Source organism: Homalodisca vitripennis, unplaced genomic scaffold, assembly GCF_021130785.1.
Source record: "Homalodisca vitripennis isolate AUS2020 unplaced genomic scaffold, UT_GWSS_2.1 ScUCBcl_2739;HRSCAF=7798, whole genome shotgun sequence".
Lineage (NCBI taxonomy): Eukaryota > Metazoa > Arthropoda > Insecta > Hemiptera > Cicadellidae > Homalodisca > Homalodisca vitripennis.
The window spans coordinates 1-67,003 of NW_025778858.1; the positions used below are offsets into that span (position 1 = coordinate 1).

Below are 67,003 nucleotides of genomic sequence, written 5' to 3' on the forward strand. Positions count from 1 at the left end.
CCGTGGCCTGAAATTCGGGGTTACCTCGAATCCGGGCGTCGCGCGAGCGCGGCCAATCGCGTTCGAGCTGCCACCCTATTGGTCGCGCTCGCGCGACGCCAGATATCCAGCTTAGAGCCTTTTTTAGAATTTCGGCCTATGAAGTCCGGTATTTACCGGAGTCCTGTCTTGCGATGTGCCAGGTGAGCCCGCCCCGGTCAGCCGACCGGGCCGCGGGATCCCAGCACCGCACTGCTGCTCAGGCCAGCACACATATTCCACCCGGGACTTGTCAGGGCCCGGGTGAAGTCCGGACTACCCCGGAAAGCTGCCAGGGTGCAGCGACTAAGTGCCAGGGGAACCTGCGCCGGTCTGAGGCCCAAAAAGGCCTTTCTAAAGGCCACTCTACAACACCGGGGATCTCAACCCCAGTGGCCCAGACCATGATGCCAGCTACCCCTGGGGCCAATTCCGGCTCATCAGGCCGTCCTGCCGCGGGTCTGCGGAAGCGGCAAGCGGCCCCAGCTCCGTCTCTTCCGCCGAAGAATCGACGGACGGACACCGCTGCCGGAGAAGACATGGAGGTTGAGCGGGGCCCCCGCATTCCTCCCATCATCATGGACGTCCCCAAAGGATGGGGCAGCCACGCAGTGACTTTGAAACAGCTGGTTGGGGGCGACTTGGAGGCAGTCTGCACCGCACGGACCCTGCGGCTGAAGACTAACACCGTGGCCCACTTCCGACAACTCCAGAGGTATCTGCAAGAACAAAACCTCAAATTTCACACTTTCGCTATGACCACCGAGCGACTCCTCAAGGTGGTCATAAAGGGGCTACCAGCCACCCTGTCGCCTGAGGAAATAACGGAGGCTTTACATGGAGAAAACCTCGGAATCGTGGAGGCCAAACTCCTGAAAACAAGCCGAGGAAAACCGACCAGCCTGTGGCTCATTACACTCCGCGGAGGAGACGGACTCCGGCCTCCAACTGACGTCTACAGTGTCAGATCACTCTTTTACTGTAGACTGGAGGTCCGGAAATATACCAGGCCTAGTGGACCCGTCCAATGCCACCGCTGCCAAGGATTTGGACACGGCTCGAGTCACTGCCATCGGGAACTTCGGTGTGTCCGCTGTGGTGATGGCCACCCTTCAAGCCTCTGCCTGAAAGAATCCACGACCCCGGCGAGATGCTGCAACTGTGGAGAGGCTCATGCGGCAAACTACAGGGGTTGCTCAAGCTTTAAGAGTGAGAGACAGCTCTCCTATGCTGCCGCTGCAAAGAGGACTCGGAGGCCTGAACCTTCCAGGGCCGAGCCTCCAAAGCCCCGGGAAGCTCCTGACACTGCCCCTGCTGCCCCTGCTGACGACATCGCAGAGCCCTCCACTGACAGCCGAGAAGACGAGGACTTCGAGGTGGTTCGACGTCGCCGACACCGACCTGCTCGGAAGCCGGAAAATCGGAGAGCTCGTCCTGCCGCGAAAACCCCCATCTCCGAGCCGCGAGACCTTACACGATCAGAGAGCCCGAGGAAAGAAGCCGTACCAGCCCCTGTGAGACCTGAGAGGAGACCAGCCCTACCCAGGCCCACTCCGAAACCTCGCTTGGAACTGCCAAAGATGGCTGCTAGCGCAGAACCTCAGGCCCAGCCGCCCACACAAAAACAACATGCCGACCTCTCAGCCTGCTGCCCGTATTCCCGAGGAACTCAAGGCAGGGATATCACAGTTTCTCTCCCAGCTGACCAGCATGGTGGCGATGATGTCACGCCTCATGGACATGTTGTCCGCCACCATGCATGGGTAAGCTGAGAGTTGTCAGCTGGAACGCCGACGGGCTGGCAGATAAGCGGCTGGAACTCAGCCAACTACTGACGGAAATGGATGTGGGACGTCGCTCTTCTCCAGGAGACCCACTTCAGGACGACAGACCGCTTCAGCATCCCCAACTACCAGGTGTACCGCACCGACAGGCAGCTCCAGAACATCCGACCCAGCGGAGGCTCGGCGATCCTAGTACATCGACGAGTGACTCACCGACTCCTGGCAGCAGTCCCTGCCCCAGGAATCGAGATCACTCGGGTTGCCGTCCAGTACAGTGGAAACTGAACTGGAGATCGCCTCCGTGTATAATCCGCCTCAGCGGATCATCCAGCCACGCTGCCTCGATGCCCTGCTGCGACCTGGCTCCCCTGCACTTGTTGCCGGGGACCTGAACGCCAAACACCTGGACTGGGGATGCCGGAACACCAATTCCACCGGCAGAGACCTCCACCGTCTCCTGGAAAACCGACTCCACATCCGACTACTGACACCCGAGGAGCCCACCCACTACAACTACAATGGGCGACACCTCCCGGACATACTGGATATCGGTCTAGCTGGCTCGCTGGACGGACACATCGAGGTGTTTGCAGTGTCTGATCTCTCATCAGACCACGTGCCAGTTGTTTTTGACTTCCCGGACGACGGAGCTCCATCCTATCCTCCTACTCGTCCCAACAAGATCAACTGGCACCACTATGCAAACCACCTCGCTGACCGACATCGGCCACCACCAACTCCTGCCGAGTCACCGGACCAGCTAGACCGACAGGTACTCGACTTGACCACCACCCTCCAGGAGGCTATGACGGCCTCGTCATCCCCTCTCTCCCGGACCGACTTCACTCCACCTCTGCCCGAGGAGCTGAGAGAGGAGATACGTCTTCGACGCAGACTGCGAAGGGAGTATCAGCAGTCCCGTTGTCCCCACGCCAAGCAGACCTTCAACCGCCAGGCCAGGAAGTGCTCTCGTCTCCTGGCGGAACACAGAGCGGCTGCGTGGGATGACTTCGTGGAACATCAAGCTGACGGTGGTGTCGGCGGCATCTGGAAAATCTCCAGGGCCCTCCGAGGGGAGAAGAAGACCAACCGGCCACTCCATGGCCAGCGTGGCATTGTCTACTCCCCTGAAGATCGAGCGGAGGCCTTCGCCGACACCATGGAAGACCAATTCTCCCCACACGCGGATGTCTACGACGAGGACACCTGTGAGACCATCGAAGACTTCCTGGAGGGATACCAACCCGACGAAGACGACCCACTGCCCACTGTGACTACACTTGAAGTGCAAGACCACATTCGCCGCCTTCGCCCGAAGAAGGCCCCTGGCCCGGACTCCTTGGGAACTCCAGCGTTGAAGAACCTGCCGGCTTGGGTGATCGTCACGATCACCTGCATCTTCAACTCATGCCTTCGCCTGGCCCACTTCCCGACCACCTGGAAGGATGCCAAGGTGATCGTGATACCCAAGCCCGGCAAGGACCCTCTCTTCCCGGAGAACCACAGGCCGATCTCCCTCCTGCCTGTGCTCTCCAAAATCCTGGAGAAGATCGTCCTAGCGAGATTTCCCGAGGAGTTCTTCGCGTCTATCAGGACAGAACAATTCGGCTTCCGCACCGGCCACTCCACCACCCTTCAGCTCCGCAGAGTCCTGAACAACATCACCGGAGCTGTAGGGAGGAAGCACCACTCCACTTCGGTCCTGATAGACGTGAGCAAAGCCTTCGACAAGGTGTGGCACGAGGGACTGCTCTTCAAGTTGACATCGTCACCGTTGCCTGGCAGGATCTTCAGGCTGCTCCGCAGCTATCTCCACCTCCGGACCTTCTCCGTCAGCGTTGCCCGATCCACCTCCACGACCCGCCCAGTGACATCTGGTGTGCCACAAGGATCGGTCCTCGGCCCGATCCTGTACCTGTGGTACACTAACGACTTTCCGGTCGCTCCGAGAGTGCAGCTGTCCCTGTACGCGGACGATGCGCTCCTCACGGCCACGTCTGCCAACCTGAGGATGGCTGGATTCTACATCCAGCGGCAGCTGCACCTACTGGAGCCCTGGTTGACCAAGTGGAGGATTAAGGTCAACGTTGACAAATGTGAAGCCATAAACTTCACGAGGACAAGGAGACAAGCGGACGGCCGTCACCTGACACTCAACGGTGGCGACATACCATGGAAGACGTCAGTCAAGTACCTGGGGGTACTTCTGGACTCCAAGCTGACCTTCACTCCCCACGTCAAGAGGATCTGCGGTCAAGCAAGGAAGGGCATCGGCAGCATCGGCCCCCTGCTCAACTCCACGAAGCTACCGACCAGGACGAAAGCTTTTTTTTTTTTTTTTTTTTTTTTTTTTTTTTATTGTAAACTCAGTGTTTGTTTGAAAATAAATAAATAAACAGAAAATTATACAATTTTACAGTGAAATCGGGGCTACGTTTAAAAAGAAAAAAGGAATTGAAAAGAAAATAAAAAAAAATTCCTGGAATAAAATATTTATGACGAGCACAAAGTCATATAAATTTGGTATTTTCGATAGAAAAATATAGTCGAGAGCGACTTGAAACAACCAGGTTTACATCGGTTTTACAAACAATAAGCGGTAAAATAAGCGAAAACGAAAGAGTTATTGGTGGCCTTTAGAAAGGCCGTTTGTGCGGAGCGGGCTCGCTCGTTGCGGGGCGCTGGCCTGCCGGCCGGCTTACTTGGAGCTGGTGTACTTGGTCACGGCCTTGGTACCCTCGCTCACGGCGTGCTTGGCCAACTCGCCGGGCAACAGGAGCCTGACGGCGGTCTGGATCTCCCGCGACGTGATGGTCGACCGCTTGTTGTAGTGGGCCAGGGCGGGAAGCTTCGGCGGCTATGCGCTCGAATATGTCGTTCACGAAGCTGTTCATGATGGACATGGCCTTGCTGGAGACGCGGGTGTCGGGGATGGACCTGTTTCAGTACCTTGTAGATGTAGATGGCATAAAACTCTCCTTCCTCCTGCGCTTCTTCTTCTTGTCGCCCTTGGTGATGTTTCTTCTGGGCCTTGCCGGCCTTCTTGACGGCTTTTCCGCTCGCTTTCGGTGGCATCCTGAGTCGCTGGTGTACGCCGGGAGTATAGGCCGAAATCAGGTCAGGTCAGGTCGCTGTGACTGTGGGGGGGTGGATCCCCCACTTCTCTCAAGGCCTCTGCCGGTTAGGCTTTTTACCTTGTGTCGCAAGGGTCGAAGCCCTAGTAGCTTTCGCTACCTGTCAGTGGGGTGAATGTCGTGTTGTAGTCGTAGTCGTTCTATGTCGTCAGTCGTCCATTGGAAGACGCAGTTGGGGGACCTCCTGGGCTCGAAGCTCACGGATGTGATCCCACGGAGAGGAATCTGCTGCTTCTTCGAGGCTCGATGTCAGGCCTTCCACGAAGCTCCTGATGGTAGGAACGTTGGACGAAGCCCTGACCACGGTGTTCCTCACGAACCAGGGCGACCCAGTGGCCCGCCGGAGACAAACGCTCTGGACAGCGAGCAGCTGCCTCCGAGCGGTCTTGCAGGTGAGGTTGTACCATGCTGGGGCCGCATAAGTGAGCACTGGTCGTATCAGAGCCGTGTAGAGCAGGACTTTCGTCCTGGTCGGTAGCTTCGTGGAGTTGAGCAGGGGGCCGATGCTGCCGATGCCCTTCCTTGCTTGACCGCAGATCCTCTTGACGTGGGGAGTGAAGGTCAGCTTGGAGTCCAGAAGTACCCCCAGGTACTTGACTGACGTCTTCCATGGTATGTCGCCACCGTTGAGTGTCAGGTGACGGCCGTCCGCTTGTCTCCTTGTCCTCGTGAAGTTTATGGCTTCACATTTGTCAACGTTGACCTTAATCCTCCACTTGGTCAACCAGGGCTCCAGTAGGTGCAGCTGCCGCTGGATGTAGAATCCAGCCATCCTCAGGTTGGCAGACGTGGCCGTGAGGAGCGCATCGTCCGCGTACAGGGACAGCTGCACTCTCGGAGCGACCGGAAAGTCGTTAGTGTACCACAGGTACAGGATCGGGCCGAGGACCGATCCTTGTGGCACACCAGATGTCACTGGGCGGGTCGTGGAGGTGGATCGGGCAACGCTGACGGAGAAGGTCCGGAGGTGGAGATAGCTGCGGAGCAGCCTGAAGATCCTGCCAGGCAACGGTGACGATGTCAACTTGAAGAGCAGTCCCTCGTGCCACACCTTGTCGAAGGCTTTGCTCACGTCTATCAGGACCGAAGTGGAGTGGTGCTTCCTCCCTACAGCTCCGGTGATGTTGTTCAGGACTCTGCGGAGCTGAAGGGTGGTGGAGTGGCCGGTGCGGAAGCCGAATTGTTCTGTCCTGATAGACGCGAAGAACTCCTCGGGAAATCTCGCTAGGACGATCTTCTCCAGGATTTTGGAGAGCACAGGCAGGAGGGAGATCGGCCTGTGGTTCTCCGGGAAGAGAGGGTCCTTGCCGGGCTTGGGTATCACGATCACCTTGGCATCCTTCCAGGTGGTCGGGAAGTGGGCCAGGCGAAGGCATGAGTTGAAGATGCAGGTGATCGTGACGATCACCCAAGCCGGCAGGTTCTTCAACGCTGGAGTTCCCAAGGAGTCCGGGCCAGGGGCCTTCTTCGGGCGAAGGCGGCGAATGTGGTCTTGCACTTCAAGTGTAGTCACAGTGGGCAGTGGGTCGTCTTCGTCGGGTTGGTATCCCTCCAGGAAGTCTTCGATGGTCTCACAGGTGTCCTCGTCGTAGACATCCGCGTGTGGGGAGAATTGGTCTTCCATGGTGTCGGCGAAGGCCTCCGCTCGATCTTCAGGGGAGTAGACAATGCCACGCTGGCCATGGAGTGGCCGGTTGGTCTTCTTCTCCCCTCGGAGGGCCCTGGAGATTTTCCAGATGCCGCCGACACCACCGTCAGCTTGATGTTCCACGAAGTCATCCCACGCAGCCGCTCTGTGTTCCGCCAGGAGACGAGAGCACTTCCTGGCCTGGCGGTTGAAGGTCTGCTTGGCGTGGGGACAACGGGACTGCTGATACTCCCTTCGCAGTCTGCGTCGAAGACGTATCTCCTCTCTCAGCTCCTCGGGCAGAGGTGGAGTGAAGTCGGTCCGGGAGAGAGGGGATGACGAGGCCGTCATAGCCTCCTGGAGGGTGGTGGTCAAGTCGAGTACCTGTCGGTCTAGCTGGTCCGGTGACTCGGCAGGAGTTGGTGGTGGCCGATGTCGGTCAGCGAGGTGGTTTGCATAGTGGTGCCAGTTGATCTTGTTGGGACGAGTAGGAGGATAGGATGGAGCTCCGTCGTCCGGGAAGTCAAAAACAACTGGCACGTGGTCTGATGAGAGATCAGACACTGCAAACACCTCGATGTGTCCGTCCAGCGAGCCAGCTAGACCGATATCCAGTATGTCCGGGAGGTGTCGCCCATTGTAGTTGTAGTGGGTGGGCTCCTCGGGTGTCAGTAGTCGGATGTGGAGTCGGTTTTCCAGGAGACGGTGGAGGTCTCTGCCGGTGGAATTGGTGTTCCGGCATCCCCAGTCCAGGTGTTTGGCGTTCAGGTCCCCGGCAACAAGTGCAGGGGAGCCAGGTCGCAGCAGGGCATCGAGGCAGCGTGGCTGGATGATCCGCTGAGGCGGATTATACACGGAGGCGATCTCCAGTTCAGTTCCACTGTACTGGACGGCAACCCGAGTGATCTCGATTCCTGGGGCAGGGACTGCTGCCAGGAGTCGGTGAGTCACTCGTCGATGTACTAGGATCGCCGAGCCTCCGCTGGGTCGGATGTTCTGGAGCTGCCTGTCGGTGCGGTACACCTGGTAGTTGGGGATGCTGAAGCGGTCTGTCGTCCTGAAGTGGGTCTCCTGGAGAAGAGCGACGTCCACATCCATTTCCGTCAGTAGTTGGCTGAGTTCCAGCCGCTTATCTGCCAGCCCGTCGGCGTTCCAGCTGACAACTCTCAGCTTACCCATGCATGGTGGCGGACAACATGTCCATGAGGCGTGACATCATCGCCACCATGCTGGTCAGCTGGGAGAGAAACTGTGATATCCCTGCCTTGAGTTCCTCGGGAATACGGGCAGCAGGCTGAGAGGTCGGCATGTTGTTTTGTGTGGGCGGCTGGGCCTGAGGTTCTGCGCTAGCAGCCATCTTTGGCAGTTCCAAGCGAGGTTTCGGAGTGGGCCTGGGTAGGGCTGGTCTCCTCTCAGGTCTCACAGGGGCTGGTACGGCTTCTTTCCTCGGGCTCTCTGATCGTGTAAGGTCTCGCGGCTCGGAGATGGGGGTTTTCGCGGCAGGACGAGCTCTCCGATTTTCCGGCTTCCGAGCAGGTCGGTGTCGGCGACGTCGAACCACCTCGAAGTCCTCGTCTTCTCGGCTGTCAGTGGAGGGCTCTGCGATGTCGTCAGCAGGGGCAGCAGGGGCAGTGTCAGGAGCTTCCCGGGGCTTTGGAGGCTCGGCCCTGGAAGGTTCAGGCCTCCGAGTCCTCTTTGCAGCGGCAGCATAGGAGAGCTGTCTCTCACTCTTAAAGCTTGAGCAACCCCTGTAGTTTGCCGCATGAGCCTCTCCACAGTTGCAGCATCTCGCCGGGGTCGTGGATTCTTTCAGGCAGAGGCTTGAAGGGTGGCCATCACCACAGCGGACACACCGAAGTTCCCGATGGCAGTGACTCGAGCCGTGTCCAAATCCTTGGCAGCGGTGGCATTGGACGGGTCCACTAGGCCTGGTATATTTCCGGACCTCCAGTCTACAGTAAAAGAGTGATCTGACACTGTAGACGTCAGTTGGAGGCCGGAGTCCGTCTCCTCCGCGGAGTGTAATGAGCCACAGGCTGGTCGGTTTTCCTCGGCTTGTTTTCAGGAGTTTGGCCTCCACGATTCCGAGGTTTTCTCCATGTAAAGCCTCCGTTATTTCCTCAGGCGACAGGGTGGCTGGTAGCCCCTTTATGACCACCTTGAGGAGTCGCTCGGTGGTCATAGCGAAAGTGTGAAATTTGAGGTTTTGTTCTTGCAGATACCTCTGGAGTTGTCGGAAGTGGGCCACGGTGTTAGTCTTCAGCCGCAGGGTCCGTGCGGTGCAGACTGCCTCCAAGTCGCCCCCAACCAGCTGTTTCAAAGTCACTGCGTGGCTGCCCCATCCTTTGGGGACGTCCATGATGATGGGAGGAATGCGGGGGCCCCGCTCAACCTCCATGTCTTCTCCGGCAGCGGTGTCCGTCCGTCGATTCTTCGGCGGAAGAGACGGAGCTGGGGCCGCTTGCCGCTTCCGCAGACCCGCGGCAGGACGGCCTGATGAGCCGGAATTGGCCCCAGGGGTAGCTGGCATCATGGTCTGGGCCACTGGGGTTGAGATCCCCGGTGTTGTAGAGTGGCCTTTAGAAAGGCCTTTTTGGGCCTCAGACCGGCGCAGGTTCCCCTGGCACTTAGTCGCTGCACCCTGGCAGCTTTCCGGGGTAGTCCGGACTTCACCCGGGCCCTGACAAGTCCCGGGTGGAATATGTGTGCTGGCCTGAGCAGCAGTGCGGTGCTGGGATCCCGCGGCCCGGTCGGCTGACCGGGGCGGGCTCACCTGGCACATCGCAAGACAGGACTCCGGTAAAAACCGGACTTCACCCGGGCCCTGATCTCCCGTCCCGGGTGGAATGGTGTTGCTGGGACGTCCAGCGGTTGGTTGGCCTTGTAAAAGGCCATTTGGGCAGACAGCGCTGGGGCCCGCTTGGCAAGCCGCGCGGGACCCCAGTAGTGTCGCCAGCGGCTCCGGTAAACCGGCTCCGCCAACTGGGACCGCCGAGGCAGATCCCTCTTCATCCATCTTCATCGTGGTTGGTGTCGCTCTAGTAGAGTTGTTGACTCGTCCACGTCTCGGAGCAGAATGATAGGCCAAAATTCTAAAAAAGGCTCTAAGCTGGATATCTGGCGTCGCGCGAGCGCGACCAATAGGGTGGCAGCTCGAACGCGATTGGCCGCGCTCGCGCGACGCCCGGATTCGAGGTAACCCCGAATTTCAGGCCACGGCTTCTATCTGTATCCCCGCAACCGAGTACAGCGCAACATGTCAGGACGAGGCAAAGGCGGTAAAGTGAAGGGAAAGGCAAAGTCCCGCTCGTCCAGGGCCGGTCTTCAGTTCCCGGTCGGCAGGATCCACCGTCTGCTCCGCAAGGGCAACTACGCCGAGCGAGTGGGTGCCGGAGCTCCGGTCTACCTGGCCGCCGTCATGGAGTATCTCGCCGCCGAGGTTCTCGAGTTGGCCGGTAACGCGGCCCGTGACAACAAGAAGACCAGGATCATTCCCCGTCACCTTCAGCTGGCCATCAGGAATGACGAGGAGCTGAACAAGCTCCTGTCCGGTGTCACCATCGCCCAGGGAGGTGTACTGCCAAACATCCAGGCCGTGCTCCTGCCCAAGAAGACCGAGAAGAAGGCCTAAGTCGCCCGCCAACGCGCGACACAAAGCCGCCCGCCCGGCTCCCACAAACGGCCTTTTTAAAGGCCACCACAATATCACTCGTTTTCACAGTTTACGACTTTAATAATCCTATTTCTCACTCTTGTCGTATATTTCCGACATGTATCTAGTAATTACTATGCTAATTATTAGTAAAACTGTCATTATTACCATCACAAATTACATAAAAATTTAATAATGTACACGAATATATAACACTTTTTTGCCAATTGATGTTATCGAATAATAACAGTTTATTCAAATACTAAACAGTGTGCGTCAATTTATATCTATTTATAACTAATTACTGGTCTTCAAAATATATATATATATATATATATATATATATATTTATTTATATTAATAATTAACACATTTTACTGTACACTTTAGTTAGTTGTTTTCACTCTAATTAACTGTATAAAATAAAATATCACTTCTCTTTATTGTCTATTATACAATCTTAACTTAAATTCACCGTCTTTGTCATTTTAAAATTAGTTTTAAACACGAAATCTAAACCTTTTCTCTCTAATTTAGTCGTTTTACAGCATATTTCTGTGGCTAGAAAACCAATCACTTGTACATTGATTTATTACAAACTTTTTCTTTTATTTTGTTACAGTAATCGTTTACATTATCATCAATTTTATTTGCAAATATCATTTATATTTATATATTAATCCTACTTACTACAGCGAATTCACTGTGTTTACAAATTACAACTGTTTGCTATTGTTCTTTCGGTATTATTATAAAGAGCAGATTGATTTTCTATTCTTTTCCTGTATTACGAACTTCTGTCAAACCTCCGACCGCTCGCGATTTTCACTGGAACTATGTTAACAGTTCATTTAACAGTGTAGTATTGTTTATATATTATAGCAAAACACAACAATGATTCAGTTTACAATAATTATTATTTTATATTCAAAGTGTGATATAAATTCCAAATGTCGCATAGAATAGTAAGTTGATAGATAAATTTTGTTAATTACAAGCACTGTCAACCCCACATATTGCGATATTCACTGGAATATGTTAACAGTTTACATTTAGTTTGTAGTCATAGTGATTTGCAATTGCAACAAATAAAAATCACTTATTCAGTTATAAATATACTTTATACGTGTATAGTTCAATAATTTTAAAGGTCGTTTAGTAAATTTGAAAAATAGAAGAATCAGCGAATATTCGGTGATTGTAACGAAGTAAATATGTAAATTTGCTGTTATCCACGCTAATTAAATTTAACGTAATTAGTTGTAAACGGATAAAAACGTGGATTAAATATCAGTGATAAACGCGCGCCGCTTGATCTGGGCTTGGAGTTTGCAAGCTCGAGTAAATTTTTTTTCTAAAAGAGCAAGCAGCGCGAAGCGCTGCGCAGCGGGCAAGCATCGCGTGATCTGACCCATTCTGAAAATTTTGTTAAATTCAGAATAGTAGGCTATATTGTTTTAAACATGTTTCATTACTAATGTTGTGTGTTTTTTTTTTTTTTTTTTCGTACGGAAATTAATAAACTCGTAAACTTAATCTAATAAACGTAATCTAACTTATATAAATTAAAATAGAGAATGCGGGGACATACTGGAAAATACCCATTTTAAACTTAAAATACACTGACTTGGATCACATTACAGTGGTATGAATCAAGCAATCGCAATCAGGTTCGCTAGACCGAGCAGATTTACACTTGTTAACAGACAACTCTCTGGCGCTACAGCTACAGGACTCGGATCTGCAGTATATCCACTCACCTGTCTGTTTTATATGTATTTTCTACGTTATTCCTTATTATTTTCAAATTTACAACCTGTCCAGGTATCGACAATTGTAAGTAAACCGTCGGTGACAACTCTATTTCACCGTAGTAACTAGAAACCGGGAGAATTATCAATGTTAACGGATACGTACACTCTGATTGGTCGAATAGTGACCGACCAATCAAGTCAAGCCACCTCCTACCTATATAAGCGTGTTAACAGTTCACTCTATATATTCTATCTCCACGCACATGCGCACTGTACACTAGATGACTTTATCACACGATTTCACCTGTTTAAATACCGTTTTAAAACTAAAAAACGGTATTTAACGTGTATCTTGTTGTAATCTAAATCGACCTGTACTTAAAACTAGTGGTATTTCGATAAAATATAAATTTTCAAGTGTAACTTTCGGCTCTTATATTGAATTGTATAAAACATTACGAATACTATGAATAACGAACGATCAGATCAATTGGGCGATTACCGTATTTGTAAATTTAATGTTTAAAGTTTAAAGATTGTATTTAAAAATAACTTAAATAGGTAATTTCAATATAAAACAAGTCGAGAGTTGCTTGTTTTAGCCAACATAATAACAGAATTCCAATGTTTACACAACTAAAAGCGGTAAAATAAGCGAAAATTACAAGTTATGTTTAATCAGAGTTCAACGGTTCTTGGTTAATATTAGAAGTCATGTGTATAAAACATGACAGAAACTATGGTTTTCGATCGAATTGCAATTGACGTATTTTTTTTTTTTTTTTTTTTTTTTTTTTTTTTTTTTTTTTTTTATTGTAAACTCAGTGTTTGTTTGAGAAAAAAAATAAATAAATAAACAGAAAAATTATACAATTTTACAGTGAAATCGGACTATGTTTAAAAAGAAAAAAAGGAATTGAAAAAAAAAAAAAAAAAAAAAAATTCCTGGAATAAAATATTTATGACGAGCACAAAGTCATAAATTTGGTATTTTCGATAGAAAATATAGTCGAGAGCGACTTGAAACAACCAGGTTTACATCGGTTTTACAACAATAAGCGGTAAAATAAGCGAAAACGAAAGAGTTATTGGTGGCCTTTAGAAAGGCCGTTTGTGCGGAGCGGGCTCGCTCGTTGCGGGGCGCTGGCCTGCCGGCCGGCTTACTTGGAGCTGGTGTACTTGGTCACGGCCTTGGTACCCTCGCTCACGGCGTGCTTGGCCAACTCGCCGGGCAACAGGAGCCTGACGGCGGTCTGGATCTCCCGCGACGTGATGGTCGACCGCTTGTTGTAGTGGGCCAGGCGGGAAGCTTCGGCGGCTATGCGCTCGAATATGTCGTTCACGAAGCTGTTCATGATGGACATGGCCTTGCTGGAGACGCCGGTGTCGGGGTGGACCTGTTTCAGCACCTTGTAGATGTAGATGGCATAACTCTCCTTCCTCCTGCGCTTCTTCTTCTTGTCGCCCTTGGTGATGTTCTTCTGGGCCTTGCCGGCCTTCTTGACGGCTTTTCCGCTCGCTTTCGGTGGCATCCTGAGTCGCTGGTTTGTACCGGGAGTATAGGCCAAAATTCTAAAAAAGGCTCTAAGCTGGATATCTGGCGTCGCGCGAGCGCGACCAATAGGGTGGCAGCTCGAACGCGATTGGCCGCGCTCGCGCGACGCCCGGATTCGAGGTAACCCCGAATTTCAGGCCACGGCTTCTATCACTCTCGTCTCACCCGCCGTACTGCTCGGACGTGCCGCGCTTTCGCTCCGCTCAGTTTGTGCCTTGTTTGTGGTTTACTCACAGTGTTGTTTAAAATTGTGCCTATTTCCTAGTGACACCATGTGTTAGTGTGGCGCTGTGCTGTTTTTGGATTAACCATTCATCGCTGCCCTGCTATTTGTGAGTTCTAACATTAGTACTTTACAAACTAACAATTTTTCCCAACTATTATATTTATTTTAGACTTTTGTTCTGCCCTTAACTATTCCCTTTTATAAGGAGAAGTTTAGTGTTTGTCCCACATGGAACTCTGTCGGAACTAAATCCTATTTGCACACTATAAACAATTATCAAATAGTGTTACTAAACTTGTTATTTACGTAGTGTAATAACACCAGACTTGCCTTTTGGCGGAACGCAACGTGTTTATTTATCATTCTCATTAATTAACATATTTATTATTGTAGTCTTGTTATTAATACACATATGAATTGTTAACAATGTTAGCTAAGTTTTTTGTACAGTGTAGTAGTTTGTAAGATAACCAATACACCAACTGTAAGTGTGCAAAACATTCTTGGTCGCCACGTGGTCCGGAGCCAGCGGAAGCTAACGGTACTTGTAACGGTACTCCCGCCCGCCCGCCCAACAACCGATCAATACTCGGCGCCTACACGCGCCGCTGCCCTGCCTGTGTGTTAGTTTAGTAAACTTGTTTTACAAATATCTCAACACAGTGAAACAGTTTGCCTGCATCCGAGACATTAGCCGAAATTAATCATGGACTAAATAATTTCCTAAATGCAGCAAGAAACTCTATTATCATAACATAATTGTTAATATAGAATTGTAATTATTATTAATATTATATTATTATAGTGTAATAGCATAGGACTTGTCCTTTGGCGAAGCGCCTCGTGTTTACTTATTGATATTCTTTATTTATTTATTACTCTTAATACTCAACATATTATATTATAGTATTCTAGTAATTTTATTCCGCTTAAGAATTGTTAACAGTGATGTTAAGTTTTGTGTATATACAATAGTTTGTAAGATCAACCATTATAACTGTTAGGTATTATATCAATTGTTAGTGTGTAAGCATTCTTGGTCGCCACGTGGTCCGTAGCTAGCGGAAGCTAACGGTACCTGTGGCGGGGCTCCCGCCCGCCCACCCACCCACCGATCAATAATCAGCGCCTACCAACACCGCTGCCCTGCCTGGCGGGACTAACTACACTACTCCGAGATGGAAGTAGAACCCCACCCCAGTGAAGACGCGCCGGCCACCTCCGATCCGCACAACGGTGAAGACGAACAATGGCAGGCCGTGCACACCAGGAAGAGAGGGAGACGCGCCTCAAACGCCTCCAGCTCATCAAACGCCTGCACAATTCCACAGGCACGAGAACCTGCTGTCGGCGAGCGCCGCAAACAAAGGATCCCTCCTTTAGTTGTCCAAGGCGTAACCGCGTGGACGCCGCTATTTCGCCGGCTAAGGGACGCTGGCTGCCAATTTGAAGCTAAATATGTAGGCACCCGCCTACATATCCTGTGCTCCAGCGAGCTATGCTTCAGGACCGCGCAGAGGGAACTGCTGGACTCCAAGCTGTCCTTCCACACCTTCAGTCTACGAGAGGAGCAGGAACTGAAGACAGTTGTCAGGGGGCTGCCTGCCTGGACCGCCACTGAGGACATTGCAGATGAGCTCCGCGACCTAGGTTTCACTCCAACCCACGTCGCTCCACTCCAGCGCCGTGACCAGGCTGGTCGCCACCAAACGAATAGTTTCTACATTCGTTTCAAGAAGACTGGCAGCTGGACTCAGATCTGGCAGCTGACTCAACTGTTGGGCGTCAGAATCACTGTGAGCCAATTCGCGCCAAGGCAAGGACTGCCGCAGTGTTTCAACTGCCAACAATTTAACCACAGTTCCAGGAACTGTCACCTACCAGCACGCTGCGTCAGGTGTGGAGGAGGCCATGAGGTCAAGTCCTGCACGCTGCCTAAGGAGAACCGGTGCAAATGTGCCAACTGTGGAGGCGACCACCCTGCGAGCTACAGGGGCTGCGCGGCGCACAAACGCGCCCTGGGCGCGCTACACCGCCGAGAGGCACCACAACGCCAACAGAGAGGTCCAGCTCCACGCCCGACCGCAGGAAAACCGCAGATCCGCCCTACAAACCACATCGCAGGCCGTAGGTACGCGGATGTGCTAGCCAGCCCGCGGCTCCGCCCTGACACGCCGGCACCTCAAAACCGAGGCAATGCAGCACCCGAATCTCGGGCAGAGCCATCAATCCCCGCCGCACAGAGCTCAACTGCCGCCAATCCCCCCCAAGCTACTGCAGCTCCTGAAGCCCCAGCTGCACCTGCAGCCCCAGCTGCACCTACAGCACCCCTGGATATGGCCATCCCCCAAGCTCCCAAACCGCAGAGGAGGAGAAATAGAGGTCGTTCCGGCCGCCGTAAGCCATCAAGCAGCCGTGTAAACCGCGATGAAGAGGAGAAGGCCGAAGAGGCAGAAGAGCGGACAAGGGAAACCCAGCCTGCACCTGCAGATAGACACCACACTGCATACCAACCTACTCAACGGAGCAGCACTGCTGATGAGACACCTAATCAGCCGGGATACTTGTCCCACGCGGCAGTGTTCAAGTGGATATCGACATTAGTCACAATCGTGACCGACACCAGCAAAACACCCAATGAGCTGCTTGCAGCCATTCTTGTCTCATTCCAGGAACTCCTGGTCCATGGATAGACACTTAAGACTGGTTGTCTGGAATGCGAATGGAGTGATGTCCCGAAAAAATGAACTCCACTTGTTTGCCACCGACCACGACGTGGATGTGCTGCTCCTAACGGAAACACACCTTCAGCCCGGCTCTGTGTTCAACGTTCCAGGCTACCAAACATACCGGACGGACAGGCCACCGCGTGGAAGAAGAAACCCTGGCGGAGGCACTGCCATCCTGGTCCACCGGAGAGTTGTGCACAGACCCATCACCGTCGCCACTACTGACCTCGAGTCCACAGGAATAGCGGTGAATGCAAGTGGAGCCGAGATACACATCTTCTCTGCTTACTGCGCTCCGAACGCAGTGCTTCGCCCGGCTGAGCTAGACGCCCTGTTTGGCTATGGAGACTCTGTCATCATTGGCGGGGACTTAAATGCCAAGCACGCGTCGTGGCACAGCAGAAGGCCAAACACCAAGGGACGACGCCTTCGAGACTACGTGGATCAGCGGGAGGATACGCAGGTGGTAGCACCTGTAGACCCCACGTATTACCCACCGCGACTCAACGCCCTCCCTGACGTGCTGGACCTCTTCCTGTTCAAGGAACTCCAACATCAGGTGGACTTAAGCGTAGCCAACGACCTGTCATCTGACCACCTACCCGTACTGGCGACAATAGCCACATCCCCAGTCTCAAAAACTCCACCCACTGGCTTGTCAGTTAGGACGGACTGGGAACGCTACAGTGGCCTCCTGAGCGAACGACTCCAGCCCCCACCCCCAGCAGCGACGCCCAACGAGCTTGACGTCTATGTTTCAGAATTGCACACCGCAATCTCGGACAGCTTGGTGGAAGCGTCTCGACCTGGTCGCCCCCCGCACACCAGATCAGCACTGCCTGCCATCATCCGAGCCGCGGTGGACAAACGAAGACGCCTGCGACGCATCTGGCAACTAACCCGGCAGCCAGTTGCTAAACGAGCCTTCAACGCCCAGTGTAACATCGTCAAGCGGATGCTGTTCGACTACAGGACCGAGACGTGGAACTCCTATCTCTCTGGCCTGGAGTTGGAGGACGGCAGCGCTTGGAAAACGGCGAAGATCTTGCGCAGCGAGAAACCGACCAACCAGCCCCTCCACGGACAGCGAGGCCTGGCCTATTCCGCCATGGACAAAGCAGAGGCCTTTGCTGACACCATGGAGGAACAGTTCAGGCCAAACGCAGACATCTACAATGAGGACCACTGCGAGCACGTGGAGGAAACTCTTGAACACTTCTTCAGTATGGAGCCTGAGGAGGAGCTGGAGCAGTTCACCCTGGAGGAAGTAGAGGCGTTCATCAAAAAATCCAAACCGAGGAAAGCTCCCGGACTGGATAGAATTGGTAACAGAGCCCTACTCGCTGCCCCTGCATCACTGCTGAATTGCCTGGTTAGTATGTTCAACAGCGCCGTCCGATTGCATCACTTCCCGGCTAGCTGGAAGGTGGCCAAAGTCATTCTCATTCCCAAACCTGGAAAATCCCGCCTGTTCCCACAGAACTTCCGCCCCATATCACTCCTCCCCACTATCTCTAAGCTCTTCGAGAAGCTTCTCCTTTCCAGATTAGTTCCCTACCTAAATGACTTCATCCGGCCAGAGCAGTTCGGATTCAGGAGAGATCATTCGACGACTCAACAACTAGTTCGCGTTGTGAACATGCTGGCTGACAACATGAACTACAACCTGTGCTCAGTTGCAGTATTTCTAGATGTCAGCAGAGCGTTTGACAGAGTATGGCACGAGGGGCTCCTGTACAAACTTGCAGATTCACCAGTTCCCCCCACCATGGTACATCTCCTCCGCTCCTACCTCACAGGAAGGACCTTCCGCATCGCCGTGGACGGCGAACTTTCTACAGAAAGGACGATCGAGGCGGGCGTGCCACAGGGCAGCGTACTAGGACCAGTGCTTTATCTCGTTTACACCAACGACATGCCACTGGTACCTAGGGTAACGCTGTCCTTGTACGCAGACGACGCCATGTTCCTCTGCAGGAGCTTTCAGCCGACACGAGCCGCTGACGTCATGCAGCAGCAGATGGACCTTCTCTCTCCGTGGCTGGAAAAGTGGCGCATTTCCATCAACACTGAGAAGAGTTCAGCTGTCTGCTTCAGAAAGCGAAGAAGAATGCCGAAGAGACTCCCGCCACCCGTGACTCTGGATGACGATCCAATTGAATGGAAACCCCATGCCAAATACCTAGGAGTTATTCTAGACTCAAAATTAAATTTCGGACCCCACGCTAAGAAAAAAGCCGAGGAGGCGAAGAAAATTGCTGGGTCAATAGGCCCCCTAATAAACCGCCGCTCGTCCCTCCCTATGAGCGTCAAGACCACAATTTTCTTCGCTGTGGTTAGATCGGTCATGATGTATGCCTCCACAGCTTGGTGGACCAACTGCAGCCGATCTAACCGCAAGTCACTCCAGACCATCCAAAATAAGGCCCTCCGAGCCATCACCCGGCAACCATGGTTTGTACGGAATGAAACCATAAGGAAATCCCTAGAAGTGCCAACGTTAGAAGTGTTCGCGAGAACATCAGCCGTCAAGTTCTTCGAGACAGCAGCAGCGTCGGATCATCAACATATTGCTGCAATCACAGCGCCGTACGACGGTCCGGACGACTACAGGCGGCGCCCCATCACCATCCTGGACGACCCACCGTAGCAAATTCATCTACAGGAGAGAGCCTGCGATCCCAACTTGAGACGCAGTTGTTAAAATTCAATATTTTTCTTTTAAATTATTAATTTGTTTTCGTAACAGTGATTTCTAATTAGGCGACTCTATAAAAAATTTTAAGTTTCAGCGCTTCATTCTACAGCCAGTGAACCTAGAGTTCAGGTGCTGTACGGCCACGAAGGACGTGGCAGCAGAGTGGTTTAGTGCGGTAAGAATCCCACATAACCGGGACGCCGGTACCTTTTGAAGGTTCCCTCTGCTTAACAAAAAAAAAAAAAAAAAAAAAAAAACGGCTTCTATCTGTATCCCCGCAACCGAGTACAGCGCAACATGTCAGGACGAGGCAAAGGCGGTAAAGTGAAGGGAAAGGCAAAGTCCCGCTCGTCCAGGGCCGGTCTTCAGTTCCCGGTCGGCAGGATCCACCGTCTGCTCCGCAAGGGCAACTACGCCGAGCGAGTGGGTGCCGGAGCTCCGGTCTACCTGGCCGCCGTCATGGAGTATCTCGCCGCCGAGGTTCTCGAGTTGGCCGGTAACGCGGCCCGTGACAACAAGAAGACCAGGATCATTCCCCGTCACCTTCAGCTGGCCATCAGGAATGACGAGGAGCTGAACAAGCTCCTGTCCGGTGTCACCATCGCCCAGGGAGGTGTACTGCCAAACATCCAGGCCGTGCTCCTGCCCAAGAAGACCGAGAAGAAGGCCTAAGTCGCCCGCCAACGCGCGACACAAAGCCGCCCGCCCGGCTCCCACAAACGGCCTTTTTAAAGGCCACCACAATATCACTCGTTTTCACAGTTTACGACTTTAATAATCCTATTTCTCACTCTTGTCGTATATTTCCGACATGTATCTAGTAATTACTATGCTAATTATTAGTAAAACTGTCATTATATACCATCACAAATTACATAAAAATTTAATAATGTACACGAATATATAACACTTTTTGCCAATTGATTGATGTTATCGAATAATAACAGTTTATTCAAATACTAAACAGTGTGCGTCAATTTATATCTATTTATAACTAATTACTGGTCTTCAAAATATATATATATATATATATATATATATATATATATATATTTATTTATATTAATAATTAACACATTTAACTGTACACTTTAGTTAGTTGTTTTCACTCTAATTAACCGTATAAAATAAAATATCACTTCTCTTTATTGTCTATTATACAATCTTAACTTAAATTCACCGTCTTTGTCATTTTAAAATTAGTTTTAAACACGAAATCTAAACCTTTTCTCTCTAATTTAGTCGTTTTAAAACAGCATATTTCTGTGGCTAGAAAACCAATCACTTGTACATTGATTTATTACAAACTTTTTCTTTTATTTTGTTACAGTAATCGTTTACATTATCATCAATTTTATTTGCAAATATCATTTATATTTATATATTAATCCTACTTACTACAGCGAATTCACTGTGTTTACAAATTACAACTGTTTGCTATTGTTCTTTCGGTATTATTATAAAGAGCAGATTGATTTTCTATTCTTTTCCTGTATTACGAACTTCTGTCAACCTCCGACCGCGCGATTTTCACTGGAACTATGTTAACAGTTCAGTTAACAGTGTAGTATTGTTTATATATTATAGCAAAACACAACAATGATTCAGTTTACAATAATTATTATTTTATATTCAAAGTGTGATATAAATTCCAAATGTCGCATAGAATAGTAATTTGATAGATAAATTTTGTTAATTACAAGCACTGTCAACCCCACATATTGCGATATTCACTGGAATATGTTAACAGTTTACATTTAGTTTGTAGTCATAGTGATTTGCAACAAATAAAAATCACTTATTCAGTTATAAATATACTTTATACGTGTATAGTTCAATAATTTTAAAGGTCGTTTAGTAAATTTGAAAAATAGAAGAATCAGCGAATATTCGGTGATTGTAACGAAGTAAATATGTAAATTTGCTGTTATCCACGCTAATTAAATTTAACGTAATTAGTTGTAAACGGATAAAAACGTGGATTAAATATCAGTGATAAACGCGCGCCGCTTGATCTGGGCTTGGAGTTTGCAAGCTCGAGTAAATTTTTTTTCTAAAAGAGCAAGCAGCGCGAAGCGCTGCGCAGCGGGCAAGCATCGCGTGATCTGACCCATTCTGAAAATTTTGTTAAATTCAGAATAGTAGGCTATATTGTTTTAAACATGTTTCATTACTAATTTGTGTGTGTGTTTTTTTTTTTTTTTCGTACGGAAATTAATAAACTCGTAAACTTAATCTAATAAACGTAATCTAACTTATATAAATTAAAATAGAGAATGCGGGGACACACTGGAAAATACCCATTTTAAACTTAAAATACACTGACTTGGATCACATTACAGTGGTATGAATCAAGCAATCGCAATCAGGTTCGCTAGACCGAGCAGATTTACACTTGTTAACAGACAACTCTCTGGCGCTACAGCTACAGGACTCGGATCTGCAGTATATCCACTCACCTGTCTGTTTTATATGTATTTTCTACGTTATTCCTTTTTATTTTCAAATTTACAACCTGTCCAGGTATCGACAATTGTAAGTAAACCGTCGGTGACAACTCTATTTCACCGTAGTAACTGGCAGGCAGGCAGGCAGATTGTGGACTGTGGGGGGGTTGGATCCCCCACTTCTTTTAAGGCGTCTGCCGATTAGGCACTTGCCTTATGTAAGTTTGCGGGTCAGTGCCCTGGTAGCTAGGTTTGTGGAGCCGGGCGGCTTTGTGTCGCGCGTTGGCGGGCGACTTAGGCCTTCTTCTCGGTCTTCTTGGGCAGGAGCACGGCCTGGATGTTTGGCAGTACACCTCCCTGGGCGATGGTGACACCGGACAGGAGCTTGTTCAGCTCCTCGTCATTCCTGATGGCCAGCTGAAGGTGACGGGGAATGATCCTGGTCTTCTTGTTGTCACGGGCCGCGTTACCGGCCAACTCGAGAACCTCGGCGGCGAGATACTCCATGACGGCGGCCAGGTAGACCGGAGCTCCGGCACCCACTCGCTCGGCGTAGTTGCCCTTGCGGAGCAGACGGTGGATCCTGCCGACCGGGAACTGAAGACCGGCCCTGGACGAGCGGGACTTTGCCTTTCCCTTCACTTTACCGCCTTTGCCTCGTCCTGACATGTTGCGCTGTACTCGGTTGCGGGGATACAGATAGAAGCCGTTTTTTTTTTTTTTTTTTTTTTTTGTTAAGCAGAGGGAACCTTCAAAAGGTACCGGCGTCCCGGTTATGTGGGATTCTTACCGCACTAAACCACTCTGCTGCCACGTCCTTCGTGGCCGTACAGCACCTGAACTCTAGGTTCACTGGCTGTAGAATGAAGCGCTGAAACTTAAAATTTTTTATAGAGTCGCCTAATTAGGAATCACTGTTACGAAAACAAATTAATAATTTAAAAGAAAAATATTGAATTTTAACAACTGCGTCACAAGTTGGGATCGCAGGCTCTCTCCTGTAGATGAATTTGCTACGGTGGGTCGTCCAGGATGGTGATGGGGCGCCGCCTGTAGTCGTCCGGACCATCGTACGGCGCTGTGATTGCAGCTATATGTTGATGATTCGACGCTGCAGCTGTCTGGAAGAACTTCTCAGCCGATGCTCTCGCAAACACCTCCAACGTCGGGACTTCTAGGGATTTCCTTATGGTTTCGTTCCGCACAAACCATGGTTGCCGGGTGATAGATCGGAGGGCCTTGTTTTGTATGGTCTGAAGTGACTTGCGGTTAGATCGGCTGCAGTTGGTCCACCAAGCTGTGGAGGCATACATCATAACCGATCTAACCACAGCGAAAAAAATTGTGGTCTTGACGCTCATAGGGAGGGGCGAGCGACGGTTTGTTAGTGGGCCTATTGACCCAGCAATTTTCTTCGCCTCCTCGGCTTTTTTCTTAGCGTGGGGTCCGAAATTTAGTTTAGAGTCAAGAATAACTCCTAGGTATTTGGCATGGGGTTTCCATGCAATTGGATCGTCATCCAGAGTCACGGGTGGCGGGAGTCTCTTCGGCATTTTCCTACGCTTTCTGAAGCAGACAGCTGAACTCTTCTCAGTGTTGATGGAAATGCGCCACTTTTCCAGCCACGGAGAGAGAAGGTCCATCTGCTGCTGCATGACGTCAGCGGCTCGTGTCGGCTGAAAGCTCCTGCAGAGGAACATGGCGTCGTCTGCGTACAAGGACAACGTTACCCTAGGTACCAGTGGCATGTCGTTGGTGTAAACGAGATAAAGCACTGGTCCTAGTACGCTGCCCTGTGGCACGCCCGCCTCGATCGTCCTTTCTGTAGAAAGTTCGCCGTCCACGGCGATGCGGAAGGTCCTTCCTGTGAGGTAGGAGCGGAGGAGATGTACCATGGTGGGGGGAACTGGTGAATCTGCAAGTTTGTACAGGAGCCCCTCGTGCCATACTCTGTCAAACGCTCTGCTGACATCTAGAAATACTGCAACTGAGCACAGGTTGTAGTTCATGTTGTCAGCCAGCATGTTCACAACGCGAACTAGTTGTTGAGTCGTCGAATGATCTCTCCTGAATCCGAACTGTTCTGGCCGGATGAAGTCATTTAGGTAGGGAACTAATCTGGAAAGGAGAAGCTTCTCGAAGAGCTTAGAGATAGTGGGGAGGAGTGATATGGGGCGGAAGTTCTGTGGGAACAGGCGGGATTTTCCAGGTTTGGGAATGAGAATGACTTTGGCCACCTTCCAGCTAGCCGGGAAGTGATGCAGTCGGACGGCGCTGTTGAACATACTAACCAGGCAATTCAGCAGTGATGCAGGGGCAGCGAGTAGGGCTCTGTTACCAATTCTATCCAGTCCGGGAGCTTTCCTCGGTTTGGATTTTTTGATGAACGCCTGTACTTCCTCCAGGGTGAACTGCTCCAGCTCCTCCTCAGGCTCCATACTAAAGAAGTGTTCAAGAGTTTCCTCCACGTGCTCGCAGTGGTCCTCATTGTAGATGTCTGCGTTAGGCCTGAACTGTTCCTCCATGGTGTCAGCAAAGGCCTCTGCTTTGTCCATGGCGGAATAGGCCAGGCCTCGCTGTCCGTGGAGGGGCTGGTTTGTCGGTTTCTCGCTGCGCAAGATCTTCGCCGTTTTCCAAGCACTGCCGTCCTCCAACTCCAGGCCAGAGAGATAGGAGTTCCACGTCTCGGTCCTGTAGTCGAACAGCATGCGCTTGACGATGTTACACTGGGCGTTGAAGGCTCGTTTAGCAACTGGCTGCCGGGTTAGTTGCCAGATGCGTCGCAGGCGTCTTCGTTTGTCCACCGCGGCTCGGATGATGGCAGGCAGTGCTGATCTGGTGTGCGGGGGGCGACCAGGTCGAGACGCTTCCACCAAGCTGTCCGAGATTGCGGTGTGCAATTCTGAAACATAGACGTCAAGCTCGTTGGGCGTCGCTGCTGGGGGTGGGGGCTGGAGTCGTTCGCTCAGGAGGCCACTGTAGCGTTCCCAGTCCGTCCTAACTGACAAGCCAGTGGGTGGAGTTTTCGAGACTGGGGATGTGGCTATTGTCGCCAGTACGGGTAGGTGGTCAGATGACAGGTCGTTGGCTACGCTTAAGTCCACCTGATGTTGGAGTTCCTTGAACAGGAAGAGGTCCAGCACGTCAGGGAGGGCGTTGAGTCGCGGTGGGTAATACGTGGGGTCTACAGGTGCTACCACCTGCGTATCCTCCCGCTGATCCACGTAGTCTCGAAGGCGTCGTCCCTTGGTGTTTGGCCTTCTGCTGTGCCACGACGCGTGCTTGGCATTTAAGTCCCCGCCAATGATGACAGAGTCTCCATAGCCAAACAGGGCGTCTAGCTCAGCCGGGCGAAGCACTGCGTTCGGAGCGCAGTAAGCAGAGAAGATGTATATCTCGGCTCCACTTGCATTCACCGCTATTCCTGTGGACTCGAGGTCGGTAGTGGCGACGGTGATGGGTCTGTGTACAACTCTCCGGTGGACCAGGATGGCAGTGCCTCCGCCAGGGTTTCTTCTTCCACGCGGTGGCCTGTCCGTCCGGTATGTTTGGTAGCCTGGAACGTTGAACACAGAGCCGGGCTGAAGGTGTGTTTCCGTTAGGAGCAGCACATCCACGTCGTGGTCGGTGGCAAACAAGTGGAGTTCATTTTTTCGGGACATCACTCCATTCGCATTCCAGACAACCAGTCTTAAGTGTCTATCCATGGACCAGGAGTTCCTGGAATGAGACAAGAATGGCTGCAAGCAGCTCATTGGGTGTTTTGCTGGTGTCGGTCACGATTGTGACTAATGTCGATATCCACTTGAACACTGCCGCGTGGGACAAGTATCCCGGCTGATTAGGTGTCTCATCAGCAGTGCTGCTCCGTTGAGTAGGTTGGTATGCAGTGTGGTGTCTATCTGCAGGTGCAGGCTGGGTTTCCCTTGTCCGCTCTTCTGCCTCTTCGGCCTTCTCCTCTTCATCGCGGTTTACACGGCTGCTTGATGGCTTACGGCGGCCGGAACGACCTCTATTTCTCCTCCTCTGCGGTTTGGGAGCTTGGGGGATGGCCATATCCAGGGGTGCTGTAGGTGCAGCTGGGGCTGCAGGTGCAGCTGGGGCTTCAGGAGCTGCAGTAGCTTGGGGGGGATTGGCGGCAGTTGAGCTCTGTGCGGCGGGGATTGATGGCTCTGCCCGAGATTCGGGTGCTGCATTGCCTCGGTTTTGAGGTGCCGGCGTGTCAGGGCGGAGCCGCGGGCTGGCTAGCACATCCGCGTACCTACGGCCTGCGATGTGGTTTGTAGGGCGGATCTGCGGTTTTCCTGCGGTCGGGCGTGGAGCTGGACCTCTCTGTTGGCGTTGTGGTGCCTCTCGGCGGTGTAGCGCGCCCAGGGCGCGTTTGTGCGCCGCGCAGCCCCTGTAGCTCGCAGGGTGGTCGCCTCCACAGTTGGCACATTTGCACCGGTTCTCCTTAGGCAGCGTGCAGGACTTGACCTCATGGCCTCCTCCACACCTGACGCAGCGTGCTGGTAGGTGACAGTTCCTGGAACTGTGGTTAAATTGTTGGCAGTTGAAACACTGCGGCAGTCCTTGTCTTGGCGCGAATTGGCTCACAGTGATTCTGACGCCCAACAGTTGAGTCAGCTGCCAGATCTGAGTCCAGCTGCCAGTCTTCTTGAAACGAATGTAGAAACTATTCGTTTGGTGGCGACCAGCCTGGTCACGGCGCTGGAGTGGAGCGACGTGGGTTGGAGTGAAACCTAGGTCGCGGAGCTCATCTGCAATGTCCTCAGTGGCGGTCCAGGCAGGCAGCCCCCTGACAACTGTCTTCAGTTCCTGCTCCTCTCGTAGACTGAAGGTGTGGAAGGACAGCTTGGAGTCCAGCAGTTCCCTCTGCGCGGTCCTGAAGCATAGCTCGCTGGAGCACAGGATATGTAGGCGGGTGCCTACATATTTAGCTTCAAATTGGCAGCCAGCGTCCCTTAGCCGGCGAAATAGCGGCGTCCACGCGGTTACGCCTTGGACAACTAAAGGAGGGATCCTTTGTTTGCGGCGCTCGCCGACAGCAGGTTCTCGTGCCTGTGGAAATGTGCAGGCGTTTGATGAGCTGGAGGCGTTTGAGGCGCGTCTCCCTCTCTTCCTGGTGTGCACGGCCTGCCATTGCTCGTCTTCACCGTTGTGCGGATCGGAGGTGGCCGGCGCGTCTTCACTGGGGTGGGGTTCTACTTCCATCTCGGAGTAGTGTAGTTAGTCCCGCCAGGCAGGGCAGCGGTGTTGGTAGGCGCTGATTATTGATCGGTGGGTGGGTGGGTGGGCGGGCGGGAGCCCCGCCACAAGTACCGTTAGCTTCCGCTAGCTACGGACCACGTGGCGACCAAGAATGCTTACACACTAACAATTGATATAATACCTAACAGTTATAATGGTTGATCTTACAAACTATTGTATATACACAAAACTTAACATCACTGTTAACATTTCTTAAGCGGAATAAAATTACTAGAATACTATAATATAATATGTTGAGTATTAAGAGTAATAAATAAATAAAGAATATCAATAAGTAAACACGAGGCGCTTCGCCAAAGGACAAGTCCTATGCTATTACACTATAATAATATAATATTAATAATAATTACAATTCTATATTAACAATTATGTTATGATAATAGAGTTTCTTGCTGCATTTAGGAAATTATTTAGTCCATGATTAATTTCGGCTAATGTCTCGGATGCAGGCAAACTGTTTCACTGTGTTGAGATATTTGTAAAACAAGTTTACTAAACTAACACACAGGCAGGGCAGCGGCGCGTGTAGGCGCCGAGTATTGATCGGTTGTTGGGCGGGCGGGCGGGAGTACCGTTACAAGTACCGTTAGCTTCCGCTGGCTCCGGACCACGTGGCGACCAAGAATGTTTTGCACACTTACAGTTGGTGTATTGGTTATCTTACAAACTACTACACTGTACAAAAAACTTAGCTAACATTGTTAACAATTCATATGTGTATTAATAACAAGACTACAATAATAAATATGTTAATTAATGAGAATGATAAATAAACACGTTGCGTTCCGCCAAAAGGCAAGTCTGGTGTTATTACACTACGTAAATAACAAGTTTAGTAACACTATTTGATAATTGTTTATAGTGTGCAAATAGGATTTAGTTCCGACAGAGTTCCATGTGGGACAAACACTAAACTTCTCCTTATAAAAGGGAATAGTTAAGGGCAGAACAAAAGTCTAAAATAAATATAATAGTTGGGAAAAATTGTTAGTTTGTAAAGTACTAATGTTAGAACTCACAAATAGCAGGGCAGCGATGAATGGTTAATCCAAAAACAGCACAGCGCCACACTAACACATGGTGTCACTAGGAAATAGGCACAATTTTAAACAACACTGTGAGTAAACCACAAACAAGGCACAAACTGAGCGGAGCGAAAGCGCGGCACGTCCGAGCAGTACGGCGGGTGAGACGAGAGTGATAGAAGCCGTGGCCTGAAATTCGGGGTTACCTCGAATCCGGGCGTCGCGCGAGCGCGGCCAATCGCGTTCGAGCTGCCACCCTATTGGTCGCGCTCGCGCGACGCCAGATATCCAGCTTAGAGCCTTTTTTAGAATTTTGGCCTATACTCCCGGCGTACAAACCAGCGACTCAGGATGCCACCGAAAGCGAGCGGAAAAGCCGTCAAGAAGGCCGGCAAGGCCCAGAAGAACATCACCAAGGGCGACAAGAAGAAGAAGCGCAGGAGGAAGGAGAGTTATGCCATCTACATCTACAAGGTGCTGAAACAGGTCCACCCCGACACCGGCGTCTCCAGCAAGGCCATGTCCATCATGAACAGCTTCGTGAACGACATATTCGAGCGCATAGCCGCCGAAGCTTCCCGCCTGGCCCACTACAACAAGCGGTCGACCATCACGTCGCGGGAGATCCAGACCGCCGTCAGGCTCCTGTTGCCCGGCGAGTTGGCCAAGCACGCCGTGAGCGAGGGTACCAAGGCCGTGACCAAGTACACCAGCTCCAAGTAAGCCGGCCGGCCGGCAGGCCAGCGCCCCGCAACGAGCGAGCCCGCTCCGCACAAACGGCCTTTCTAAAGGCCACCAATAACTCTTTCGTTTTCGCTTATTTTACCGCTTATTGTTGTAAAACCGATGTAAACCTGGTTGTTTCAAGTCGCTCTCGACTATATTTTCTATCGAAAATACCAAATTTATGACTTTGTGCTCGTCATAAATATTTTATTCCAGGAATTTTTTTATTTTTTCAATTCCTTTTTTCTTTTTAAACATAGTCCGATTTCACTGTAAAATTGTATAATTTTCTGTTTATTTATTTTAATTTTTTTTTTTTTTTTTTTTTTTTTTCTCAAACAAACACTGAGTTTACAATAAAAAAAAAAAAAAAAAAAAAAAAAAATACGTCAATTGCAATTCGATCGAAAACCATAGTTTCTGTCATGTTTTATACACATGACTTCTAATATTAACCAAGAACCGTTGAACTCTGATTAAACATAACTTGTAATTTTCGCTTATTTTTACCGCTTTTAGTTGTGTAAACATTGGAATTCTGTTATTATGTTGGCTAAAACAAGCAACTCTCGACTTGTTTTATATTGAAATTACCTATTTAAGTTATGTTTAAATACAATCTTTAAACAAACATTAAATTTACAAATACGGTAATCGCCCAATTGATCTGATCGTTCGTTATTCATAGTATTCGTAATGTTTTATACAATTCAATATAAGAGCCGAAAGTTACACTTGAAAATTTATATTTTATCGAAATACCACTAGTTTTAAGTACAGGTCGATTTAGATTACAACAAGATACACGTTAAATACCGTTTTTTTTAGTTTTAAAACGGTATTTAACAGGTGAAATCGTGTGATAAAGTCATCTAGTGTACAGTGCGCATGTGCGTGGAGATAGAATATATAGAGTGAACTGTTAACACACGCTTATATAGGTAGGAGGTGGCTTGACTTGATTGGTCGGTCACTATTCGACCAATCAGAGTGTACGTATCCGTTAACATTGATAATTCTCCCGGTTTCTAGTTACTACGGTGAAATTGAGTTGTCACCGACGGTTTACTTACAATTGTCGATACCTGGACAGGTTGTAAATTTGAAAATAATAAAAGTAATAACGTAGAAAATACATATAAAACAGACAGGTGACTGGATATACTGCAGATCCGAGTCCTGTAGCTGTAGCGCCAGAGAGGTGTCTGTTAACAAGTGTAAATCTGCTCGGTCTAGCGAACCTGATTGCGATTGCTTGATTCATACCACTGTAATGTGATCCAAGTCAGTGTATTTTAAGTTTAAAATGGGTATTTTCCAGTATGTCCCCGCATTCTCTATTTTAATTTATACAAGTTAGATTACGTTTATTAGATTAAGTTTACGAGTTTATTAATTTCCGTACGAAAAATAAAAAAAAATTAGTAATGAAACATGTTTTAAAACAATATAGCCTACTATTCTGAATTTAACAAAATTTTCAGAATGGGTCAGATCACGCGATGCTTGCCCGCTGCGCAGCGCTTCGCGCTGCTTGCTCTTTTAGAAAAAAAATTTACTCGAGCTTGCAAACTCCAAGCCCAGATCAAGCGGCGCGCGTTTATCACTGATATTTAATCCACGTTTTTATCCGTTTACAACTAATTACGTTAAATTTAATTAGCGTGGATAACAGCAAATTTACATATTTACTTCGTTACAATCACCGAATATTCGCTGATTCTTCTATTTTTCAAATTTACTAAACGACCTTTAAAATTATTGAACTATACACGTATAAAGTATATTTATAACTGAATAAGTGATTTTTATTTGTTGCAAATCACTATGACTACAAACTAAATGTAAACTGTTAACATATTCCAGTGAATATCGCAATATGTGGGGTTGACAGTGCTTGTAATTAACAAAATTTATCTATCAACTTACTATTCTATGCGACATTTGGAATTTATATCACACTTTGAATATAAAATAATAATTATTGTAAACTGAATCATTGTTGTGTTTTGCTATAATATATAAACAATACTACACTGTTAACTGAACTGTTAACATAGTTCCAGTGAAAATCGCGCGGTCGGAGGTTTGTGAGAAGTTCGTAATACAGGAAAAGAATAGAAAATCAATCTGCTCTTTATAATAATACCGAAAGAACAATAGCAAACAGTTGTAATTTGTAAACACAGTGAATTCGCTGTAGTAAGTAGGATTAATATATAAATATAAATGATATTTGCAAATAAAATTGATGATAATGTAAACGATTACTGTAACAAAATAAGAAAAAGTTTAATAATAAATCAATGTACAAGTGATTGGTTTTCTAGCCACAGAAATATGCTGTAAAACGACTAAATTAGAGAGAAAAGGTTTAGATTTCGTGTTTAAAACTAATTTTAAAATGACAAAGACGGTGAATTTTAAGTTAAGATTGTATAATAGACAATAAAGAGAAGTGATATTTTATTTTATACGGTTAATTAGAGTGAAAACAACTAACTAAAGTGTACAGTTAAAATGTGTTAATTATTAATATAAATAAATATATATATTTTTGAAGACCAGTAATTAGTTATAAATAGATATAAATTGACGCACACTGTTTAGTATTTGAATAAACTGTTATTATTCGATAACATCAATTGGTCGCAAAAAGTGTTATATATTCGTGTACATTATTAAATTTTTATGTAATTTGTGATGGTATATAATGACAGTTTTACTAATAATTAGCATAGTAATTACTAGATACATGTCGGAAATATACGACAAGAGTGAGAAATAGGATTATTAAAGTCGTAAAACTGTGAAAACGAGTGATATTGTGGTGGCCTTTAAAAAGGCCGTTTGTGGGAGCCGGGCGGGCGGCTTTGTGTCGCGCGTTGGCGGGCGACTTAGGCCTTCTTCTCGGTCTTCTTGGGCAGGAGCACGGCCTGGATGTTGGGCAGTACACCTCCCTGGGCGATGGTGACACCGGACAGGAGCTTGTTCAGCTCCTCGTCATTCCTGATGGCCAGCTGAAGGTGACGGGGAATGATCCTGGTCTTCTTGTTGTCACGGGCCGCGTTACCGGCCAACTCGAGAACCTCGGCGGCGAGATACTCCATGACGGCGGCCAGGTAGACCGGAGCTCCGGCACCCACTCGCTCGGCGTAGTTGCCCTTGCGGAGCAGACGGTGGATCCTGCCGACCGGGAACTGAAGACCGGCCCTGGACGAGCGGGACTTTGCCTTTCCCTTCACTTTACCGCCTTTGCCTCGTCCTGACATGTTGCGCTGTACTCGGTTGCGGGGATACAGATAGAAGCCGTGGCCTGAAATTCGGGGTTACCTCGAATCCGGGCGTCGCGCGAGCGCGGCCAATCGCGTTCGAGCTGCCACCCTATTGGTCGCGCTCGCGCGACGCCAGATATCCAGCTTAGAGCCTTTTTTAGAATTTTGGCCTATACTCCCGGTACAAACCAGCGACTCAGGATGCCACCGAAAGCGAGCGGAAAAGCCGTCAAGAAGGCCGGCAAGGCCCAGAAGAACATCACCAAGGGCGACAAGAAGAAGAAGCGCAGGAGGAAGGAGAGTTATGCCATCTACATCTACAAGGTGCTGAAACAGGTCCACCCCGACACCGGCGTCTCCAGCAAGGCCATGTCCATCATGAACAGCTTCGTGAACGACATATTCGAGCGCATAGCCGCCGAAGCTTCCCGCCTGGCCCACTACAACAAGCGGTCGACCATCACGTCGCGGGAGATCCAGACCGCCGTCAGGCTCCTGTTGCCCGGCGAGTTGGCCAAGCACGCCGTGAGCGAGGGTACCAAGGCCGTGACCAAGTACACCAGCTCCAAGTAAGCCCGGCCGGCAGGCCAGCGCCCCGCAACGAGCGAGCCCGCTCCGCACAAACGGCCTTTCTAAAGGCCACCAATAACTCTTTCGTTTTCGCTTATTTTACCGCTTATTGTTGTAAAACCGATGTAAACCTGGTTGTTTCAAGTCGCTCTCGACTATATTTTCTATCGAAAATACCAAATTTATGACTTTGTGCTCGTCATAAATATTTTATTCCAGGAATTTTATTTTTTCAATTCCTTTTTTCTTTTTTAAACATAGTCCGATTTCACTGTAAAATTGTATAATTTTCTGTTTATTTATTTATTTTTCAAACAAACACTGAGTTTACAATAAAAAAAAAAAAAAAAAAAAAAAAAAATACGTCAATTGCAATTCGATCGAAAACCATAGTTTCTGTCATGTTTTATACACATGACTTCTAATATTAACCAAGAACCGTTGAACTCTGTGATTAAACATAACTTGTAATTTTCGCTTATTTTACCGCTTTTTCTTGTGTAAACATTGGAATTCTGTTATTATGTTGGCTAAAACACAGCAACTCTCGACTTGTTTTATATTGAAATTACCTATTTAAGTTATGTTTAATACAATCTTTAAACAAACATTAAATTTACAAATACGGTAATCGCCCAATTGATCTGATCGTTCGTTATTCATAGTATTCGTAATGTTTTATACAATTCAATATAAGAGCCGAAAGTTACACTTGAAAATTTATATTTTATCGAAATACCACTAGTTTTAAGTACAGGTCGATTTAGATTACAACAAGATACACGTTAAATACCGTTTTTTTTTTTTTTTTAAAAACGGTATTTAACAGGTGAAATCGTGTGATAAAGTCATCTAGTGTACAGTGCGCATGTGCGTGGAGATAGAATATATAGAGTGAACTGTTAACACACGCTTATATAGGTAGGAGGTGGCTTGACTTGATTGGTCGGTCACTATTCGACCAATCAGAGTGTACGTATCCGTTAACATTGATAATTCTCCCGGTTTCTAGTTACTACGGTGAAATTGAGTTGTCACCGACGGTTTACTTACAATTGTCGATACCTGGACAGGTTGTAAATTTGAAAATAATAAGTAATAACGTAGAAAATACATATAAAACAGACAGGTGACTGGATATACTGCAGATCCGAGTCCTGTAGCTGTAGCGCCAGAGAGTTGTCTGTTAACAAGTGTAAATCTGCTCGGTCTAGCGAACCTGATTGCGATTGCTTGATTCATACCACTGTAATGTGATCCAAGTCAGTGTACTTTAAGTTTAAAATGGGTATTTTCCAGTATGTCCCCGCATTCTCTATATTAATTTATACAAGTTAGATTACGTTTATTAGATTAAGTTTACGAGTTTATTAATTTCCGTACGGAAAAAAAAAAAAACACACACAAATTAGTAATGAAACATGTTTAAAACAATATAGCCTACTATTCTGAATTTAACAAAATTTTCAGAATGGGTCAGATCACGCGATGCTTGCCCGCTGCGCAGCGCTTCGCGCTGCTTGCTCTTTTAGAAAAAAAATTTACTCGAGCTTGCAAAACTCCAAGCCCAGATCAAGCGGCGCGCGTTTATCACTGATATTTAATCCACGTTTTTATCCGTTTACAACTAATTACGTTAAATTTAATTAGCGTGGATAACAGCAAATTTACATATTTACTTCGTTACAATCACCGAATATTCGCTGATTCTTCTATTTTTCAAATTTACTAAACGACCTTTAAAATTATTGAACTATACACGTATAAAGTATATTTATAACTGAATAAGTGATTTTTATTTGTTGCAAATCACTATGACTACAAACTAAATGTAAACTGTTAACATATTCCAGTGAATATCGCAATATGTGGGGTTGACAGTGCTTGCAATTAACAAAATTTATCTATCAACTTACTATTCTATGCGACATTTGGAATTTATATCACACTTTGAATATAAAATAATAATTATTGTAAACTGAATCATTGTTGTGTTTTGCTATAATATATAAACAATACTACACTGTTAACTGAACTGTTAACATAGTTCCAGTGAAAATCGCGCGGTCGGAGGTTTGTGAGAAGTTCGTAATACAGGAAAAGAATAGAAAATCAATCTGCTCTTTATAATAATACCGAAAGAACAATAGCAAACAGTTTTAATTTGTAAACACACAGTGAATTCGCTGTAGTAAGTAGGATTAATATATAAATATAAATGATATTTGCAAATAAAATTGATGATAATGTAAACGATTACTGTAACAAAATAAAAGAAAAAGTTTAATAAATCAATGTACAAGTGATTGGTTTTCTAGCCACAGAAATATGCTGTAAAACGACTAAATTAGAGAGAAAAGGTTTAGATTTCGTGTTTAAAACTAATTTTAAAATGACAAAGACGGTGAATTTAAGTTAAGATTGTATGATAGACAATAAAGAGAAGTGATATTTTATTTTATACAGTTAATTAGAGTGAAAACAACTAACTAAAGTGTACAGTTAAATGTGTTAATTATTAATATTATAAATAAATATATATATATTTTGAAGACCAGTAATTAGTTATAAATAGATATAAATTTGACGCACACTGTTTAGTATTTGAATAAACTGTTATTATTCTATAAAACACATCAATTGTCGCAAAAAGTGTTATATATTCGTGTACATTATTAAATTTTTATGTAATTTGTGATGGTAATAATGACAGTTTTACTAATAATTAGCATAGTAATTACTAGATACATGTCGGAAATATACGACAAGAGTGAGAAATAGGATTATTAAAGTCGTAAACTGTGAAAACGAGTGATATTGTGGTGGCCTTTAAAAAGGCCGTTTGTGGAGCCGGGCGGCTTTGTGTCGCGCGTTGGCGGGCGACTTAGGCCTTCTTCTCGGTCTTCTTGGGCAGGAGCACGGCCTGGATGTTGGGCAGTACACCTCCCTGGGCGATGGTGACACCGGACAGGAGCTTGTTCAGCTCCTCGTCATTCCTGATGGCCAGCTGAAGGTGACGGGGAATGATCCTGGTCTTCTTGTTGTCACGGGCCGCGTTACCGGCCAACTCGAGAACCTCGGCGGCGAGATACTCCATGACGGCGGCCAGGTAGACCGGAGCTCCGGCACCCACTCGCTCGGCGTAGTTGCCCTTGCGGAGCAGACGGTGGATCCTGCCGACCGGGAACTGAAGACCGGCCCTGGACGAGCGGGACTTTGCCTTTCCCTTCACTTTACCGCCTTTGCCTCGTCCTGACATGTTGCGCTGTACTCGGTTGCGGGGATACAGATGGAAGCCGTGGTACAAGTACAAGTACAAGTCGCTGTGACTGTGGGGGCTGGATCCCCCACTTCTCTCAAGGCCTCTGCCGTTTTGGCTTTTGCCTTGTGTCAACAAGGGTCAAAAGCCCTAGTAGCTTTCGCTACCTGTCAGTGTTGTAGTGTAATGTGTAGTGTAGTGTTGTTGTCTAGTCGTCCATTGGAAGACGGAGTTGGGGGACCTCCTGGTCACGTAGATGACGGATGTGTTCCCACGGCGAGGATTCTGCTGCTTCTTGAAGAGTCGAAGTAAGTCCTTCCACGAAGCTTCTGATCGTAGGGACGTTGGCCGATGCTCTGATCACGGTGTTTCTTACAAACCAGGGCGACCCAGTGGCCCGCCGGAGGCACCTACTCTGGACTGCGAGTAGTTTTCTCCGGGCGGACTTGCAGGTGAGGTGATACCATGCTGGAGCCGCGTAGGTTATCACCGGTCTGGTCAGAGCCGTGTAGAGCAGGACCTTCGTCCTGGCTGGCAGCTTCGTGGAGCGGAGCAGTGGGCCGATGCTAGCAAAGCCCTTCCTTGCCAGTCCACAGATCCTCGTGACGTGGGGAGTGAAGGTCAGTCTGCTGTCCAGGAGTACCCCCAGGTACTTGACCGTCGTCTTCCAAGGAATGTTGTCCCCGTTGAGAGTCAGTTGTCGGCCGTCCGCTTGCCTCCTTGACCTTGTGAAGTTGATCGCTTCACACTTGTCTACGTTGACCTTGATCCGCCATTTTTCACACCAGGGCTCCAGTAGATCCAGCTGCCGCTGCATGTAGACTCTGGCCATCCTCAGGTTTGCAGATGTGGCCGTGAAGAGTGCATCATCGGCGTACAGCGACAGCTGCACTCTTGGAGCTACGGGGATGTCGTTTGTGTACCACAGGTACAGGATCGGGCCGAGCACTGACCCCTGTGGTACACCGGAGGAGACTGGTCGAGTCGTGGAGGTGGATCGGGCAACGCAGACGGAGAAGGTCCGGTGGTGAAGGTAGTTGCGGATTAGCCGGAACATCCTGCCCAGGCAGCGGGGACTCTGTGAGTTTGTACAGTAGGCCGTCGTGCCACACCTTGTCGAAGGCCTTGCTCACGTCTATCAGGACCGAAGTTGAATGGTGTTTCCTCTCCACCGCTCCTGAGATGTAGTTTAGAACTCTGCGGAGTTGGAGGGTGGTCGAGTGTCCACTTCGGAAACCGAACTGTTCAGTCCTAATAGACGTGAAAAACTCCTCAGGGAACCTAGCCAGCATGATCCTCTCGAAGATCTTGGAGAGTACAGGCAGCAGGGAGATGGGCCTGTGGTTCTCCGGGAAAAGGGGGTCCTTGCCGGGCTTGGGAATCATGACTACCTTGGCATCCTTCCAGGTGGTCGGGAAGTGGGCCAGGCGTATGCAGGAATTCATGATGCATGTGATGGTGACGATCACCCAAGCCGGCAAGTTCTTCAAAGCTGGCGTTCCCAGGGAGTCTGGGCCAGGAGCCTTCTTTGGGGCGGAGGCGACGGATGTTGTCGTGTACTTCTTGTGTAGTCACCAAGGGCAGCGGGTCATCCTCTTCAGGTTCGTAGTCCTCCAGGAAGTCTTCGATTCTTTCGCAGGCGACCTCGTCGTAGATGTCAGCGTGTGGGGAGAATTGGTCCTCCATGGTGTCGGCGAAGGCCTCAGCTCTGTCTCTGGGGGAGTAAACGATACCACGTTGGCCGTGGAGAGGGCGGTTTACCTTCTTGTCCCCTCGGAGGGCTTTGGAGACCTTCCAGATGCCGCCGACACCATCGTCAGCTTGGTGTTCCACGAAGTTGTCCCACGCAGCTGCTCTGTGTTCCGCCAAGAGACGTGAGCATCTCCTGGCTTGGCGGTTGAAGACTTGCTTAGCATGGGGACACCGTGTCAGCTGGTACTCCCTTCGCAGTCTACGACGTAGGCGTATCTCCTCTCTCAGGTTCTCGGGAAGAGGTGGAGTGAGATTCTTCTGTGAGAGAGGGGACGAGGAAATTTCTACAGCCTCCTGGAGGGTGTTGGTCAGGTCCAGAACCTGTTGGTCTAGCTGGTCTGGCGATTCGGCCGGGGTTGGTGGGGGCCGAGGTCTGTCGGCGAGGTGGTTTGCATATTTGTGCCAGTTGACCTTGGTGGGGCGCATCGGAGGGTAGGCTGGCGCTCCGTCGTCCGGTAGGTCAAAGACAACTGGCACGTGGTCTGACGAGAGGTCAGACACAGCAAACACCTCGATATTTCCATCCAGTGACCCAGCTAGACCAATGTCAAGGATGTCCGGCGGGTGTCCTTGGTGGTGGTAGTGTTGTGTAGGCTCCTCAGGGGCCAGTACATGGACGTGGTGGCGGGTTTCCAGGAGACGCTTGAGGTCCCTGCCGGTGGAGTTTGACTTCCGGCATCCCCAGTCCAGGTGTTTTCGCATTGAGGTCCCCGGCGATGAGTGCAGGAAAGCCGGGTCGCAGCAGGCAGTCGAGGCAGTGCGGTTGGAGCAACCTATTTGGCGGGTTGTAGACGGAAGCTATCTCTAGCTCCGTCCCATTGTAGCTGACGGCAACCCGGGTGGATTTCAGTCCCCGGGGTAATAACTGCAGCCAGTAGGCGATGAGTCACCCTCCGGTGGACTAAGACCGCCGTGCCTCCGCTGGGTCGGATGTCCTGCAGCTGTCTATCAGTGCGATACACCTGGAAATTTGGGATGGTGAAGGAGTCCGTCTGCCTGAAGTGGGTCTCCTGGAGGAGAGCGATGTCCACGTCCATGTCCTGGAGGAGCTGGCTAAATTCCAGCCTCTTGTCAGCAAGCCCGTTGGCATTCCAGCTGACAACTCTCAGCTTACCCATGCATGGTGGCGGACAACATATCCATGAGGCGAGACATCATCGCCACCATGCTGGTCAGCTGGGAGAGGAACTGCGATATTCCTGCCTTGAGTTCCTCAGGAATACGGGCAGCAGGCTGAGAGGTCGGCATGTTGCTTTGTGTGGGCGGCTGGGCCTGTGGTTCTGCACTAGCAGCCATCTTTGGCAGTTCCAAGCGAGGTCTCGGCGTAGGCCTGGGTAGGGCTGATCTCCTCTCAGGTCTCACAGGGGCTGGTACAGCTTCAATCCTCGGGCTCTCTTCTCGCGGCTCAGAGATGGAGATTTTCGCGGCAGGCCGGGCTCTCCGATTTTCCGGCTTCCGAGCAGGTCGGTGTCGGCGACGTCGAACCACCTCGAAGTCCTCGTCTTCTCGGCTGTCAGTGGAGGGCTCTGTGATGTCGTCAACAGGGGCAGCTGGGGCAGAGTCAGGAGCTTCCCGGGGCTTTGGAGGCTCGGCCCTGGAAGGTTCAGGCCTCCGAGTCCTCTTTGCAGCGGCAGCATACGAGAGCTGTTTCTCGTTTTTGTAGCTGGCACACCCGCGGTAGTTGGCAGAGTGTGCCTCGCCACAATTACAGCATCTTGCCGGGCTAGTTGACTCCTTTGGGCACAGGCTGGCAGGGTGGCCCTCGCCGCATCTGACGCAACGCGTGTCCCGGTGGCAGTGTCTGGAACCGTGTCCGTAGCCTTGGCATCGGTGGCACTGGATCGGTCCTCCCGGTCGGGTGTACTTCTTAATCTCCAGCTTGCAAAAAAGTACACTCTGGAGATTGTAGATATCAGTAGGCGGTCTCAGGCCATCGCCACTGCGCAGTGTGATCAGCCACAGGCTGGTCGGCTGGCCTCTCCTTGTCTTTAACAGTTTGGCCTCCACTATGCCATAGCCGATGTCTTGGAACTCGGCCACGACCTCCTCAGGAGTCAGAGTAGAGGGCAGTCCTCTGACCACCACCTTCAGGAGACGCTCGGTCGCCATAGCAAAGGTGTGGAAGTTTATCTTCTGCTCCTGCAGATATCTCTGCAAGGACCTGAAGTGGGCCACAGTAGTGGTTTTGAGCCGTAATGTCCTGGCCGTGCACACAGCTTCAAGATCTCCTCCTAGGAGCTGCTTCAGGGTCACTGCATGGCTACCCCATCCTTTCGGGATGTCCAAGATGATGGGGGGGAATGCGGGGGCCTCGCTCAACCTCCATATCTTCACTGGCAGCGGTCTCCGTCCGTCGGCTCTTAGGCGGAAGAGAGTCGAGGCTGGGGCCGCTTGCCGCTTCCGCAGACCCGCGGCAGAACGGCCTGATGAGCCGGAATTGGCCCCAGGGGTAGCTGGCACCAAGGCCTGGGCCACTGGGGTTGAGATCCCCGGTGTTGTAGAGTGGCCTTTAGAAAGGCCTTTTTTGGGGCCTCAGACCGGCGCAGGTTCCCCTGGCACTTAGTCGCTGCACCCTGGCAGCTTTCCGGGTAGTAGTCCGGACTTCACCCGGGCCCTGACAAGTCCCGGGTGGAATAAGTTTGCTGGCCTGAGCAGCAGTGCGGTGCTGGGATCCCGCGGCCCGGTCGGCTGACCGGGGCGGGCTCACCTGGCACATCGCGTTACAGGTCTCCGGTAAATAACCAGACTTCACCCGGGCCCTGTTCTCCCGTCCCGGGTGGAATGGTGTTGCTGGGACGTCCAGCGGTTGGTTGGCCTTGTAAAAGGCCGTTTGGGCAGACAGCGCTGGGGCCCGCTTGGCAAGCCGCGCGGGACCCCAGTAGTGTCGCCAGCGGCTCCGGTAAACCGGCTCCGCCAACTGGGACCGCCGAGGCAGATCCCTCTTCCATCATCTTCAGCCGTGGTCGATGTCGCTCTAGTAGAGATGTTCACTCGTCCACGTCTCGGAGCAGAATGGAAGCCTTGGCCTGAAATTCGGGGTTACCTCGAATTCCGGGCGTTCGCGCGAGCGCGGCCAATCGCGTTCGAGCTGCCACCCTATTGGTCGCGCTCGCGCGACGCCAGATATCCAGCTTAGAGCCTTTTTTAGAATTTTGGCCTATACTCCGGCGTACAAACCAGCGACTCAGGATGCCACCGAAAGCGAGCGGAAAAGCCGTCAAGAAGGCCGGCAAGGCCCAGAAGAACATCACCAAGGGCGACAAGAAGAAGAAGCGCAGGAGGAAGGAGAGTTATGCCATCTACATCTACAAGGTGCTGAAACAGGTCCACCACCCCGACACCGGCGTCTCCAGCAAGGCCATGTCCATCATGAACAGCTTCGTGAACGACATATTCGAGCGCATAGCCGCCGAAGCTTCCCGCCTGGCCCACTACAACAAGCGGTCGACCATCACGTCGCGGGAGATCCAGACCGCCGTCAGGCTCCTGTTGCCCGGCGAGTTGGCCAAGCACGCCGTGAGCGAGGGTACCAAGGCCGTGACCAAGTACACCAGCTCCAAGTAAGCCGGCCGGCCGGCAGGCCAGCGCCCCGCAACGAGCGAGCCCGCTCCGCACAAACGGCCTTTCTAAAGGCCACCAATAACTCTTTCGTTTTCGCTTATTTTACCGCTTATTGTTGTAAAAACCGATGTAAACCTGGTTGTTTCAAGTCGCTCTCGACTATATTTTCTATCGAAAATACCAAATTTATGACTTTGTGCTCGTCATAAATATTTTATATTCCAGGAATTTTTTATTTTTTCAATTCCTTTTTTCTTTTTAAACATAGTCCGATTTCACTGTAAAATTGTATAATTTTCTGTTTATTTATTTATTTTTCAAACAAACACTGAGTTTTACAATAAAAAAAAAAAAAAAAAAAAAAATACGTCAATTGCAATTCGATCGAAAACCATAGTTTCTGTCATGTTTTTATACACATGACTTCTAATATTAACCAAGAACCGTTGAACTCTGTGATTAAACATAACTTGTAATTTTCGCTTATTTTTACCGCTTTTTTCTTGTGTAAACATTGGAATTATGTTATTATGTTGGCTAAAACAAGCAAGCACTCGACTTGTTTTATATTGAAATTACCTATTTAAGTTATGTTTAAATACAATCTTTTTAAACAAAACATTAAATTTACAAATACGGTAATCGCCCAATTGATAGTATTCCTGTAATGTTTTATACAAATTCAATAAAAGAGCCGAAAGTTACACTTGAAAATTTATATTTTATCGAAATACCACTAGTTTTAAGTACAGGTCGATTTAGATTACAACAAGATACACGTTAAATACCGTTTTTTTTTAGTTTTAAAACGGTATTTAACAGGTGAAATCGTGTGATAAAGTCATCTAGTGTACAGTGCGCATGTGCGTGGAGATAGAATATATAGAGTGAAACTGTTAACACACGCTTATATAGGTAGGAGGTGGCTTGACTTGATTGGTCGGTCACTATTCGACCAATCAGAGTGTACGTATCCGTTAACATTGATAATTCTCCCCGGGTTTCTAGTTACTACGGTGAAATTGAGTTGTCACCGACGGTTTACTTACAATTTGTCGATACATGGACAGGTTGTAAAATTTTGAAAATAATAAGTAATAACGTAGAAAATACATATAAAACAGACAGGTGACTGGATATAATACTGCAGATCCGAGTCCTGTAGCTGTAGCGCCAGAGAGTTGTCTTGTAACAAGTGTAAATCTGCTCGGTCTAGCTAACCTGATTGCGATCGCTTGATTGATACCACTGTAATGTGATCCAAGTCAGTGTACTTTAAGTTTAAAATGGGTATTTTCCAGTATGTCCCCGCATTCTCTATATTAATTTATACAAGTTAGATTACGTTTATTAGATTAAGTTTACGAGTTTATTAATTTCCGTACGAAAAAAAAAAAAAAAAAAAAAAAAAAAAAAAAAAAAAAAAAAAAAAATTAGTAATGAAACATGTTTAAAAACAATATAGCCTACTATTCTGAATTTAACAAAATTTTCAGAATGGGTCAGATCACGCGATGCTTGCCCGCTGCGCAGCGCTTCGCGCTGCTTGCTCTTTTAGAAAAAAAATTTACTCGAGCTTGCAAACTCCAAGCCCAGATCAAGCGGCGCGCGTTTATCACTGATATTTAATCCACGTTTTTTATCCGTTTACAACTAATTACGTTAAATTTAATTAGCGTGGATAACAGCAAATTTACATATTTACTTCGTTACAATCACCGAATATTCGCTGATTCTTCTATTTTTCAAATTTACTAAACGACCTTTAAAAATTACTGAACTATACACGTATAAAGTATATTTTATAACTGAATAAGTGATTTTTATTTGTTTTCAAATCACTATGACTACAAACTAAATGTAAACTGTTAACATATTCCAGTGAATATCGCAATATGTGGGGTTGACAGTGCTTGCAATTAACAAAGTTTATCTATCAACTTACTATTCTATGCGACATTTGGAATTTATATCACACTTTGAATATAAAATAATAATTATTGTAAACTGAATCATGTTGTTGTGTTTTGCTATAATATATAAACAATACTACACTGTTAACATAGTTCCAGTGAAAATCGCGCGGGTCGGAGGTTTGTGAGAAGTTTCGTAATACAGGAAAAGAATAGAAAATCAATCTGCTCTTTATAATAATACCGAAAGAACAATAGCAAACAGTTTTAATTTGTAAACACAGTGAATTCGCTGTAGTAAGTAGGATTAATATATAAATATAAATGATATTTGCAAATAAAATTGATGATAATGTAAACGATTACTGTAACAAAATAAGAAAAAGTCTGTAATAAATCAATGTACAAGTGATTGGTTTTCTAGCCAAAGAAATATGCTGTAAAACGACTAAATTAGAGAGAAAAGGTTTAGATTTTCGTGTTTAAAAACTAATTTTAAAATGACAAAGACGGTGAATTTAAGTTAAGATTGTATGATAGACAATAAAGAGAAGTGATATTTTATACGGTTTAATTAGAGTGAAAACAACTATTTAAAGTGTACAGTTAAATGTGTTAATTATTAATATTAATAAATATATATATTTTGAAAGACCAGTAATTAGTTATAAATAGATATAAAATTTGACGCACACTGTTTAGTATTTGAATAAACTGTTATTATTCGATAACATCAATTGGCAAAAAAAAAAAAAAAAAAAAAAAAAAAAGTGTTATATATTCGTGTACATTATTTAAATTTTTATGTAATTTGTGATGGTAATAATGAAAGTTTTACTAATAATTAGCATAGTAAAATTACTAGATACATGTCGGAAAATATACGACAAGAGTGAAGAAATAGGATTATTAAAGTCGTAAACTGTGAAAACGAGTGATATTGTGGTGGCCTTTAAAAAGGCCGTTTGTGGAGCCGGGCGGCTTTGTGTCGCGCGTTTGGCGGGCGACTTAGGCCTTCTTCTCGGTCTTCTTGGGCAGGAGCACGGCCTGGATGTTGGGCAGTACACCTCCCTGGGCGATGGTGACACCGGACAGGAGCTTGTTCAGCTCTTCGTCATTCCTGATGGCCAGCTGAAGGTGACGGGGAATGATCCTGGTCTTCTTGTTGTCACGGGCCGCGTTAACCGGCCAACTCGAGAACCTCGGCGGCGAGATACTCCATGACGGCGGCCAGGTAGACCGGAGCTCCGGCACCCACTCGCTCGGCGTAGTTGCCCTTGCGGAGCAGACGGTGGATCCTGCCGACCGGGAAACTGTAGACCGGCCCTGGACGAGCGGGACTTTGCCTTTCCCTTCACTTTACCGCCTTTGCCTCGTCCTGACATGTTGCGCTGTACTCGGTTGCGGGGATACAGATGGAAGCCTTTTTTTTTTTTTTTTTTTTTTTTTTTTTTTTTTTTTTTTTTTTTTTTTTGTTAAGCAGAGGGAACCTTCAAAAGGTACTGGCGTCCCAGTTATGTGGGATTTTTTACCCACTTAAACCACTCTGCTGCCCACGTCCTGTCGTGGCCGTACAGCACCTGGACCCTAGGTCCACTGACTGTAGAGGAAGCTCTGAAACATAACTATTAAATTTTGGCCTAATTAAGATTGTTGTGTTTCTGAAACAAAAATTTTGGTTAGTGTGACATGCTGGTTACGTCCCCAGGATTGGGATCGCGGCTTCATCCTTGGGATGAGTATTCTTTACGGAGGGTCGTCCAGAATTGTGTGGCCGGACGTCCGTCTGTGTAGTCCGTCTGGTCCGGCGTACAGCTCTGCGATGGCTGTCGATGTTGGGGATGTTCCGATGCGGCAACTGCCTTGAAGAATTTTTCCTGAAGTTATCCTCGCGAAGACGTCTAGAGTTGGGATCTGTAACGAATTCCTTATTGTTATCGTTGCGGACGAACCATGGTTGGCGAGTGATGGAGCGGAGGCCTTGGATTGGATGGTTTTCCAGGGCTTTTCGGTTTGAGCGGCTGCAGTTTGACCACCAAGCTGTGCAAGCATACATCATTAGTGATCTGACAACAGCTAGAAAGATGGAGACTTTTGCACCCATTGGTAGGGGTGATCTACGGTTAATTAGAGGACCTATTGATCCTGCGATCCGCTTGGCCTCTACTGCTTTCCTTTTCGCGTGAGGACCGAAGTTTAATCTGGGAATCAAGCGTAACACCAAGATATTTAGCTTGTTCCTTCCAAGCAATCGGGCTCGTCATCAAGTGTCATAGGCGGCGGGGAGTCTTCGCGGCATCCTAACGGCGCTTTCTGAAACAAACAGCTTGTGCTCTTGTCAGTGTTTATGCGGATACGCCATTTCTCTAGCCAGGGGGGGGAGAGAAGATCCATTTGCTGTTGCATGACGTCAGCGGCACGCATCGTTGAAAGCTCCTGCACAGAAACATTGGCATCATCGGCATACAGAGATAGCGTTTACTCTGGGGACCAGTGGCATGTCATTAGTGTAAACGAGGTACAGCACTGGTCCCAGGACGCTGCCCTGGGGGACGCCTGCTTCGATCGCTCTCTCTGAGGACAGCTCTCCATCCACACAAATGCGGAATGAGCGGCCAGTCAGATAGGAACCGGATGAGGTGTTGTTATGCAGGGGGTGGCCACCGGTGAGTTTTTTGGCCAGCTTGTAGAGCAGTGCCCTCATGCCAGACCTTGTCAAATGCTTTGCTGACGTCCAGGAACACTGCAACAGAGCACAGATTAAAATTGGCGTTGTCCACCAGCGTGTTGACAACACGTACCAGCTGTTGGGTTGTCGAGTGGTCGCGCGCACTGAAGCCAAACTGTTCAGGTCGGATAAAGCCGTCCAGGAAAGGAGCAATGCGGGATAGGAGGAGTCTCTCAAAAATTTTTGAGATGGACGAAAGGAGTGAGATGGGGCGGAAGTTTTTTGTGGGAATAAGTCTGGATTTCCCGGGCTTTGGGAATAAGGATGACTTTAGCGACCTTCCAGCTGGTGGGAAAGTGTTGTAGTCGAATAGCGTCGTTGAACACTGTAACCAAGCACATTAACAGGGCTATAGGAGCTGCAAGGAGTGCCCTGGATCCAACTCCATCTAGTCCCCGGGGGCTTTGCGCGGTTTCCGATTTCTTGATGGTGGCATTGTAGCTCATCAAGAGTAATCGGCTCTAATCTTCGTTTGTCGGGAGCTGTAACAAAAAAAATTGTTTAGTGTGCTCTCGACGTGTTCGCAGTGGTCGTCGTCATATATATCCGCATTCGGGCTGAATTGCTCCTCCATCGTATCTGCAAAAGCTTCGGCCTTGTCAGTAGCAGAGTAAACAAGTCCTTGTTGACCGTGCAGGGGCTGGTGCGTGGATTTCTCGCTCCTCAGGATTTTTGCAGTCTTCCAGGCACTGCCATCCTCTAGCTCAAGACTAGAAAGGTATGAGTTCCAGGTCTCTGTCCTGTAATCATACAACATCTGTTTGACAATGCTGCCACTGCACGTTGAAGGCCCGTTTGGTAGCCGGACCGGATGTCGCGTTCTCTGCCATATTCGAGACGAAAGACGCCTCCTTTTGTCTACAGCCATCCTAATGAAGGCAGGCAAGGCCGACCTGGTGTTTTTTGGACGTCCCAGGTCGTGAGGCCGCCGCCAGAGCATCCGTGACTGCTGAGTTCAAAGTCTGAAACATATGAGTCTAGGGCATTTGGATTAGTGGCTGTCGCTGGGGGCTGCAGTTGCTCGCTCAGGATACGGCTGTACACCCTCCCAGTTAGTTCTGATTGAGGTGCCCATTGAAGGAATCCTTGAAGCTGGAGTCGTTCGCTAGAACTGCTATGACGGGTACATGGTCAGACGATAAGTCATCTGCCACTACGCACTTCCACATGATGCCTGTAGTTCCTTAAACAGAAAACACATCTATGACATCAGGAAGTGCGTTGAGCCTCGTCGGATAGTGCGTAGGGTCCACAGGCGCGGCTACAATCGTGTCACCTCTATCTAAAACATAGTTGTGTGTAGTCTTCGGCCCCTTGGTTGTTCATCCGCCTGCTATGCCATGGACTGGTGCTTGGCATTGAGGTCACCACCTATTATTACAGTGTTCCCGCTGCCGAGCAAGATGTCAAGCTCGTCAGGGGCGGAGTAACAGCAGACGGCGCGGAGTAAGCTGCGAACACACACATTACCTCGGAGCCACTAGCATTGACGGCAATGCCGGTGGACTCGAGGTCATTAGTAGCAGCGGTGGACTTGGCGGTGCACAACTCTCCTGTGAACCAAGATAGCTGTTCCTCCCCCGGGATTCCTTTGGCCACGTGGCGGTCCTATCGGTCCGGTAGGTTTTGGTAACCTGGAACATTGAATACAGTTGGCGGGTTGGCAGGTGTGTTTCCGTTAAGAAGTAATAAGTCGACGTCGTGATCAGCTGCAAATAGATGGAGTTTCATTCTTCCGCGTCGCTACGCCGTTCGCGTTCCAGGTGACAATTTTTAGGCGTCTATCCATTGGAGAGGAGTTCCTGGAATGACATTAATATGGCAGCAAGCAACTCGCTAGGAGTTTTTTTGCTGTCGGATACTATTGAAATTAGGGAGGTTATCCACTTAAGGACAGCGTCGTGGGACAGGAAGCCCTTGGCTGTGAGGTAGGCTCGCAGTTTGGGATTCCTGTCCTTTGATTCCGCCGAGGTGTTGGTTGTGGTTGCCGCTGGGGTTTGTTCCTCCATTGGTTCCCACCACTTTCTCTTTCTCCTGCGAGTGAACTGTAACAGAGACTTGCTTGTTAGTTATGCTACGGCGGTTTGAGCGGGCCCTCGGCCTTCTCTGCTGAGTAGCGGTGGTTGAGGCTGAGGCAGGTGGGGCTGCGGCTCTTCCGGCTCTGCGGCTGCTGCCTTTGGCGGCTCTCTGCTTTCTGGAGCAGGAGGCAGGAGCAATTGTAGTGTTTGTGTGGGGCCGGGAGCTACGGGTGCTGCAGCTGGTGTCTGTTGTGGAAATGGGTTGGTCCGGACGAAGCCTGGGGGGGCGGCTAGTACATCGGCATATCTGCGGGCAGAAACATTAACAGTTGGTGGGGCACGTGCTTGCCCAGTGACCGGTCGCGCGCAGTGGCGGTGCCCGAGCGCCGCTGCGGCGCCTCGCGGCGGTGGCAGCGCGCCCAGGGCCCGTTTATGCGCTCCGCAGCCCCTGTAGCTCGCGGGGTGCTACTCCACACCAATTTAGTGCATTTGCACCTGCTGTCTTTTGGCAAGGTGCAATTTGTTACGTTGTGGTCTCCTCCACATCTAACACAGCGAGCTGGGAGGTGGCAGTTCCTTGAGCTGTGATTGAACTGCTGGCAGTTGTTAGCACTGCGGCAGTCCCTCTCCTCGGCGTGAACTGGTCCACCGATACTCTTACTCCCAGTAGTGCTGTGAGCTGCCATAATTTTCGCCCACTACCTGTTTTTCTGAAACGCACATAGAAGCTGTTGGTTTGATGGCGACCAGCCTGGTCGCGGCGTTGGAGGGGTTGCGACATGTGTAGGAGTGTACCCCTGGTCGCGGAGATCCTCCGCTATGTCCTCAGGTGACGTCCATGCCGGAAGTCCCCTGATGACTGTCTTCAGCTCTTGTTTTCCTTCCTTCAGACTGAAGGTGTGGAAGGCGAGCTTGGCGTCCAGCAGTTCGCGTTGTGCCGTTCTAAAACAGAACTCGCTTTTGCATAAAATGTGCAGTCGGGTACCCACATATTTCGCCTCAAAAATTGCAGCCAGCACTTTTAAGGCGGGCGTAAGAGGGATGTCCAGGCAGTCACTCCTTGAATGATTGATCGGCGGTATGCGCGGCTGGCGGCGCTCCTCCAACAGTATTTTCCCGGAATGTTTTGCGCTGGGGCAAAATTTCTTGTTGAAGATTCAGATGACGTGGAGGCCCGTCTCCCTCGTTTTCTTGGTTGGACGGACTGCCACGATTCATCTCCGTTGGACGGGTCGGCGGTAGTTAGCTCGGTGGCGGCATGTGGCGCGGATTCCAACTTCCATCCTGCAACAATACAACAAAGGGGCCCGACTGGCTGGGGAAAGTCCCGCCAGGCAGGGCGGCGGCGGCGTTTTCAAAGGCTCTATTGAGAGCGCGGGGTCGCAGGCGCGCTGGTTTATTGATCGGTGTCGGGCGGGCCGGGAGTACCGTTAGGCCCTGTACCGTTAGTTTCCGGCCGCGCCGGAGCACGTGGTCGTCTGAGCACGTGGTCACCTAATCTGCTTGGTTAACAAGTGCCTTAGAACTTATCTAATAATGATAGTGTATGTATGCTAGGTACACAGTTAAAGTATCAAACATTTTAGTACATTGCAAACAAATCACAGTGTTTTAAATTTAAAATAAATTTACGAGTAGACAGTGAGGGCTCTACAGTTTAATTGAATTAAACAAAAATTATTATTCAAAGTATCAAAAATGCAAGTATGCACTAAGAATATTTATGTGTTGATTACTATATTATTGAATTTGTTTTGAAGCTGCAGACTAGCTTCTGCAAGGACACAAATTCCTAGTTAATAATGAATTGTAGAGAACAAGTCAAAACAATACAAACATTCAAAAGTGTAAAAGCAATTTTTGTACTAGCAAATTATTACAAATGAAGCTGCTTATTTTACTAGGTACATTTTAGTTTAACTGCGGAATTGATCCTGCATAGACACAAGTTTTCAAATAATTGGGATTGACTTGTGTAGAACAAATCAAGAACCTTAATGGTCAGGTACAAGTGGTGTGTTAATTAAAGTAACTAATATTATTTGATCTCACCACCCGAAGAACGGCAAGATGAGGTATCCAATATCAAATAGGCACCTTTCACTAACACAGAATATTAATTAGTGTCACTAGAGAAAACTAGGCACGGCACAAAAACAAAGCACAGCAACAAACTGAGCGGAACGACAGCGCGGTACGTCCGAGCAGTAACGGCGGGTGAATGAAACGGCACTGATGGAAGCCTTGGCCTGAAATTCGGGGTTACCTCGAATCCGGGCGTTCGCGCGAGCGCGGCCAATCGCGTTCGAAGCTGCCACCCTATTGGTCGCGCTCGCGCGACGCCAGATATCCAGCTTAGAGCCTTTTTTAGAATTTTGGCCTATACTCCGGCGTAACACCAGCGACTCAGGATGCCACCGAAAAGCGAGCGGAAAAGCCGTCAAGAAGGCCGGCAAGGCCCAGAAGAACATCACCAAGGGCGACAAGAAGAAGAAGCGCAGGAGGAAGGAGAGTTATGCCATCTACATCTACAAGGTGCTGAAACAGGTCCACCCCCGACACCGGCGTCTCCAGCAAGGCCATGTCCATCATGAACAGCTTCGTGAACGACATATTCGAGCGCATAGCCGCCGAAGCTTCCCCGCTGGCCCACTACAACACAAGCGGTCGACCATCACGTCGCGGGAGATCCAGACCGCCGTCAGGCTCCTGTTGCCCGGCGAGTTGGCCAAGCACGCCGTGAGCGAGGGTACCAAGGGCCGTGACCAAGTACACCAGCTCCAAGTAAGCCGGCCCGGGCCGGCGGAGGCCAGCGCCCCGCAACGAGCGAGCCCGCTCCGCACAAACGGCCTTTCTAAAGGCCACCAATAACTCTTTCGTTTTTCGCTTATTTTTACCGCTTATTGTTGTAAAAACCGATGTAAACCTGGTTGTTTAAGTCGCTCTCGACTATATTTCTCTATCGAAAATACCAAATTAAGACTTTGACTTTGTGCTCGTCATAAAATATTTATTCCAGGAATTTTTTTATTTTTTCAATTCCTTTTTTCTTTTTTAAACATAGTCCGATTTCACTGTAAAATTGTATAATTTTCTGTTTATTTATTTATTTTTCAAACAAACACTGAGTTTACAAAAAAAAAAAAAAAAAAAAAAAAAAATACGTCAATTGCAATTCGATCGAAAACCATAGTTTCCTGTCATGTTTTATACACATGACTTCTAATATTAACCAAGAACCGTTGAACTCTGTGATTAAACATAACTTGTAATTTTCGCTTTATTTTACCGCTTTTTCTTGTGTAAACATTGGAATTATGTTATTATGTTGGCTAAAACAAGCAAGCACTCGACTTGTTTTATATTGAAAATTACCTATTTAAGTTATGTTTAAATACAATCTTTAAACAAACATTAAATTTACAAATACGGTAATCGCCCACAATTGATAGTATTCCTGTAATGTTTTATACAATTCAATAAAAAGAGCCGAAAAGTTACACTTGAAAATTTATATTTTAATCGAAATACCACTAGTTTTTAAGTACAGGTCGATTTAGGAATACAACAAGATACACGTTAAATACCGTTTTTTTTAGTTTTAAAAACGGTATTTAACAGGTGAAATCGTGTGATAAAGTCATCTAGTGTACAGTGCGCATGTGCGTGGAGATAGAATATATAGAGTGAACTGTTAACACACACGCTTATATAGGTAGGAGGTGGCTTGACTTGATGGTCGGTCACTATTCGACCAATCAGAGTGTAACGTATCCGTTAACATTGATAATTCTCCCGGTTTCTAGTTACTACGGTGAAATTGAGTTGTCACCGACGGTTTACTTACAATTGTCGATACATGGACAGGTTGTAAATTTGAAAATAATAAGTAAATAACGTAGAAAATACATATAAAACAGACAGGTGACTGGATATACTGCAGATCCGAGTTCCCTGTAGCTGTAGCGCCAGAGAGTTGTCTTGTAACAAGTGTAAATCTGCTCGGTCTAGCTAACCTGATTGCGATCGCTTGATTGATACCTGTAATGTGATCCAAGTCAGTGTACTTTAAGTTTAAAATGGGTATTTTCCAGTATGTCCCCGCATCTCTCTATATTAATTTATACAAGTTAGATTACGTTTATTAGATTAAGTTTACGAGTTTATTAATTTCCGTACGAAAAATAAAAAAAAAAAAAAATTAGTAATGAAACATGTTTAAAACAATATAGCCTACTATTCTGAATTTAACAAAATTTTCAGAATGGGTCAGATCACGCGATGCTTGCCCGCTGCGCAGCGCTTCGCGCTGCTTGCTCTCTTTAGAAAAAAAATTTACTCGAGCTTGCAAACTCCAAGCCCAGATCAAGCGGCGCGCGTTTATCACTGATATTTAATCCACGTTTTTATCCGTTTACAACTAATTACGTTAAATTTAATTAGCGTGGATAACAGCAATATTTACATATTTACTTTCGTTACAATCACCGAATATTCGCTGATTCTTCTATTTTTCAAATTTACTAAACGACCTTTAAAATTACTGAACTATACACGTATAAAGTATATTTATAACTGAATAAGTGATTTTTTATTTGTTTCAAATCACTATGACTACAAACTAAATGTAAACTGTTAACATATTCCAGTGAATATCGCAATATGTGGGGTTGACAGTGCTTGCAATTAACAAAGTTTATCTATCAACTTACTATTCTATGCGACATTTGGAATTTATATCACACTTTGAATATAAAATAAAAATTTATTGTAAACTGAATCATTGTTGTGTTTTGCTATAATATATAAACAATACTTACACTGTTAACATAGTTCCAGTGAAAATCGCGCGGTCGGAGGTTTGTGAGAAGTTCGTAATACAGGAAAAAGAATAGAAAATCAATCTGCTCTTTATAATAATACCGAAAGAACAATAGCAAACAGTTTTAATTTGTAAACACAGTGAATTCGCTGTAGTAAGTAGGATTAATATATAAATATAAATGATATTTGCAAATAAAATTGATGATAATGTAAACGATTACTGTAACAAAATAAGAAAAAGTCTGTAATAAATCAATGTACAAGTGATTGGTTTTCTAGCCAAAGAAATATGCTTTAAAACGACTAAATTAGAGAGAAAAGGGTTTAGATTTCGTGTTTAAAACGACAAAGACGGTGAATTTAAGTTAAGATTGTATGATAGACAATAAAGAGAAGTGATATTTTATAACGGTTAATTAAGAGTGAAAACAACTATTTAAAGTGTACAGTTAAATGTGTTAATTATTAATATTAATAAATATATATATTTTGAAGACCAGTAATTAGTTTATAAATAGATATAAATTGACGCACACCTGTTTAGTATTTGAATAAACTGTTATTATTCGATAACATCAATTGGCAAAAAAAGTGTTATATATTCGTGTACATTATTAAATTTTTTATGTAATTTGTGATGGTAATAATGAAAGGTTTTACTAATAATTAGCATAGTAATTACTAGATACATGTCGGAAATATACGACAAGAGTGAGAAATAGGATTATTAAAGTCGTAAACTGTGAAAACGAGTGATATTGTGGTGGCCTTTAAAAAGGCCGTTTTGTGGAGCCGGGCGGCTTTGGTGTCGCGCGTTGGCGGGCGACTTAGGCCTTCTTCTCGGTCTTCTTGGGCAGGAGCACGGCCTGGATGTTGGGCAGTACACCTCCCTGGGCGATGGTGACACCCCGGACAGGAGCTTGTTCAGCTCTTCGTCATTCCTGATGGCCAGCTGAAGGTGACGGGGAATGATCCTGGTCTTCTTGTTGTCACGGGCCGCGTTTACCGGCCAACTCGAGAACCTCGGCGGCGAGATACTCCATGACGGCGGCCAGGTAGAACCGGAGCCTCCGGCACCCACTCGCTCGGCGTAGTTGCCCTTGCGGAGCAGACGGTGGATCCTGCCGACCGGGAACTGTAGACCGGCCCTGGACGAGCGGGAACTTTGCCTTTCCCTTCACTTTTACCGCCTTTGCCTCGTCCTGACATGTTGCGCTGTACTCGGTTGCGGGGATACAGATTGGAAGCCTTGGTTTTTTTTTTTTTTTTTTTTTTGTTAAGCATGGGAACCTTCAAAAGGTACTGGCGTCCCAGTTATGTGGGATTTTTAACCCACTAAACCACTCTGCTGCCACGTCCTGTCCGTGGCCGTACAGCACCTGGACCCTAGGTCCACTGACTGTAGAGGAAGCTCTGAAACATAACTATTAATATGGCCTAATTAGGATTGTTGTGTTCTGAAACAAAAAATTTTGTTAGTGTGATTTGCTGGTTACGTCCCAGGATTGGGATCGCGGCTTCATCCTTGGGATGAGTATCTTTTAACGGAGGTCGTCCAGAATTGTGGCCGGTCGTCGTCTGTAGTCGTCTGGTCCGGCGTACGGCTCTGCGATGGCTGCGATGAGGGGGATGTTCCGATGCTGCAACTGCCTCGAAGAATTTTTTCTGAAGTTATCCTCGCGAAGGGAGTCTAGAGTTGGGATCTGTAACGAATTCCCTTATTGTTTCGTTGCGGACGAACCATGGTTGGCGAGTGATGGGAGCGGAGGGCCTTGGATTGGATGGTTTCCAGGGCTTTTCGGTTTGAGCGGCTGCAGTTTGACCACCAAGCTGTGCAAGCATACATCATTAGTGATCTGAACAACAGCTAGAAAGATGGAGACTTTTGCACCCATTGGTAGGGGTGATCTACGGTTTAATTAGAGGACCTATTGATCCTGGCGATCCGCTTGGCCTCTACTGCTTTCCTTTTCGCGTGAGGACCGAAGTTTAATCTGGAATCAAGCGTAACACCAAGATATTTAGCTTGTTCCTTCCAAGCAATCGGCTCGTCATCAAGTGTCACAGGCGGCGGGAGTCTTCGCGGCATCCTACGGCGCTTTCTGAAACAAACAGCTGTGCTCTTGTCAGTGTTTATGCGGATACGCCATTTCTCTAGCCAGGGGAGAGAAGATCCCATTTGCTGTTGCATAGACGTCAGCGGCACGCATCGGTTGAAAGCTCCTGCACAGAAACATGGCATCATCGGCATACAGAGATAGCGTTACTCTGGGGACCAGTGGCATGTCATTAGTGTAAACGAGGTACAGCACTGGTCCCAGGAACGCTGCCCTGGGGGGACGCCCTGCTTCGATCGCTCTCTCTGAGGACAGCTCTCCATCTACACAAATGCGGAATGAGCGGCCAGTCAGATAGGACCGGATGAGGTGTGGTTATGCAGGGGGGCACCGGTTGAGTTTGCCAGCTTGTAGAGCAGGCCCTCATGCCAGACCTTGTCAAATGCCTTTTGGCTGACGTCCAGGAACACTGCAAACAGAGCACAGATTAAAATTGGCGTTTGTCCACCAGCATGTTGACAACACGTACCAGCTGTTGGGTTGTCGAGTGGTCGCGCGCCTGAAGCCAAAACTGTTCAGGTCGGGATAAAGCCGTCCCAGGAAAGGAGCCAATGCGGTGATAGGAGGAGTCCTCTCAAAAATTTTTTGAGATGGACGAAAGGAGTGAGATATGGGGGCGGAAGTTTTGTGGGAATAGTCCTGGATTTCCCGGGCTTGGGAATAAGGATGACTTTAGCGACCCTTCCAGCTGGTGGGAAAGGAAGTGTTGTAGTCGAATAGCGTCGTTGAACACTGTAACCAAGCACATTAACAGGGCTATAGGAGCTGCAAGGAGTGCCCTGGATCCAACTCCATCTAGTCCGGGGGCTTTGCGCGGTTTCGATTTCTTGATGGTGGCTTGTAGCTCATCAAGAGTAACGGCCTCTATCTCGATGTCGGGAGCTGTTAAACAAAAAAATTGTTTAGTGTGCTCTCGACGTATGTTCGCAGTGGTCGTCGTCATAAATATCCGCATTCGGGCTGAATTGCTCCTCCATCGTATCTGCAAAAGCTTCGGCCTTGTCATTAGCAGAGGTAAACAAGTCCTTGTTGACCGTGCAGGGGCCTGGTGCGTGGATTTCTCGCTCCCTCAGGATTTTTGCAGTCTTCCAGGCACTGCCATCCTCTAGCTCAAGACTAGAAAGGTATGAGTTCCAGGTCTCTGTCCTGTAATCATACAACATCTGTTTGACAATGCTGCACTGCACGTTGAAGGCCCGTTTGGTAGCCGGATGTCGCGTTCTCTGCCATATTCGACGAAGACGCCTCCTTTTTGTCTACAGCCATCCTAATGATGGCAGGCAAGGCCGACCTGGTGTTTTTTTGGACGTCCAGGTCGTGAGGCCGCCGCCAGAGCATCCGTGACTGCTGAGTTCAAGTTCTGAAACAAAATGAGAGTCTTAGGGCATTTGGATTAGTGGCTGTCGCTGGGGGCTGCAGTTGCTCGCTCCAGGATACGGCTGTACACCTCCCAGTTAGTTTCTGATTGAGTTAGCGGTGCCATTGAAGGAATCCTTGAAGCTGGAGTCGTCGCTAGAACTGCTATGACGGGGTACGTGGTCAGACGATAAGTCATCTGCCAACTCGCACTTCCACATGATGCTGTAGTTCCTTTAAACAGAAACACATCTATGACATCAGGAAGTGCGTTGAGCCTCGTCGGATAGTGCGTAGGGTCCACAGGCGCGGCTACAATCGTGTCACCTCTATCTAAAAACATAGTTTGTGAAGTTCTTCGGCCCTTGGTGTTCATCCGCCTTGCTATGCCAGACTGGTGCTTGGCAGTGAGGTCACCACCTATTATTACAGTGTTTCCCCCTGCCGAGCAAGATGTCAAGCTCGTCAGGGCGGAGGACAGCAGACGGCGCGGAGTAAGCTGCGAACACACATACCTCGGAGCCACCAGCATTGACGGCAATGCCGGTGGACTCGAGGTCATTAGTAGCGGCGTGGACTTGGCGGTGCACAAACTCTCCTGTGAACCAAGATAAGCTGTTTCCTCCCCCGGGATTCCTTTGGCCACGTGGCGGTCTATCGGTCGGTAGGTTTTGGTAACCTGGAACATTGAATACAGTGGCGGGTTTGGCAGGTGTGTTTCCGTAGAAGTAATAAGTCGACGTCGTGATCAGCTGCAAATAGATTGGAGTTCGTTTCTCCGCGTCGCTACGGCCGTTCGCGTTCCAGGTGACAATTTTTAGGCGTCTATCCATTGGAGAGGGGAAGTTCCTGGAATGACATTTTAATATGGCAGCAAGCAACTCGCTAGGAGTTTTTTTGCTGTCGGATACTATTGAAATTAGGGAGGTTATCCACTTAAGGACAGCGTCGTGGGACAGGAAGCCCTTTGGCTGTTGAGGTAGGCTCGCAGTTGGGATTCCTGTCCTTTGATTCCGCCGAGGTGTTGGTTGTGGTTGCCGGCTGGGGATTTGTTCCTCCTCCATTGGTTCCACCACTTTTCTCTTTTCTCCTGCGAGTGAACTGTAACAGAGACTTGCTTGTTTAGTTATGCTACGGGCGGTTTGAGCGGGCCCTCGGCCTTCTCTGCTGAGTACGGTGGTTGAGGCTGAGGCAGCTGAGGCAGGTGGGGCTGCGGCTTCCGGCTCTGTGGCTGCTGCCTTTGCGGCTCTCTGCTTTCTGGGGAGCAGGAGCAGGAGCAATTGTAGTGTTTGTGTGGGGGCCCGGAGCTACGGGTGCTGCAGCTGGTGTCTGTTGTGGTAATGGGTTGGTCCGGACGGAGCCTGGGGGCGGCTAGTACATCGGCATATCTGCGGGCAAGAAACATTAACAGGTGGTGGGGCACGTGCTTGCCCAGTGACCGGTCCGGTCGCGCACGGCGGTGCCCGAGCGCCGCTGTGGCGCCTCGGCGAGCGCGTGCAGCGCGCCCAGGGGCCCGTTTATGCGCTCCGCCGCAGCCCCTGTAGCTCGCGGGGTGCTCTCCACCACAATTTGTGCATTTGCACCTGCTGTTCTTTTGGCAAGGTGCAATTTGTTACGTTGTGGTCTCCTCCACATCTTACACAGCGAGCTGGGGAGTGGCAGTTTCCTCGAGCTGTGAATTGAACTGCTGGCAGTTGTAGCACTGCGGCAGTCCTCTCCTCCGGCGTTGAAACTGGTCCACCGATACTCTTACTCCCCAGTAGTGCTGTGAGCTGCCATATTTTCGCCCAGCTACCTGTTTTCCTGAAACGCACATAGAAGCTGTTGGTTTTGATGGCGACCAGCCTGGTCGCGGCGCGTTGGAGGGGTGCGACATGTGTAGGAGTGTACCCCCTGGTCGCGGAGATCCTCCGCTATGTCCCTCAGGTGACGTCCATGCCGGAAGTCCCCTGATAAACTGTCCTTCAGCTCTTGTTTCTTTCCTTCAGACTGAAGGTGTGGAAGGCGAGCTTGGCGTCCCAGAAGCTCGCGTTGTGCCGTTCTAAAACAGAACTCGCTTTTACATAAAATGTGCAGTCGGGAGTGCCCACATATTTCGCCTCAAAATTGCAGCCAGCACTTTTAAGGCGGCGTAAGAGGGATGTCCAGGCAGTCACTCCTTGAATGATGATCGGCGGTATGCGCGGCTGGCGGCGCTCCTCCAACAGTATTTCCAGGAATGTTTTGCGCCTGGGCAAATTTTCTTGTTGAAGATTCAGATGACGTGGAGGCCCCGTCTCCCTCGTTTTCTTGGTTGGGACGGACTGCCACGATTCATCTTCCTCCGTTGGACGGGTCGGCGGTAGTTAGCTCGGTGGCGGCATGTGGCTCGGGATTCCACTTCCATCCTGCAACAATACAACAAAGGGGCCCGACTGGCTGGGGAAGTCCCGCCAGCAAGGGCGGGGCGTTACAAAGGCTCTATTGAGAGCGCGGGTCCGCAGGCGCGCTGGTTATTGATCGGTGTCGGATGGGCCAGGGAGTACCGTTAGGCCTGTACCCGTAGTTTCCGGCCACGCCGGAGCACGTGGGTCGTCTGAGCACGTGGTCACCTAATCTGCTTGGTTAACAAGTACCTTAGAACTTATCTAATATGATAGTGTATGTATGCTAAGGTACACAGTTAAGTATCAAACATTTTAGTACATTGCAAACAAATCACAGTGTTGTTTTAAATTTAATAAAATTTGCGAGTAGACAGTGAGGGCTCTACAGTTAATTGAATTAGTACAGCGACCTTATATTACCAGCTGTGACACAGTAAGCTGTTGAACACTTTTTATCTAGTTTGTTATATAAATTCAGTAACTCTAGTGGAAACTGTAATTAAAGTTTCCTAAAGGGATTATTATAAGTTTACTGAGGTGTCAAAAACAATAATATTCTATTAAAACTATTAAAAACTAATTTTGTATGAAATAAATCAGAACAAAATTATTGTTCAAACGTATCAAAAATGCAAAATTAATGCACTAAGATTCTATACAAATGTATTGATTATTTTACTATTAATTTGCTTTTAAAACAGCAGACTAGCTTTCTGCACAAAGACACAAATTCCTAGTTAATAATGAATAATGAATTGTAGAGAACAAGTCAAAACAATACAAAACTTCAAAAGTGTAAAAGTAATTTTTGTACTAGCAAATATTACAAATGAAGCTGCTTAGATTTTACTAAGTACATTTTAGTTTAACTGCGGAATTGATCCGCTGCATAGACACACAGGTTTCAAATAATTGGGATTGACTTGTGTAGAACAAATCAACACCTTAATGGTCCAGTACAGGTGATGTGTTAATTAAAAGTAACTAATACTATTAAAGATCTCACCCACCCGAAGAACGGCAAAATGAGGTATCCAATATCAAATAGGCACTTCACTAACACAGAGTATTAATTAGTGTCACTAGAGAAAACTAGGCACGCACAAAAAAAAGCACAGCACAAACTGAGCGGAACGGAACGACATGCGCGGCAACGTCCGAGCAGTACGGCGGGTGAAACGGCCTGTAGGCCAAAATTCTGGAAGCCTTGGCCTGAAATTCGGGGTTACCTCGAATCCGGGCGTCGCGGCGAGCGCGGCCAATCGCGTTCGAGCTGCCACCCTATTGGTCGCGCTCGCGCGACGCCAGAATATCCAGCTTAGAGCCTTTTTTAGAATTTTGCCCTATACTCTCGGCGTACACCAGCGACTCAGGATGCCACCGAAAGCGAGCGGAAAAGCCGTCAAGAAGGCCGGCAAGGCCCAGAAGAACATCACCAAGGGCGACAAGAAGAAGAAGCGCAGGAGGAAGGAGAGTTATGCCATCTACAATCTACAAGGTTCTGAAAACAGGTTCCCACCCCGACACCGGCGTCTCCAGCAAGGCCATGTCCATCATGAACAGCTTCGTGAACGACATATTCGAGCGCATAGCCCGCCGAAGCTTCCCGCCTGGCCCACTACAACAAGCGGTCGACCATCACGTCGCGGGAGATCCAGACCGCCGTCAGGCTCCTGTTGCCCCGGCGGCCGAGTTGGGCAAGCACGCCGTGAGCGAGGGTACCAAGGCCGTGACCAAGTACACCAGCTCCAAGTAAAGCCGGCCGGCCGGCAGGCCAGCGCCCCGCAAACGAGCGAGCCCGCTCCGCCCACAAACGGCCTTTCTAAAGGCCACCAATAACTCTTTCGTTTTCGCTTATTTTACCGCTTATTGTTGTAAAAACCGATGTAAACCTGGTTGTTTCAAGTCGCTCTCGACATATATTTTCTATCGAAAATACCAAATTTATGACTTTGTGCTCGTCATAAATATTTTATTCCAGGAATTTTTATTTTTTCAATTCCTTTTTTCTTTTTTTCTAAACATAGTCCGATTTCACCACTTTAAAATTGTATAATTTTCTGTTTTATTTATTTATTTTTCAAACAAACACTGAGTTTACAATAAAAAAAAAAAAAAAAAAAAAAAAAATACGTCAATTGCAATTCGATCGAAAACCATAGTTTCTGTCTGTTTTTTATACACATGACTTCTAATATTAACCAAGAACCGGTTGAACTCTGTGATTAAACATAACTGTGTAATTTTCGCTTATTTTTTAAACCGCTTTTTCTTGTGTATGTAAACATTGGAATTATGTTATTAATGTTGGCTAAAACAAGCAAGCACTCGACTTGTTTTTATATTGAAATTACCTATTTAAGTTATGTTTTAAATACAATCTTTAAACAAACATTAAATTTACAAATACGGTAATCGCCCAATTGATAGTATTCCTGTAATGTTTTATACAATTCAATAAAAGAGCCGAAAGTTACACTTGAAAAATTTATATTTTTTCTCGAAATTACCACTAGTTTTTAAGTACAGGTCGATTTAGAATACAACAAGATACACGTTAAATACCGTTTTTTTTAGTTTTAAAACGGTATTTTAACAGGTGAAATCGTGTGATAAAGTCATCTAGTGTTACAGTGCGCATGTGCGTGGAGATAGAATTTATAGAGAGAACTGTTAACATCACGCTTATATAGGTAGGAGGTGGCTTGACTTGATTGGTCGGTCACTATTCGACCAATCAGAGTGTACGTATCCGTTAACATTGATAATTCTCCCGGTTTCTAGTTACCTACGGTGAAATTGAGTTGTCACCGACGGTTTTAACTTACAATTGTCGATTACATGGACAGGTTTGTAAATTTGAAAATAATAAGTAATAACGTAGAAAATACATATAAAACAGACAGGTGACTGGATATACTGCAGATTCGCGAGTCCTGTAGGCTGTAGCGCCAGAGAGTTGTCTTGTAACAATGTAAATCTGCTCGGTCTAGCTAACCTGATTGCGATCGCTTGATTGATAACCTGTAAATGTGATCCAAGTCAGTGTACTTTAATTTAAAAATGGGTATTTTTCCAGTATGTCCCCGCATTCTCTATATTAATTTATACAAGTTAGAATTACGTTTATTAGATTAAAGTTTTACGAGTTTATTAATTTCCGTACGAAAAATAAAAAAAAAGATTAGTAATGAAAACATGTTTAAAACAATATAGCCTACTATTCTGAATTTAACAAAATGTTTTCAGAATGGGTCAGATCACGCGATGCTTGCCCGCTGCGCAGCGCTTCGCGCTGCTTGCTCTTATTTAGAAAAAAAAATTTACTCGAGCTTGCAAACTCCCAAGCCCAGATCAAAGCGGCGCGCGTTTATCACTGATATTTAATTCCACGTTTTTTATCCGTTTACAACTAATTACGTTAAATTTAATTAGCGTGGATAACAGCAAATTTACATATTTACTTCGTTACAATCACCGAATATTCGCTGATTCTTCTATTTTTCAAATTTATAAACGACCCTTTAAAATTACTGAACTATACACGTTATAAATTATATTTATAAAACTGAATAAGTGATTTTTATTATTGTTTCAAATCACTATGACTACAAACTAAATGTAAAACTGTTAACATATTCCAGTGAATATCGCAATATGTGGGTGACAGTGCTTGCAATTAACAAAGTATTATCTATCAACTTACGTATTCTATGGCGACATTTGGAATTTATATCAACACTTTGAATATAAAATAATAATTATTGTAAACTGAATCATTGTTGTGTTTTGCTATAATATATATAAAACAATACTACACTGTTAACATAGTTCCAGTGAAAATCGCGCGGGGTCGGTCGGAGGTTTGTGAGAAGTTCGGAATACAGGGGAAAAAGAATAGAAAATCAATCTGCTCTTTAATAATAATACACCGAAAGAACAATAGCAAACAGATTTAATTTGTAAACACAGTGAAATTCGCTGTAGTAAGTAGGATTTAATATATAAATCATAAATGATATTTGCAAAAAAATTGATGATAATGTAAACGATTACTGTAACAAAATAAGAAAAAAATCTGTAATAAATCAATGTACAAGTGATTGGTTTTCTAGCAAAAGAAATATGCTGTAAAACGACTAAATTAGAGAGAAAAGGTTTAGATTTAGGGTTTATTCGAGTTTTAAAAAACGACAAAGGACTGGTGAATTTAAGTTAAGAATTGTATGATTAGACAATAAAGAGAAGTGATATTTTATACGGTTAATTAGAAGTGAAAACAACTATTTAAAAGTGTACAGTTAAATGTGGTGTTTACATTATTTAATATTAATAAATATATATATTTTGAAGACCAGTAATTAGTTTATAAATAGATGAATAAATTGACGCACACTGTTTAGTATTTGAATAAACTGTTATTATTCGATAACATCAATTGGCAAAAAAAGTGTTATATATTCGTGTACATTATTAAAATTTTTATGTAATTTGTGATGGTAATAATGAAAGTTTTACTAATAATAAGCATAGTAATTACTAGATACATGTCGGAAATATACGACAAGAGTGAGAAATAGGATTATTAAAGTCGTTAAACTGTGAAAACGAGTGATTTTTAAAATATTGGGGTTGGTGGCCTTTAAAAAGGCCGGTTTGTGGAGCCGGGGCGCTTTGTGTCGCGCGTTGGCGGTGCGACTTAGGCCTTCTTCTCGGTCTTCTTGGGCAGGGAGCACTGCCTGGATGTTGGGCAGTACAACCCTCCTGGGCTGATGGTGACACCGGACAGGAGCTTGGTATCAGCTCTTCGTCATTCCTGATGGCCAGTGATGTTAAGGTGACGGGGAATGATCCTGGTCTTCCTTGTTGTCACGGGCCGCGTTAACCGGGCCAACTCGAGAACCTCGGCGGCGAGGATTACTCCAAGACGGCGGCCAGGTAGACCGGAAGCTCCGGCACCCACTCGCCATCGGCCGGTAAGTTGCCCTTGCGGAGGCAGTACGGTGGATCCTGCCGACCGGAACGTAGACCGGGCCCTGGACGAGCGGGACTTTGCCTTTCCCTTCACTTTACCGCCTTTGCCTCGTCCTGACAATGTTTGCGCTGTACTCGGGTGTTGCGGGGATACAGATGGAAGCCTTGGTCCAAGTCCAAGTCCAAGTCTGTTACGATTGTGGAGGGGTGTCCTCCACGTCCTAGTTGGGGCTTCTGCCGTTGTCTGGCTTTTACCCAATGACTTATTCGGGTCATAGCCCTAGCAGCCTCTCGCTGCCTGTCAGTGGGTCTAGTAGTGTAGTGTGGTAGTTAGTCCGTTCAGTCGTCCGTAGGAAGACGAAGTTGGGGGACCTCCTGGCACGTAGTGGTCCGTAGGTGTTCCCACGGCGAGGAATTCTGCAGCCTCTTCGAAGGTGGATGTCAAGCGGTCCACGAAGCACCTGATGGTCGGGATGTTGGCGGACTCACTGATCACGGTGTTCCTCACGAACCAGGGCGACCCAGTTGCCTTTCCGGAGACACACGCTCTGGACCGCGAGCAATTGTCTCCTGGCGGTTCTTTGGAGGTGAGGTTGGTACCAGGCAGGGGCCGCGTACGTGAGCACTGGTGTCGCGTGAGGGCCGTGTAGAGGAGGAAAACGCCTTTGTCCCTGGTCGGTAGCTTGCGTGGAGTAGAGCAGTGGCTGAAGCTTGCAAAGCCCTTCCTTGCTAGGCTGCAGGTATTCTCGTGACGTGGGGGTGTCAGTGTTCAGTCGACTGTCCAGGAGTACCCCCAGGTATTGACTTTCGTCTTTCCATGGAATGTTGTCTCCGCCTAGAGTCAGAATGTCGTCCATCGGCTTGCCTCTCGGTCGTCGGGTGAAGTTTATAGCTTCGCACTTGTCCACGTTGACTTTTATCCTCCACTGGTCAGCCAGGGCTCCAGAAGATCCAGCTGTCGTTGGAGGTATAATCTGGCCATCCTCAGGTTGGCAGAGGTGGCCGTCAGCAATCGCGTCATCTGCGTAGAGAGACAGCAGTACCCTCGGGGCGACTGGGAAAGTCGTTTGTGTACCACAGGTACAGTAACGGCCCCAAAGTAACCGACCCCTGTGGCACACCGGAGGAGACTGGCCGTGATCTGGAGGCTGATCGTGCAACATGGACGGAGAAAGTCCGACGGTGGAGGTAGCTCCGGAGTAGCATGAACATCTTTCCTGGCAGCGGAGACTCGGTGAGTTTGAAAAGTAGGCCCTCGTGCCACACTCTGTCAAAGGGCCTTGCTGACGTCTATCAGGACCGTAAGAGGAGTGGGTGCTTCCTCTCGATCGCCCCTGAGAGTGGTTGATGACTCGGCGAAGTTGTTGGGTGTGGTGGAGTGTCCCCACTCCGGAAGCCGAACTGTTCGGTCCTGATTAGAGTTTGAAAAACTCCTCTGGGAACCTTGACAGGATGATCCAATCTCATGGATTTGGAGAGCACAGGCAACAGGGAGATTGGCCTGTGGTTCTCCGGAAAAGGGGGGTCCTTGCCAGGCTTGGGGATCATGATCACACTTGGCGTCCTTCCAGATGGTTAGGGGAAGTGTGCCAGGCGCAGGCAGCCCCCCCCCCAAAAAAAAAGGCTGTTGAAAATACAGGTGATCGTGACGATCACACCCAAGCCGGCAGGTTCTGCAGGGCTGGTGTTCCCAGGGAGTCAGGGCCGGGAGCTTTCTTTCGGGCGTAGTCGTCGGTATGTGTTCATTCACCTCGAGTGTGGTCACACGAGTGGCAGTGGGTCTGTGGAGTCAGGAGAGTAGTCCCCTCGAGGAAGTTTTCGGACACCGCCTCGCAGGTGTCCTCGTCGTAGATGTCTGCGTGTGGAGAGGAGAATTGGATCTTCCATGGTGTCGGGCAAAGGCTTCTGCTCTGTCCTCGAGGGGAGTAGAAACGATTCCACGTTGTCCGTGGAGAGGTTCGAATGGTCTGTCTTTTCCCCCTCGGAGAGCCTTGGAGATCTTCCATAAGCCGCCGACACCACCGTCAGCCCTGGTGTTTTCCACGTAGTCATCCCACGCGGCCGCTCGGTGTTCTGCCAGGAGGGCGTGGCATCTCCTGGCTTGGCGGTTGAAGGTGTGCTTGGCGTGGGGACAACGGGACTTGCTGATATACTCTCTTTCGCAGTCTTACGGCCGCAGACGTATCTCCTCTCTCAAGTCCTCAGGTAGAGGTGGAGTGAAGGTTTAACCCGTGAGAGAGGTGATGAGGGAGACGGTCACTGCTTCCTGGAGGGTGTTTTGTAAGTTCCAGTACTTGACGGTCTAGCTGGTCTGATGACTCGGCTGGAGTTGGTGGAGGCCGAGGTCTGTCGGCGAGGTAGTTTGCGTAACCTGTGCCAGTTGACCTTGGTGGAGCGAGCTGGAGGTGTAGGCTGGAGCTCCATCGTCAGGCAGGTCGAAGACAACTGGCACGTGGTCTGACGAGAGGTCGGATACGGCAAATACCTCGCATGTTGTCCACTCAGTGATCCAGCTAGGCCGAAGTCAAGAATGTCGGCGGTTTGAAAATGTCCCGTTGTGGTGGTAGTGAGTCGGTTCCGTAGGGGCCAGTAGTTGGGACGTGGTGACGGTTCTCCAGGAGACGTTTTTGAGGTCATTTTCCCGGAGTTGTTGGGCCTCCGGCATCCCCAGTGATCCCGGGTGCTTGGCATTTGAAGTCCCCGGCGACGAGCGCGGGGGGAGTCAGGACGAAGCAGGGCGTCCAGGGCAGCGAGGTTGAAGCTTTCCCTCCCAGGTGGGTTGTAGAGAGAAGTCAGCTCTAGCTCCACGACCCGTTGTGGTGGACAGCGATCCGGGTGAGCTCTGCCCCCAGAGCAGGAGGTGTGACTAGGAGCCGGTGGAGCCACTCGCCGGTGGACAAGAATCGCTGTGCCGCCGCTTGCCCTGATGCCTTGAGGCTGCCTGTCCGGTGCGGAAGCACCTCTGGTAGTTGGGGATGCTGAATTTGTCCGTCGGCCTGAAGTGTGTGTCTCTCTGGAGAAGTGCCACAATCCACGTCCCATGTCAGTCAGTAGTTGGCTGAGTTCTCTGCCGCTTTCCCCGCTGCCCCCGTCGGCGGTTCCAGCCCTTACAATTCTGAAGTCTTACCCATGGGTGGAGTTGAAGTAAAGTCGAGTTAGTCTCGACATTATTCCCCCAACCATGGTGGGTGAGTTGGGAGAGGATCTCCGTGATCCCTGCCTTTGAAGATCCTGAGAGGCATGGGTAACAGCCGGTCTGCTTAGCCGCGGGTTCAGTCGTTGGGTGGCCAGTGGGCGCTGAGGTGTCTGCGGGTGGGTGTCGCATATTTTTGGGCATCTCCAGGCCTGACTCGTGGCGTGGGGGGCCTCGGCCTAAGTTGGGGTGGGCAGGTGCATGGGAGCGTTTTCCTTCTGGTAGTCTGGCTGGTGTGAGGGTTTCTTCTGGCGCTTCCGGAGCCGGGGTTCCTGTGGTCTGGAGTGTGAGGGTCCACGATTCGCCGGGTTTCGAGGGAGGCGTGTGGCGGCGGCGAGTTTCTCACTCGCTGAAACCCATCCTCGTCCTGTGTTCCTCCTCAGATGTAGGGCCGTGGGGACGTCCTCGCTGATTTTGGAGGACTCGGCCTACTTTGCGGGTGCACCCTCCG

General features: G+C 48.1%; 12 protein-coding genes and 4 pseudogenes across 12 annotated transcripts; 7 read left to right on the plus strand and 9 right to left on the minus strand.

Moving 5' to 3' along the window:
* Positions 1-4,428: 4,428 nt before the first annotated feature.
* Positions 4,429-4,705, minus strand: LOC124372208 (histone H2B-like). The gene is given in 2 exon segments (XM_046830574.1): positions 4,429-4,641; positions 4,643-4,705. Coding segments are annotated over 2 exon segments (204 nt in total). The 3' UTR covers positions 4,429-4,500.
* LOC124372200 lies at positions 4,706-4,877 on the minus strand (annotated as a pseudogene).
* A 4,901-nt stretch (positions 4,878-9,778) lies between these two features.
* On the plus strand, positions 9,779-10,263 carry LOC124372199 (histone H2A). Its single transcript, XM_046830567.1, has one exon. The coding sequence runs from the start codon at positions 9,820-9,822 to the stop codon at positions 10,192-10,194; it is 375 nt and encodes a 124-aa protein (XP_046686523.1). The 5' UTR covers positions 9,779-9,819; the 3' UTR covers positions 10,195-10,263.
* A 2,794-nt stretch (positions 10,264-13,057) lies between these two features.
* On the minus strand, positions 13,058-13,537 carry LOC124372196 (histone H2B). The gene has a single exon (XM_046830564.1). The coding sequence runs from the start codon at positions 13,499-13,501 to the stop codon at positions 13,130-13,132; it is 372 nt and encodes a 123-aa protein (XP_046686520.1). The 5' UTR covers positions 13,502-13,537; the 3' UTR covers positions 13,058-13,129.
* A 5,895-nt stretch (positions 13,538-19,432) lies between these two features.
* On the plus strand, positions 19,433-19,918 carry LOC124372211 (histone H2A). Its single transcript, XM_046830578.1, has one exon. The coding sequence runs from the start codon at positions 19,475-19,477 to the stop codon at positions 19,847-19,849; it is 375 nt and encodes a 124-aa protein (XP_046686534.1). The 5' UTR covers positions 19,433-19,474; the 3' UTR covers positions 19,850-19,918.
* Positions 19,919-21,880: 1,962 nt separating this feature from the next.
* Positions 21,881-22,333, minus strand: LOC124372210 (histone H2A). The gene has a single exon (XM_046830577.1). It carries the CDS (start codon positions 22,291-22,293, stop codon positions 21,919-21,921), a length of 375 nt encoding a protein of 124 aa, XP_046686533.1. The 5' UTR covers positions 22,294-22,333; the 3' UTR covers positions 21,881-21,918.
* Positions 22,334-28,257: 5,924 nt separating this feature from the next.
* LOC124372205 (histone H2B) lies at positions 28,258-28,676 on the plus strand. Its single transcript, XM_046830572.1, has one exon. The coding sequence runs from the start codon at positions 28,272-28,274 to the stop codon at positions 28,641-28,643; it is 372 nt and encodes a 123-aa protein (XP_046686528.1). The 5' UTR covers positions 28,258-28,271; the 3' UTR covers positions 28,644-28,676.
* A 2,801-nt stretch (positions 28,677-31,477) lies between these two features.
* LOC124372197 (histone H2A) lies at positions 31,478-31,959 on the minus strand. Its single transcript, XM_046830565.1, has one exon. It carries the CDS (start codon positions 31,916-31,918, stop codon positions 31,544-31,546), a length of 375 nt encoding a protein of 124 aa, XP_046686521.1. The 5' UTR covers positions 31,919-31,959; the 3' UTR covers positions 31,478-31,543.
* A 124-nt stretch (positions 31,960-32,083) lies between these two features.
* LOC124372198 (histone H2B) lies at positions 32,084-32,494 on the plus strand. The gene has a single exon (XM_046830566.1). It carries the CDS (start codon positions 32,123-32,125, stop codon positions 32,492-32,494), a length of 372 nt encoding a protein of 123 aa, XP_046686522.1. The 5' UTR covers positions 32,084-32,122.
* Positions 32,495-35,313: 2,819 nt separating this feature from the next.
* On the minus strand, positions 35,314-35,770 carry LOC124372204 (histone H2A). The gene has a single exon (XM_046830571.1). It carries the CDS (start codon positions 35,748-35,750, stop codon positions 35,376-35,378), a length of 375 nt encoding a protein of 124 aa, XP_046686527.1. The 5' UTR covers positions 35,751-35,770; the 3' UTR covers positions 35,314-35,375.
* Positions 35,771-40,677: 4,907 nt separating this feature from the next.
* Positions 40,678-41,101, plus strand: LOC124372207 (histone H2B-like). Its single transcript, XM_046830573.1, has one exon. The coding sequence runs from the start codon at positions 40,692-40,694 to the stop codon at positions 41,064-41,066; it is 375 nt and encodes a 124-aa protein (XP_046686529.1). The 5' UTR covers positions 40,678-40,691; the 3' UTR covers positions 41,067-41,101.
* A 2,878-nt stretch (positions 41,102-43,979) lies between these two features.
* Positions 43,980-44,376, minus strand: LOC124372209 (histone H2A-like). Its single transcript, XM_046830576.1, is given in 3 exon segments — positions 43,980-44,158; positions 44,160-44,288; positions 44,290-44,376. Coding segments are annotated over 3 exon segments (375 nt in total). The 5' UTR covers positions 44,362-44,376; the 3' UTR covers positions 43,980-43,984.
* A 346-nt stretch (positions 44,377-44,722) lies between these two features.
* LOC124372201 lies at positions 44,723-47,713 on the minus strand. Its single transcript, XM_046830569.1, has 6 exons — positions 47,600-47,713; positions 47,086-47,312; positions 46,222-46,444; positions 45,778-46,029; positions 45,459-45,719; positions 44,723-45,016 (listed from the first exon to the last, which is right to left on the minus strand). The coding sequence occupies exons 1-6, from the start codon at positions 47,711-47,713 to the stop codon at positions 44,723-44,725; spliced, it is 1,371 nt and encodes a 456-aa protein (XP_046686525.1).
* Positions 47,714-49,792: 2,079 nt separating this feature from the next.
* LOC124372202 lies at positions 49,793-50,510 on the plus strand (annotated as a pseudogene).
* Positions 50,511-53,373: 2,863 nt separating this feature from the next.
* Positions 53,374-53,755, minus strand: LOC124372203 (annotated as a pseudogene).
* Positions 53,756-59,745: 5,990 nt separating this feature from the next.
* On the plus strand, positions 59,746-60,141 carry LOC124372206 (annotated as a pseudogene).
* The last annotated feature ends 6,862 nt before the right edge of the window (positions 60,142-67,003 follow it).

Bases quoted from the DNA above. Each gene is read 5' to 3' on its own strand.
- LOC124372204 (XM_046830571.1), bottom strand. From the start codon at position 35,750: ATGTCAGGACGAGGCAAAGGCGGTAAAGTGAAGGGAAAGGCAAAGTCC.
- LOC124372211 (XM_046830578.1), top strand. From the start codon at position 19,475: ATGTCAGGACGAGGCAAAGGCGGTAAAGTGAAGGGAAAGGCAAAGTCC.
- LOC124372210 (XM_046830577.1), bottom strand. From the start codon at position 22,293: ATGTCAGGACGAGGCAAAGGCGGTAAAGTGAAGGGAAAGGCAAAGTCC.
- LOC124372207 (XM_046830573.1), top strand. From the start codon at position 40,692: ATGCCACCGAAAGCGAGCGGAAAAGCCGTCAAGAAGGCCGGCAAGGCC.
- LOC124372197 (XM_046830565.1), bottom strand. From the start codon at position 31,918: ATGTCAGGACGAGGCAAAGGCGGTAAAGTGAAGGGAAAGGCAAAGTCC.
- LOC124372205 (XM_046830572.1), top strand. From the start codon at position 28,272: ATGCCACCGAAAGCGAGCGGAAAAGCCGTCAAGAAGGCCGGCAAGGCC.
- LOC124372196 (XM_046830564.1), bottom strand. From the start codon at position 13,501: ATGCCACCGAAAGCGAGCGGAAAAGCCGTCAAGAAGGCCGGCAAGGCC.
- LOC124372201 (XM_046830569.1), bottom strand. From the start codon at position 47,713: ATGGAGGAACAAACCCCAGCGGCAACCACAACCAACACCTCGGCGGAA. The intron at 46,445-47,085 runs GTAATAATAGGT...GTATGATTACAG, and splicing joins TGCTCGGCAGCGGGAACACT to GACAGAGACCTGGAACTCAT. The intron at 46,030-46,221 runs GTCGAGAGCACA...GCTTGGTTACAG, and splicing joins ACGACGACCACTGCGAACAC to TGTTCAACGACGCTATTCGA.
- LOC124372198 (XM_046830566.1), top strand. From the start codon at position 32,123: ATGCCACCGAAAGCGAGCGGAAAAGCCGTCAAGAAGGCCGGCAAGGCC.
- LOC124372199 (XM_046830567.1), top strand. From the start codon at position 9,820: ATGTCAGGACGAGGCAAAGGCGGTAAAGTGAAGGGAAAGGCAAAGTCC.